The sequence below is a fragment of the Centruroides sculpturatus genome, unplaced genomic scaffold (genome assembly GCF_000671375.1).
Source record: "Centruroides sculpturatus isolate CEXI.00-Female unplaced genomic scaffold, Cexi_2.0 scaffold541, whole genome shotgun sequence".
Taxonomy (NCBI): domain Eukaryota; kingdom Metazoa; phylum Arthropoda; class Arachnida; order Scorpiones; family Buthidae; genus Centruroides; species Centruroides sculpturatus.
Window position 1 is genome coordinate 176,042 of NW_019384809.1, and position 72,089 is coordinate 248,130.

Here is a 72,089-nt window from a genome sequence, read left to right on the forward strand (position 1 = left end):
ACTTATTTCTACTTAAGAAGTAGTTAAATAATTAAGCGATTAGGGAATGGGGGACGTAAACAAAACCCTGATGAAAGAGCCGGAATATTATTTAAACAAAAGCTTAATCGAACCAATATATAGCCGAGTACAGTGGGGACTGATTTCTTCGAAATACTGTATTAGATGTAATAAAGACAGAAATTTTTTGGGAATGGTCAGTCTGGATATGTCGGGCCCCGTCTCTCATAGGGTTACCGACCGTGTCATTTTCTCCCGGAAACTCCAGTTTTGGAGACATTTATCCAGTCTCCAGTTTTCCTAGTAGTTACACCAGGAATATCAATGTTTTACTTATTATTTTTTAATATAAAACTTAAAATCGGTTTGTTAATTATTCTGTAACATTCACTTTGTGAATATCGGAACTGCCCACAATCTTCGTACAGAGTTAAGTTGGCAACGCGTCATTTAGGGCGGACAATGTCTGTCTTGTTCAACTGTAAAGTTGAATTAATTTACATTTTAAAAGTTAAATAATAGTTTGAAAGTGTTTCGAAGAAACTAGGAGTTTTTCTTTTTTTAATTCTTTTCGCCCTGTGAGCACTAAAAGGGCCTCTTTTTGCAAGCCCATTATGGGTTCGGCCAGGCCCTCAATGGGGTTGCCGGGTGGTGAGGGACGGGGCCCGACATATCCAAACATACCACCCCCGAAAAATTCCTGGGGATTTTTCGACCCGATCGGATTCGAGCCTGGGTCCCCCAGAGCAGTAGGCTGCTAGCTTGACCGCTCGGCCATCCGGCCGCTAAACTAGGAGTTCAAGCACCATAAAGAGTAAAAGAAGAAATGATAGTTTGGAAGTTTGTTTGGCGGTAAGTAATGTAAATTGTTTTTGTAAATGGTATTTTGACGTCTGACTCGAACTCTGATAGGGCAGTGAAAATTCGGTAAGATTTACCCTCCGAATGAGGGGTGGCGACCTCCCCAAAGTGTAGACCGCCCCTGTGGGAACAAAAAATGTCTAATAAACCATACCCCTACGCGCGACCTTTCACGAAATACAGACATAATATATTTGCACAGAAGAGTAGCCAAATGATAACATTTTTTGTTGAGATGGAATACGATAAGCAATTAAATATTTGCATTGCTGAACTAGCTGCCGTATACCATACGGTAATGCTGCCTAATGCATCAAACATAGTTATAGTAGTTTTGATTGTGGAATGAAACTATACACTAAACTATTCAAAGATTCATCGCTTTCCAAACAAATCCACTGTAGAAGAACAAAAACATAATGGAAAACATTTTGGATCCAAAAGTATTTGAATTCGTTTTGAATGATATTAAGCAAGATGAGAGAAATTTTCGATATTTTTCAATTTTAACAGATGTTTCGAATAGGGGCAACAACAAGCTTTTTCCTTTGATTGTCACTTATTTTATTCCAGAGCATGGTATAAAACATAAAGTTTTAGATTTTTACACTGACGATTACGAGTCGTCCGAAACGAAATCTAACAAAATAACAGAGTGTCTAAAAGAGAATGGCTTTCCAATCGAATATGTTACATCTTATTCAGCCGACAATGCCTCAGTTAATTATGGAAAGAACAATTCTGTTTTTCAAAAATTATGTAAGTTAAATGCGTATAAAAGGCGAATTGTTTATATCATGTTATTCACAATGCAGCTAAGTTTGCTTGCAAAAAATTACCACCAGAATTTGATATAGGAACACTTGTGAATAAAAAAAAATATTCTGAATTTTCATTTAATAATTTTAATTCAAAATAACAATTTAGAAAAACTTCGAAATGAGGAGTTATCAACAAAAAAATATGGGTGTCTATTTTTAAAACCCTTTATGTGACCGAAATCAAACAAATTGTTGGTAAAGTTCTAAGTATAAGCGTACGGTACCTGTAAGCAATGCATTTGTGGAAAGAATTTTTTCTGTAATGGAATCTGCTTGGAGAAATGATAGAAGTAGAATGAGAGTGGAACTCGTTAAAGCAGAGTTAGGCATTCGAATTAATTTCGATATGAGCTGCAAAGCTTTTCATTCTTATTTCTTTCAACATGACAAAAAAAAATTATTGCAAGCAGCAAAATCAGAAATAAAATGTAATTTTAAGAAATAAGAAGCATTACAATTACATATACTATATAAAATAATGTTAGACTGTTAGCTGTGTATAAGTATATATATATATATATATATATATAGGGGAAGGTGGTGCAAGATGGGGCCATGAGGTAAGACGGGAACGTCTGTTTATTCGTGGTTAACGCGCTTTCATCTAGGTCTTATTTGGGGAACTAAATGTCAACCTCAAAAGTGATGACGGGACGAGAGAACGTCCGAATCGCTGTCTTTGTTTGAAAGTAAGACAGTTTTCCCGTTTCGGCAATACTTCGTCTAATTTTACTCGTGATTCACTCGTTTTCAAAAAAGCAATTGAATCACAAATAATTGCATGCAGTCGTCCCAAGCAGATATATTATATATATATATATATATATAGGGGAAGGTGGTGCAAGATGGGGCCATGAGGTAAGACGGGAACGTCTGTTTATTCGTGGTTAACGCGCTTTCATCTAGGTCTTATTTGGGGAACTAAATGTCAACCTCAAAAGTGATGACGGGACGAGAGAACGTCCGAATCGCTGTCTTTGTTTGAAAGTAAGACAGTTTTCCCGTTTCGGCAATACTTCGTCTAATTTTACGCCCGCTACAAAGTTTCTACAAAATAAGTATTATTGCGAACTTTTACATTATCTTTTAAATGAAGATATTATGGTATTCGAAGTAACCTTTAAGATTGAAATTGTTTAGTTTTGAAATAAAGTTGACTCGTGTTTGCAGTCGGTATGAAAAGGGCACGTTGGGGCAAGATGGGGTACCCCGTCTTGCCCAAAGTTGGTCACGAATTCTGCCGCCGGCTAGAGGCACTGAAATATAGTGCAGCGAACTAGTTTTAAATTCGTTGTCATTGATAATTCTATATCATCTTTTCGAATATATAAAATAATAATTTTAAAAATTATATTTTTTTAGAAAATGAAATATTTTACTTTTAAATCATATCTAACTGTAATAAATTTATACAGTATATATACTGTATTACTTTATTATTTATGTTTTAACGTTTTATTTTATTTATGAAAACATTTTTAAAATTTAAATACTGTCTTAACGAGAAATAAAACGTGAGATAATAATCGAAATAAATTTTTTTTTTCACGAAATAAATATCGTCTGCTTACAAAATAGCGAAACTGAGCATGCGCGAAGTGACTATCGTCTGGTAAAGTAAATACGAGTAAGTTGAAACTTTTATATTTATTTATTCGGAAAATAATAATAAATGTAGCCGTTGTGATAATTAAAATGATGACAAATTAAAATGTGACAAATTAAAACGGTTAAACGACAGTTTAACCGTTTTAATTTGTCCTTCTTGTACATAAAAATAATATTCCCATCTTACCCCAAGGGTGGGGCAAGATGGCGCATTTACATATAATTTTAAAATATTAAATTTTCTTGTTTTTAAAAACATTTTTCAAAAATTAAATTTTATATTATATATTACCAAATGTCGTAGTTGCCGAGAATAAAAAAAATTATTGTTCTCATTAAACTGGTTGCCATCTTATGGCTTTTCAAACCTTAACGTCCTCGTCCTGCCCCACCTTCCCCTATATATATGACAATATAATTGTTTAATAAATAAAATATTGTGACCTTTTTTTTTCGTTTTTGGGGCAATCCTCCAGGCGAGTAGTTGGCAAATGTTGGCAATCCTAGTCTCTCACCACCCAGCCGCCCATTGTGGCCTGCCGAATACGCAATGAGCTTACTAAAAAAAAACACTTAATTATTTCCCACATGGCGGAAACAGTTAGGAAAACACAAAAAACAAAAACCCATAGATCAATTCCTGAAGTTTTTCGACCGTTCAAATTCTATCCAGGGTCTCGAGTTTGGTAGGCTGACACTTTAACCTATTCGGTCAGTCGGCCCGCTATTACTTCTGAAATACATAAAAAGGCCATCTTTGTGCCCATAAAAATTGTTATTGTTTGTACTCTCATTACTCGTAAATATTAAAACAAATCATTCAGAGGAAAAACTCGCGAGTGAGAATAGAATTTTTGTTTTCCGAAGGATTGAATTGGATTACATTGATGAGATGAGGTAACGCAACACATGGGTAGTCTGTCTTCTCGTGGGAAATTCCTATCGGAAACTGGTTCGTATTTGAGTTGTTAGACACGCGAAGAAAACCAGGAAAAGTCTCAGCTATCATTCACTTTGTGAATATCGGAACTGCCCACAATCTTCGTACAGAGTTAAGTTGGCAACGCGTCATTTAGGGCGGACAATGTCTGTCTTGTTCAACTGTAAAGTTGAATTAATTTACATTTTAAAAGTTAAATAATAGTTTGAAAGTGTTTCGAAGAAACTAGGAGTTTTTCTTTTTTTAATTCTTTTCGCCCTGTGAGCACTAAAAGGGCCTCTTTTTGCAAGCCCATTATGGGTTCGGCCAGGCCCTCAATGGGGTTGCCGGGTGGTGAGGGACGGGGCCCGACATATCCAAACATACCACCCCCGAAAAATTCCTGGGGATTTTTCGACCCGATCGGATTCGAGCCTGGGTCCCCCAGAGCAGTAGGCTGCTAGCTTGACCGCTCGGCCATCCGGCCGCTAAACTAGGAGTTCAAGCACCATAAAGAGTAAAAGAAGAAATGATAGTTTGGAAGTTTGTTTGGCGGTAAGTAATGTAAATTGTTTTTGTAAATGGTATTTTGACGTCTGACTCGAACTCTGATAGGGCAGTGAAAATTCGGTAAGATTTACCCTCCGAANGTATTTATATACCGTATAATACCATAAGTATACCGTATTTTTCTACAAAAGAACATGGTATTTATTCAACTTAAGCGCATGGTTATTCCACTCCATTATGTCTACGTAGATTTTTTTTTTGTTATTTTACTACGTATGAACAATGCAAACATCAGAACAAATTATTTATTGAGCGTGGTATGAATAAATTATCGATTTAAATAGCAAACATGTTAATGTTGAAGAGCGGACAATTTCTAAAAGAATCGCCATGAAAGCAAACTTGAAACTTTTAGTATTGATCTTAAAACTGTTTGTGAAGACAATGCACTAAAGGTGTTATGTTATCAGCGTTTGGTCAACAAGCAAACAATTCTACTGTACTGTAATTGAGTTTTATGTTAACCTATCCAATTTCGAAATTTCTCTCCGTTGCGTGTCGCCCCGGGTTGAAGTTTTGTCGATGCCTAACGAAAATTTTCCGTTTTTGAAAAAAATAATCTTGGTTATTGTATCGTCCGAAATTATTTTTTTTTATCTTGCACAAACAATATATATATATTAATAAATATAAGAAAACAAAGTGCCAAATTGCATCTCCTGACATGTACTGTACTCCTTCGTACTGTACCTCTAAGATAGTAACACAGCAGGCAGTACGATTTTATAAACAAGATACAGTCTTGTCGATATTTTATTATTATATGAATATTAAAAATAAATTCGTACATAATAATTACTAAATGAAATGAGAAAATACAAAAATTAATTTTAAAAAATTTAATCCTTGAAGAGGTGTACAAGTTGGCCCTCTAGCGACCATGGCCAGAAGATTATACTGTATTTGGAAAAGAGTTTTGATTTGAAGCTACTTTTTAAAACATTTACACAAAGAATTAAAAACGATTTAAAATATGTAAAAAGATATATTTAAAAAAATAGTGAAATTGAATATATATTTTATTTAAAAAAAATCAATATTGGGAGTAGATTACTTAAGCTGATTTCTCACTTCTGCCATCTATCGACAAGAAAATAAAATTCTACATTCTCATTTGTTTGTAGAAAATACTGTATTTTAATTTACATTGGAAAATTTTATAAAACAATTTTTTTTTTTTTTGTTTCGGATATCGAATATAAATTATTATTATTATTATTATTATTTATAAAATCAAAAAATTGTAAATTAATTTCTAAAAAATTTTTAGCGGGTGATAATTCTTAAAACGTACAGTACGAGGGACCCGGGTTTCAGAGCTTCTCTCTGGTTATGCTACACAAGATATTATTAAGAGTATGTCTAATAGACTTGATAGACGACTAATATATTGAAGTATTGGTTAAAGTCTAATATATTGAATTTGTGTTCTGTATGCAACTGTGGAAGAAAGAAAAAAAAAATGATAAACTCAGGAAAATCAGGATACAATTTACTTACAAGCCAGAAAAACACAATACAACGATAAATATATATATATAAGGAGAGTCCATTAAGTTTAGTAAAAGGTTCACATTTTTCTCCTATTGTAGTATACAAATTTTTCTAATATTACACTACAAATAATTTGTTATGGGGGGTAAAAAACTTTATTTGTATCACATATTTTTCAATTATATGGATCAACTTCATCTTTGTCAGATACTTTCTTTATCTACAGATTTTGCCAATGAGATTTATCATTATCTTTTTCTCTCCGACAAGTCTCATCTAATTCGTTTCTAAGAATAACATTCATTTGCATATTCGACATCTTTCCTAATTTACTTTCGGGATTCTCGTTAATACTTTATTCGATATTCATCTCGTTTATCGTTTCTTTATTTAGATTAAATTTTTTTATCTTGAATATTTCTCTGTAGTTTTCATTATTATTATTACTTTAGCGATTGTTCCCGATGTTCTCGTCTCACTAAATCATTTCATTGTAGTCCCTAATAAGCACAGTTTAGACGTAAAATTGAACAAAATTCTGTACGAAATAAATGAAATTTTTACTATTTTTAATATACAATTAAAGAAAGAATGCAAGCTAAATTAATATCGATGGTTCAAAAGTGTTTTGTTTAGTATTTTCTAGGCAAACTTGTGAATACGAATCGTACACTTTAACGTTTTTTTTTCCTTTACAAAATTGATAAAGTTTGTATTATTTACAAATTTATAAGTACTGTAGTAAAGTATTTAAATAAGATAGTAGCTTAGTCTTTCTATTTCTATTGGACCGTCCTATATTTATACGTCAATGAATATCCTTCATCTTAATCATTTAATTTGCACATACAAATCTTACTTGTACAGTATATTTTCTTCAGTTTTTAGGTAATAGCAACTAGATTATTATATCAATACATTTATGTTTGTATAAAATTAATAGCAAGTCAGTAGATTCGGTTCCTATAATCCAGATCTCAGTCCTCCCTCTTCCTTTTCTTATGAAGTTTCTTTATTGTTTATTTTCCATTATATTTGGTATTCGACTCTATCCAATACAAAAGAAGATTTTAACATTATTTATGATCTCCCTTTTCTATAATTTTTTTTGAAAAATTACTATTATATATTTGTTCCACATTGTCTTTAATGCTTTCTGATAGATTAGTAGATTTATTATCACATTTTTGCCTTGTGTTTAATCAATAAATGTGCGATTTGTCGACAAATTTTTATTTAATTATAACATATACGTATTAATTTCTATGGTAAATCTATAATAATTGTTGAAACTTTCCAAATCTATCCAACGTTAATATAGAATTTTTTTTTATTTCAACACAAAGGTCTTGAACCACTCTACCTGCTTATTTTCCATGATAAATATTGATAAATCTTGACACAAGATTACTGTAACTACAAAGCTCTTGTTTTTTTGCTATTATATTTACCTTACAAAGACTTTTCCCCGATGATAGATTTGTTTCTGAGAATTCCTATACTTTAGATATTCCAGTATTGCATACTCCGAGAGCAAGTTATAAATATTTTATATTTAATATAACGGAAAAATTGATGTGTTTCGAGGAAACTAATCTCGTCCGTAGTAGTATGGATAAAAACCACATGGTACTGCAGATTAGAGTTGCAAGTCCTTGTAATTCATTAATTAGTTTTAATGTAGAATATATCCTGAAGAATGCAAGTAATATAATTAACCGATAACTATATATTCTACAATAATTTGCCATTAATACCTTTTGTTGTCATTTAATTAATTGTCTTCATTCGATTTTCGTTTATTCCTTGTTTATTCCTTTCTAATCTAATTTTTTTTGTTTTAATATTGAAAAATAAATACTGCTTGATAACAGAATAAATTACATCTTTATTTAAAGATAAATGAATGACTATAGAGCTTATATAAAATAAATAAACTCTTATTCTCTTCTTACCTGTTCTATAAAGTAGACCATTCATCAGCTCACTTTTTACCTGTGTTTAAATTCAATTTTGAACTTCGCGCGTTAATAAATTTACATAAATTTGAATTTTAAATATTCGAAATGTTGGTATATTTTTCTAAATTTTAAAGCTTTTAAACATTTTGAGATGTGAAAATTTACACGAAATATCGAGTATTTTTTCCATAATAGTTCTATACAAATCGAGAATCTAGTAATTAAAATCCTCGAGATGATACTTACGTTCTTTTAATTTAATTAATTAAATAGACGTCGAGGATTTAAAAAAATAGACTTAATTGTTGTTATTTTACGAATACGAGTCCGAATGAGGCGATAACCTATGCCATTACGTGAGATTTCACGAGCAAACAAGAGGGAAAACACGTACTACAGTACAGGCCTCTCTCCCTCCCTCGTCTATCGATCCCGAGCCATGCGGTCAGTTCTCACGCGGCGGAGTCCGGATAAACAGACAATTACAATATCGGACCAAGCACAAATGGCAAGGAGACAATCGAGCACACGTAAATTCCTTTTTATTGGTGGTTCTATTAGACACAGAGTAGATAAGAACGGATACAACATTCAACGTCGTTAACAAATAGGATCCATTCCAGTGGTTCTATCTTCGGACAAACAAACATCGATGCGCTAAAAACGATAGATATGGCATTTTTGGCAGTAGTAACTATTTCTCTGGTTCCTAACGTTATACAAAAATATATGCGGAAAGTGGGTGGGCGTTTCTATCTTCATCTCTCCTCCTCATCGCCCAAATGATCGAAGAATAAACCGAGTCTCCGGGCAAATGATTCGTACCTGATATGTTTAACCGTCTCTGGGTTAAAGTTTTCTTTTGGTCTTTTACAAATAACTTTATAAAATCTCTTTAAATTATAACGAGAATAATTTAAGATTCCAACAACAACAACAACTTGGCGTCGGACTTGATGGAGCGCCTTTGGTTCTTCTCATTATCTCTCCCTACTTTTAATAATTACATACCAGACGGGATTCGAAACCCTCTAACTCCCTACCGACGGAAGTTCGGGGTCGATATATAAAAAAGATAAAGATCGTCTTCTCCTCTTCTCTATATTTTCTAAAAAGTAATAAAGACTCTCGAGATCCGCGCTTCCTCTGATTATCACCCTACCGATATCGACTTTTAAGGCCTCACCTATAAATATCTAATTATCTAATTATATATATAATATTCACATATATATATATATACATTAACACATACGTACATTTATACAGATTACGTGTGTGTATATAGCACGGCTCTACAAAATCAACTGGAACATCAACTTTGAACATTCAACACGTTCTAGGGGCACGCGGGGCCCATATATCTTTAATATGTTAAATATTCGTGTAACGATACGATAGTTTGGTGTTCGATTCTTCGGGATAAAACGTTGGGATGGGCCCGAAGCCGCGTATCACTACTTTATTGCTAAGAAGGGGCGCCTTCAGCGGGATACACCGAGCTAATTTTGGATAGACCTTTAAAAACAGAAAACAAACGAAAACACGCCGATTAAAAGTGTTACTACGGTGTCCCTGACGACGATTTTCCCCGTGATTACTACATTATTTAAATTTTTTAACATCCATCCGACAAAATAATGTTAGAAAACAATTTCTATACAGATTGTCCCGTTATTATTTTTTTTATGAAAAGAAGCACCCAAAATATAATGTATTCTTCGCGCTCTTCCAACGTGTTCGGCTATTATTACGGTTTAAAGAGTGCGATTTCTTCTCGTAAGGTGACTAACGTGGATTAATCTCGCTTTCGGGTGTTCCCTTCCTGAAGATGATTACCGGAAGGGATGCAACTCTTCTTCTTCGCCCCTTCCCCCGAAAACGAGTTTGTTTTTCTTTTATCGAAGCGGGCTACGAGACGGAAAGGGCACTCGATGGGTCGTCGAACTACCTCTAAAGGCTAAAACTAGATGATACGTTTCACAAATTGGTAGTGAATTCGGCCTTGACAGGTCCGTTCCGGAAGTCTCCGTTTACCGCGGGTGATTCCATCTCTACCTCTTCCCCGCTTAAGTTGAGAGCGGGATTGACCCGGCCGTTCATCTCCGATTGATACTTGCGAACGGCCGCTGCGTTAAGAACCGTCATCTCTCCCTCTTGAGGCTCCTGTACCTTCTCTACGTCGTCGGGAATATTAACAATGCAGTGGAAAATGTCGAACTTGGCATCCAATCTTCCGGCCTCGAACAACCATTTAAATAACTTTGATACGGACAGTAGCGTGCAGAAACTAACTATCATGGAAAGCGTCCGAAAAGGGAATAACTGACCGTTCACTTCCGAGTAGAAAGGATAACGAATGATGGCAGGGAGGCCGATGATATCTTCTCCTCCCAGCCCTCTCATCAATAAGCCCACTATATAGGCGGCTAGTGAGCCGTAAGTATTACAGTATTTTTTTAAGTAGACGGTGCACACCAGCTGAGGGAAAAGGATAACGTAGACCAAATCTGAAGACAGATACCATAGGCCGTAGATGGACTTGACGGTCAAGGCCATGGCCGTGGCCAACACCCCGACGAACAAGATGGCCACTCTCATCACCCAGATAACTTCTCTTTCGGAGGCCTGCAAAGAAACTCTCGTTAATCCGCTGATATTATTGAAACTTTTTTTTTATTTTATTGAACGAAAGGCGCGATCCGGTTCTTTAGTAAATTTGCATCTTTTTCTTTGTTTTGTTGAATAGAGAATAAGATTCTAGTACTTTTTTAAATCGAATTTTTAACACGATCGATTGGGAAAGGATATAATTCTTTTCAAATTTTAGGAGAGATAATGGGAAAATTCTCTGTATACTTTATTATTCGCACGTTAACGTAAGGAAAATATTAAAGTGAAAGGAAGGAGGAAAGCAATTTCTGTACTCCTTCTACAAATGAAAAAAATGATTTACAGTATAAGAATTTAATAAGCAGTATTTTTATAATAAACACCGTGTGAGGAACCGCATCTCCTATTATTCGCTTAGAAATTTCCTTATTCATTATATGTTTCGTACAAAACAATATTTGTAATAGCCAAGAAAACAATAACGTAATCCAAAATTCTATGTAGTAAACTATATCTGTCTGTATTCGTTACGATTACATTATTCTAAACTATAACCATAATTCTTTGGGTCGTAACCTTATGTACAAAGAGCATAGGTGAAAAGTTTTATATATGGATAATGTATTAAAAAACTATGCTACAAGAATTAATATTCCGTTTCCATAATGAAATTCAGAGAAAATCTTATCAAATTTTCATCCCTCCTTCCTTCCAAACATAACTTACCGAACGCGACTTGTTGTAGTGTAAGCGAAATATATTGCTTGCCCATTGGAAGGGTCCGTTTTTCTCTCCCCGAATAAAGAGGATTGAAATGAACCATCGATTGGGATCTACTTAAAATTTTGAGCTAACCCTCTAAAGGAAGTCCTCTCGTTTCCACGGAAACGGAATGAGTTTCTGTAGGCCTACTTTCGGAAGTGTCAAAATTTCTTTCGCGATTGACAGACATTCCTTGTTGTCAGCTTTCTTCTTTGGAAAAGAATAAGCTGCGAGAGCTGCTTGATGGACGAAGCAGGTAAAAAATTTTATTCTAACTTCCTGGCAAGACGAAACACCGGATCGCCCGTTTCTGTAAAGAGAGACACAAGTTTTGATGAAGATAAAATGAAGCCCGAGTCATACTCACGTTTTGTCTAAATATTAGTTTGTATATGTTTCTAGCAAACATGGAACTAGCGCTTAGAATAGAGGAATCGGAAGAGGACATGACTGCGGCTGAAACGGCTCCGAGACCGATAAAAGATACAAATGCGGGGGTTAAGTATTGAAGAACCATGGGTAAGACCAGGGGTGTCTCTTCCTCCGTTAGTGGTAAACGACCGCGATACGCAGTCTCGTTCCAAGCTGTAAGAGAAGAAGAGAAAAACAGAAAAACTAAGCATCAAAGATACTAACGTATTATATAAATAACATCGAAGTGTTACCCGCAGCTTTGGCCACAGCTCCGATGATCATAGGAGGAACAGCCATGATGATGCAACCCAAAGCGGCAACGTACGATAAAATCTGGGCTCTGAAGGCACTCTTCGAAGACAAAACTCTCTGGAAGTATACCTGTAAACAAAATGGACATTCAAAACAAAATGCCTCAATAGAAATGTTGCATATATTTTTAAACAATTTAGAAGAAACAGAAGGTTATCGTTCTGTTATTATTAATATATAGGTTTTTGACCTCGTCCCTGCTTGTTCTATAGTTAAATTCGAGTCCTAAAATAGTTATTTTTTTTGTGGTTTTCGTGACGGAGTTGAGAATTCGACAGCTGTCGAGGTAATTGGCTCGGAAGAATAACTAATGAGTTGGAACAACAATGAATCGAGGACACGTTTTATTGGTCGAATGTCGTCATCGCACCTGCTTCTTCTCAGGACGCTACTTTCCATGGATCAAAATTCGAATGCTAATGGCAGGTCCTTTCTATTTGTTGAGTAAATATCCTCTCGTCTTTCTCGAAAGCTTTCTAAAATAATCTTTTTTCAATTTTATCCATGTTAACATTTGCTAATAAAATGCACTAAAAGGTTTTCTACGTCTCTATGGCTTATTATTATACGGAATTGAAAACGATATTGATATAACAAGATATCATTTTTCGTAACTAAAACAGTATTATGATATAATTTGCTCTTTTAGAATGATAAAACCGAATCAATTTTTCATTAGAATTGTTTGGATTTCTGAGGAAAAGATCTGGAAAAATGGACATAGATGATATCACCTGCCATGGTATCCCTCCAAGAATAAGAAGCAATCCATAGTCTATATATTGGCCAGCGAAAGAAGGCTCTACTTCTCCTATCCAGTTATTATCTTCCAAGGAAAGACTTCCCACTGCCGAACTAGTCAAGCTGAACGGGATACACAACCACTGAAAACATAAACAATAATTAGATCTACAGTTCTATGCAGGAAAAGAAAAAAAATTACTCTTCTTATATAAAAAGAATGAAAGTGTTTGATTTGTAATCTCAGTACACTCTTGGTATTGTAAGTCGCGACTCTTTTAATATGATGTAAAGAAGAGCAAAGAGCAGAGCGCCGATCACATTTCCACTTACCAGACCGATGAAAATACAGAAGAGTTGTATGACATCAGTATAAGCCACCGAATATAGACCCCCAAACAAGGTGTAGAAAAGCGCGATGCAAGCGGAGACGATGATGGAGGTGTTATTATCCAAGTCGATGATAACACTGACTGTTGCTCCTGAGAAGTAAAAAAGAAATTTAATAAATTTTTTTTTAATAAATAGAAAAAAAAGAAAATTAAAAAGACCTACCTAATGCAGCCAATATGGCCGCCGACCAAAACACTTCACCGCAGAGGGCGGGAATGAAGAGGAGTCCACCCATTCTTCCTCCGAACAGGTCTTGGAACGGGTCCAGCATGGTGACGTAACCTTGTTCTCTCATCTTGTTGGCGAAGAAAAGACCACCTACAGCAACAATCGATGCGACTTGAAAAATTAACTTTGCTTTGAATACTAAGCGTGTTGTAATTCCATCGAGTTAGCCTCGGTTGGATCTACCATCGATTTTAAATAGCAGAAACGAGAGCCCACAACACGATTAACAAGTTACCATGGTTAATTTTAAATGGCTTCACTAAAGTACCAAATGGTACGATAGTTCGGATGGCTCTACTCTCATTACGAGCATGGGTAATCTTCATGGTCATATAGATTGCACGAAGGGTAACGACGTAAGTTTTAGTTACTACTAACAATTGATATTATTACACTTACCGATAACCAAACTCATGGCATATCCAAAGGGAGCTTGACACCAAACTAATCCGCTGTTGTAGATGACCTCGGCAGTTCCGTTGATGTACCCACCTCCTACCCAGGTAGCTGCAACAGAAGGAAAAGATTGTCAGAGGAAACGGTGACTCGGAAACAATCGTCACTTGTACTGTACAGTACCATCGATATGCTAATCACTTCATTTGAATTTATCGATTGTGATTCTTTACTTGAGCAGGACCATCTCTCGTCTCTTTCTATCCTCGCATTTCTTACTAACAAAAATCTTCATCACGAAGAAAGAGTCAAAAAGCAATAAAGTCGGAAACGAGATTTTTTTTTTTTTGTTTTAGTTGGAAGAGAGTTACGCGATTTTCTCAAAGTATATACCAAAAATCGATTTACGCAAGATGCTAAGGAAGGCGTGGCGTAAAACAACTTACCTGTCATGGTAAAAATTCCGACGAACATTCCTATATTCCTCCCGGCTAGCATCACTTCCTCGCTCTCTAGATCATCGGCTCCCGTTTTCTTCTTCCTTCCTGCCCAGATGCCCACCAGTAGAATCAAGACATAGAAAAATATGACAGACACCACGCCGGGGATGTTGACTGTCATGGTGTGTATCTCTGTACTGCTCTGGTAAGTACTGACACCTGGAGAGTAAGAACAACGCGTCAATGCTTTGCCTTCCAATTTCTCCTTTACTTCTACATCTAACTATTCTTTATCACGTTTTTTACCGATTTTTTTCTCATCGATCGATCTCTCGTGTTTAAAAATTAAATATATTGCCGACGACTCTATTTCGTCACGTGATGATATTCGTTAAATGGCATCGCAGCCGCAGGGTACCTTTCTCCTCTACAATGACTAATACCAAGAAAATTTCGGAACCCATAATCAAAAGTTATCCACGTTTATCCGAATTGCAACACGTGATCGAAGCTAATTATTTTGACCAATCTAAACACGGTGCACCCAAACGGGATGAAGTAGAAGCCACTTTGGGGGCTTCCACCGAACGTGAAATAGCCTAATCAGGCGAGGGTCGAGGACAAATTGTCCATGAACGGGTAGTTATCTAGCAGGGGTGGACGACTTCTCATTTGCATGACAAGGGAGGAGCTTATGTTAAGCCGGCTCGTTATACACGTTTTCCAGAGAGATAATCAATGCAGATAAAGGATTCGAATGCAAATTCCGATCTTCCGCATTATCCTCTTGTTAAAATTCCTACCTCTTATTTAAAGAATTGATTATCGAGTGAGGAGTGCGGCAGTACGAATGAGTAGAAGGGATAATAGAGTCGTTTCATTATCTGTGCTGTTTGCCCAGTCCTGATGGCCTATAAAAAGAAGTGGTAACTCTATCGAGTAAGCAGAAGGTATTTTGGTGTGTCCCTTGCTCTTGTGTTAAAGATGACAACGCATCTAAATATAAAAAAAAAGAACGTTTCGAATCTAACGGAAGTGGACTTCTTTCTTTGAGAACATTCAAAAGAAAGAAAAAGGATGCAATTCTTCAGTTTTCTCGTTGAAATTTATCGATTCTTGCGCAGTGGTCTCTGAATAAATGTTTATTTTACTAAACAAAGTCTTATTTACGGTTCATTCCTCCGGATTTTCGACGTCCCGAAGGATGAATCTCCACGCGACATCCGAATAAAAATGCAAATGCAAGAAATTGATGGAGATTTTTTTCCTTCTCACAGTTTTTCCTTCAATTACTAAGATATATTTCGTTCATTGTTATTAAGAAGTAGTTTCGTTAAGTGTGTTTATAGAATGAATAAAAGAGAACTTTGTCGTTGTGAAAGTAGTTCATGAAATAATCATCCAGTTGAATTTTTTAAAGAACATAAATGATAATCCTACTCATAGATATAACGACATAGAAGAAATGTACTGTACTTGGCTGTTAACAGACACAAAACTTTTTTTTTCTTTTATCAATCAATAGGTTTTTGTTATCACAACGTTCTATTTCTTAATGGAAGTATTTAGATTAATTTTAGTATTATTTTCGTTATCTGTTAGTGAATACCTTGAATGGTTATTAGCTTCAATAAATGGCACTCTAAATTTTGTGTTTAAACCAAAGAAACAATGAGCACATAATAGTTGGGTCTAGCTAAGAAAATAAAATGTATTTAAAGATTTTTCAATTTAAAATCTTAAACGTTTATTTTAAATTTTATTATACTGTATTGCTGTTTTATATTAGAACGTAGAGCGTTTATTTCTGCATCCAAGCACAAAGAATCAAATTCATGCGAAGAATCAAGCTACTACTTTGCTGTACTGTACATTGTTAAATCATACCATAAATTGTAAAGTATAGATTCAGTTTCGATTTATGATCTATTTTTCTCTTTAAATATACACTAGAATCATTTAAACATTAGTTAACTAAGTAAAAATTTATAAATCTTATATGTTTAAATCGTCATTAGATATTTTATTATTATCTACTGAGCATTAAGAGGAGATACGCAAGAGAATGCTTTTCTTAATCATTCATTCTAGCACACCAGAATAATTCAGATTGACAGGAGGTGTTCTGTACCGTATCATAAAATTAGAAGGCAATTTTCCATGACACGACTGCCTATGTCGAGCTTTTTTTCCTCTTATAATTAATATAGTTAGCGTCAATTTAATCAGAGCGATATCGATTGACCAGAAAGAAAAATTATCCAACGTCAAAATCATGCTTAGAATTGTATAGCGGTAGAAAAAGGCTTTAAAAAAAAAAATAATATAAAATCTTCATCCAGTCGAAGCAATTGGAAAGAGTGCAGACGTAATTGTCATTCTATATGTACTGTACTGTACTTTTCGGCAATTGAACAAATGTGAATCATCGATAGTTGCTATCCATGAGGGAACCATTCTTCGAATGGTTTCTAGACTTCTATCGTTCCTTAATATCGCAATCTTTTTTAAGAATAGTTTGATGGGAAATCTTATTACATGTATTTGTCATCTTCTTTCAACTCTAATAGAAACGTAACTTAAACCATACCCCACACATTTACCTCAAATCGAATTTTCTGCCCATTTTAGTCACCAAATCTAGAGAAATGTGGGAAACATGGTAATGAATCCCATTCATTTTTCTTCTAATTATAGTCCTGGATTGTTTCCCACTCCTTCCCATCTTTACAACCGTTGAGAGGAGAAACACCGGATGACTCCATCTGATAAGATATTGTGAAAGTCCGTGACTGGGTCCCGATAAACCCAGACCGCATCTAGCCTTGTTCCAGGTAGTCCCAAGGGTCGTGTCCTCTTGTCGGGACTGACTACCGAACAGAAATCTCATTATCGGGAGCTGCACTCCGGGGAGCATCCGTAGGAAGATTTCGAACAAAAACTATTAATTACAGAAGAGCGTCTGTCATTATATCCGGGATTAACTCTTCAAGTAAACGTCTTTCTTCGCTTTCCATTTTGGTTAAAGCATCATCATCATCATCATCATCATCATCATCATCATCATCATCATCATCATTTGTATCGCATGAATTACTATATGAAAATTACACTTTAAAATTCAGTCGACTGTCTGTTCAATTGAGAAATTTTGTTAATTATAGCATAATGAAATGGAATTAGTAAACTAATTATTTATTTATTATTAAAAATTCCCATTGGAAGATAATTAAAATATTTATATCTTAAGATGTTTATGTTAGATGACATTCTGCCATCACCAAATTTATTTATAAAATATAAATTATACTCTAATAATATACTTTTATTCCTAAATATTTTATGCAAGATGGACATTTGTCTCGAATTTCAAACTATAAAATAAAATTTTGGTTTATAATATATTTTTTTTAATATAAAAGAATAAATTTGATTCCATTGTTAAAATGTTTTAAAAAAAATACGTTTTCCTCGTTGAAAATTTTCCAGGTAAAACAAAAAGACAACACCCTGTGACGTAGAAAGCACCTGTTCCTGTCACACGTTCTGTCTTTCAGAAAGATGGATCCTTCTTTTGCTCGATAATTATAAATATATTTCAGCTATTTTCGTCATTTCACAACTTATTCCAGGATATTAAAAAGTATACGTTAAAGCACTTAATTCGAAAATATTCTATTAGTTTTTAATATTAAAAAAATATATATATATATGTAGAATTAGAAGTTTTATACTTGTAATATTTAAATAGAAGATACGGTTAGTTGAATATCGTGGAAAGATTTTGTTGCTGATAAATCTAAAAATTGGAAAGATGTTTTCTTTATTCTTTCTTGTACTATTCGCTAGACGTGAAGTTGGAGTTGTTTAGAAGGCTTAAATAAGCTATGTAGTTGTCGAAAGTGTATTTTGACAGAAGAGAGGGGAACAGGATTTGGCGGGAGATGTGACAAGCGACTATTTCATTAATCGCTTCATTGAAATTCTGCAGGAATCGCGGCAGATGTAGAAAGTGGCGAGCCTACTTTAAGCCCCTAATTCGATTACCTTCGATCACGTATACACCCAAAAGGGCAGTAAATTCTCTTTTTCCAATCACAACATGATGTAGAGGTGGATTCATTAATGTTTTTACGAAAATTACTCTAAAATATGTAAATCTACGTAAAGTGAAAATTGTAGTAGTTTTGTAGGATAAATTTGGTAGAGGTTTTAAGATGCCAGCGATATATTGAATATGTCTATCAAGCGGAGATTGGATAACGTACGTGTTTTGGCTCCTGTAAATGTGTCTTTGCCTCGTTACAGTTGATAGAGCGGAGAAGCCACAACAAAGGGGCAGGTTGGCGCAATAGTCGCGTGTGTATCGGTCAATATTTGCAGGATGTTAAAAATTCATGACTCCCGAAGCATGGTAGGAGATGGAATGGTGGGAAATCAAATTAGTGTCCCTCTCCCTAACGATGCTGTGTTTGTATTGGGCTAAGTGTCTGCCATCGACCAGTTTTGCTTAAGGTTTTGCCCCTCATGTCCCCTGCCAATTGTTATTCCGACCGCGTCTGATTTCTCTCAGGAACATGGCTTTTTATTTGAAACATATTCTCTTCCTCCTCTCTCTTCCTGCTCTTCCTCTGCCACCAATTATTCTTCGCCCTCGTTCTAACCCAAAAAGAAAAGAGGAAAAAAAATTCATCCTAGTTTACTTAAAGTATCGTTCTCCCAAGGTAAAAAGTGGAACCATTTTTAATCATTCTTAAAATATTATACCATAGAAATATCCCTCATATTGTCTATCAAATGATAGATATACCCATATAAAAACTAAATTTATACTGAGTTCTATCAATGAATAAATTTTCTATATTTAGAGAATAAAGATTGCATCTTATAAATTTATATTGTTGTCAAAAATAGTAAATTTATCTATGATTTGTGGAGTTAACATTATCGTTTTTTTCCATTTTCTTATTGCTTATTTTTTAATATTATTCTTTATTGATATTGCACTATATTTAAAAAGGTATATTCGAACAGATGAGGGATTATCTTTTATCTCGTCCACTCATATCTGACGTAATCACGTCATTACGTCATTACCAGCGGCCTGTCATCAGAAGGATCCATCCTAATACATGATAACATCCAGAGCGTGAGCGGGATAATAAGGAATGTTTATTATCTAGATAGGGATGCATCTCGGTTGATCCCGTTTTCGGATCTACAAATTCAATTTATATTCTTCTCACTTCTCCGAAAATCAGGAAATGGACGTTGTTAATGAGCAGTTTTGACCAGTCGACATCTGGATATTCTCACATCTACATTAAAATATTTCGAGAAAGATAATTTTAATTTACGAATTATTTTTAGAGAAATTTAATGGAAATAAAATAGGAAAAATGATTTCTTTCTTAAACGCATTTTTAAAATTTATAATTATTAAAATTACAAATCGATAAAGTAAGAAGTACAAATAATTTAGGAACGAAAGAGAAGAGAACTTTGCTTCAATCACAATACACAATTTATATAAAGATAACTTAGAAAACGTTTCTAACAATATTCATAATGTAATTTAAGAAATTTATCCTTTACAGTCTACGAATAGAATCTAAAAATTGTACGATAAATCTTAGAAGTCAATAATGAAGATGTCAAACCATCGAAGAGTGATGAGATCTCATGGTTTTTTTGATAATTCATTAATATTCAGATCCGCCTACAACACACTACTATAATAAAGGATCTTTGAATCTTACACCAAAGAAGTCATCCTCTTCTTCCTCCACGATTTTTCCAATTTTCTTTATTCAAAAATATTCTAAAAATATCCACTTAAATATAATTTCTTTTCTTCCACTACATGAAAAAAAAATACTGTTGGTAGATACGAGAATGAAACCAATCGATGTAATGCTAGAAGCGGTATGTTTCGTACAATAACAACGTTACTAATGTTTGCTCGATGAAAACTATAATAAGAAATGTTAAATATAGAGGAAGATCTTTCAATTTCAGAAAAAGTGATGCTTTTTCTTTTGTTTTTTTTAAATTTTATCAACTTAAATGATTTTCGAGATGAAGACAAATGAAGAAATGCGAAATGACAATTCGTGGGTAAGATGTGGTAAGAATTGGAATGAGCTGGACTAGTAGAGGAGGGTTAGTCCTCCTCAAACAAGATTTACTTGATCGATGGTCTGTTGGTATCGTTTAGACACGCGCTCCACTTTAAACTCCTATCCACTTTCCTTTAAAACGTTATAGAAGGGAAGTGTAGCCAATTACGGGAATTAACACTTTTGATTTTATAGAATTATGTCTTTTTTTCTGTCCGAATTGTTTATATTTAAAAATTTGGCATTAAGAAAACCTTCTTCCATTATATTTTTAGCTCTAATATATAATTAAAACTCAAAGAAGTTTTAAGTGTATCGTTTTTTTTAAACACGAAAGTAGACCTTTACAGCAGGAAAGAGAATTATAAATCTTTACTAGAATTATAAGCTATAACGTTTTGTAGATGAAATAGTAAACAAACCAGATAGAGAAAGATATATTTTCTATCTCGAAAGGAAAACAAATCACAAATCAAATGTCATGGATTCGAATTCCATTTGGATTTATATATATATATTTCCTCTAAATTTGTTTGTTTCTTAAAAAGACGTGCATTTTATAAATCATGGATATATATTTAATTTTATATAGAAATAATTCGAATTTACCATTCACTTAAGAGATTTTTATCCTTTAAATTATTATAAATCTTTTTGTGTTAATTGTAAATAACTGAAGCAATTAATATTAATATAAATGATGATTTCAAACACGGTAGAAGATGCTGGACCAGGAATAAACGGAGATTTTTTAATGTGATAATGTTTTTTCATATATAAAAGTCCCTTTTTTATAGTATAGAAATATATATAAACTTCACAGTTTAGTAGTGTTGATCATCAGAATTTAAATAGATGGAAATTTTCTCGAATGCTAAATATATTTCTTGTATAAATTAATTCCGGAAGAAAGAAAAATGTCTAAAAAAATAATTTTTATCACCTCTTCGGAGAAGAAGAATCCTCTGAGGGAGGAGAATTTATCCAATTTACAATTCCGAATAATCTTCTTTGAATTTTAAATTCTCGCTCTTATTTTTATATAAAGAAGAGCGAAAGCTTCGTAACAAGTTGGAAATTTCTCTCTGATAGACGAAAATTATTTTTGATTATTAAATTTAATAGGAAAAATATAAAAGAAAATAAAGATTAATGGCTAATGTCTAATGCAGTTGCCAGTTAGTTGAAATGCAAATTGCAATTAAAACATTCTCCTCGTCTTTAAAGATGTAAAGAAAAATGTTCATCTTCATCTGCATTTAGAATATTGTCGAGAGAGAAAGAGTGGATATTTACCTTAAAGAATTTCCAAAGTTTTAGGTGGAAAAGTTTTAAATTTTAAACATTTTTGGACTCTCCACACGTAAAATATTTAAGTTGGAAAATTGCTGTTTGGTACGAAGTACAGTAACCGTCCTGGATCAATTTTTGATAGGTAAATAATTAATGATTCTTCGAATAAACCGTGTATAGTAAACGTGACTCAATAGAGTTGTACGGTATTTGCCACTAGTCCAGCTACAAAGTCTTTGCTATTTTTTCTCTTTACACAAGAATATGCTTTATTTTACAGTATTTTATGCCATTCTTTATATACTAAGACTAGTTATATTTACTTTAATTAATTTTATTCCTTTATTTCTGAGAGTGCATTATTTTAGTATTTGAAAATTTGATCAATTGTTAAAAAAGGGTATTTTTCTGTCAACAATTACTATTTGAATGCGATATCTTACGCTCTTACGTCAATCTGATGTCATTTATATTCTCTCTCTTTGCAAAAATGAAAGAGTGACGTCAGATTGACGTAAAAGTATACACTACTTCAATTAAATCTTATAAGTGAAAGAATGTCAAGTCGGCTTTTATAATATAATTATTAAGGTAAATGCTTTTATAATTTACATTATTTTAATTACAGGCGCTTATTAATAAATACGATAGATAGAATAACCTGACCTATTGTCTTAAATGTTCTGAAAGGAAATAGGGGAGAAAAAGAAATAATTTATAACTATCGAAAGAACTGCAAAATGATCTTATCTGCTTCAAAAACTTTTGATAAAGAAAAAGAAGAGTATTTTAATTTAATAAAACAATATGATAGAAGAGTAATATGTATGCATTAGAGTGGATAATAGGGTAATTAATATTCTGTCAAATTGAATGAAACCAAAATCAATGCTACCTCAAAATAGCAAATCGATGTTTAATGAAAGACAAGAAAAAAAAAACAAATTCATCTGGCAACCGATATTGTTTAGTAACTGTAAAGAAACTGTGGGTGGTGTTGTTTTGTTGGCTTGTTTATCAGTTATCACACAGTTAAATTCAAAAAAAGGGGTGAGAATTTCTTTCTCAATTATTCTATGCTTCCTTGATGAAATTGTTATTTGTTAGAATAAAGATTTAAAAAGAATTGTGATTCAGTTTTCCTTAAAAACTATATTTCTTAGTCTAATAAAGAAAAGATGGACGTTTTTAATTCTTTAAGCTTAAGTCAATTTACTAAGAAAATGGAATGACAATATAGTTACGAATTTTTCTACGATTGTTTTTCTAGAAGTTAGTTAAAAATTTTCGTTAATAAAGTCCTCTAATTAGAAGCTATCTCATAATATTTCAATTGAAATTCTCAAGAGTCTTGTAGTGTTACTTTTTTTTCTTATAATTTCGATATACACAATTTAATTAAATTGATTCTAATCTCTAAACTACGTTAAATAAAGAAAATTTAAATGATATTTTTAGGGTTTTCTTAAATAGAATTTTCATAATATTGAAGACAAAAATTCATTTGTTGTAAACCAATAAAAGTTTAGTTTTTCTTCCTGAAACAATGGCCTATTTTCATGTTTAAAGTCTCGAAAATATATTCATTTATAAGTAGATTCATTGTATAGAAGGATTTTTCCCCGAAAACTATTTTACTTCAAGAATTAAATGAAGCTTAAATAACATCTAATCGTGATATTGTGATGAAAACTAATGTTATATACTCGAGAAGAAGGAGAAATATTTAAATATCTAAAACAACACTTGTGTGATATTTTTGGCTCCTCTCTCTCTGTAATCATAAAATATTCAGTGCGATTTTATGGCAGTAGATGTAATTATCGTTCCATCCTTCTGTTATTCCGGGATGAACCCCCTTCGTTGACCGACTCATCGGAGTGGAAAAATAAAGGAAAAAGAGCAAAATGACCGGAAGGGGAATTGCGTAATGAGGAAACGAACAAATTACATTTTTACTCTTTATAAGGTTTGAAAGATGTCGAAGTAGAAAAGAAGATTGTTTATAGTACGAGATGAAGAAGAGGGAGAAAAGAGTGGAAAGTGTCCGAGGTAATGTATAGGGAGGGTGAAGACCAGTCGAGAGAGGGGCAGGAAGGAAGGAAGCGGATTGGAAATCGAACGGTCCGCATTGCAGACTCTTTGTCGACTGTTGTGTGTACATCCGGCCTCTGCATCTGCCTTCAACCTCCCGATACCTGTCTTTCTTCGTTTTCTTCCACCCCCGTATCGCGAGTTTCATTAAATGTGCCAAACTTCATAAATTATTCGAACTAAATAGCAAAGAGAGCGATCAAGACTTTGCAAAACTTTCTTGCCTTTATCCCAACGATGTTAAATTCAAAACTAGGAAAAGTCATCCGAAAAAGGAATTAAAATGCTCCCACTTGACCGGGTATCTTCTCTCGGATTAAAAGATTCTTTCTGTCAAAATTTCATTAAAGTCGGATTATTTTTGAAATTTACTGGATACGATTTTAAATTAATCGTTAAAATTTCGTTTGATTTCATTTCTAATGACGAAAAGATGAAACGAGAGAAGACACAAAGAAAAATCTAATTATTAATTCACGATATCGTCTCGAGTACATTTTATATGACAGGTTCGGCTATAATCCTTTACTATAGACAAAATTTTAGTTTCCGTTCCATTTTAGATAACCTTAATACAGAGAAATTCTAAGTTCTAACTCTTAGTAATCCCGAAAAGCAATTTTTCACGGTATGGGAAACTATCTATTGTCTATAGACGCAAATTAGAAAATAAGAAATAGTTCTAAATCTTAAGATTATTCGGAAAGGTTCTTGGAATTAGTCCAAATTAAACATCTTATTGCACATTTGTATTTACTTGACAAGATGCAACTATAAGACAAAGATGTGGACGAAGATGTAGATAAGATGTAGACGAGATGCAACTATTATTATTATTAGAATTTACTTGGAAGATATCCTTATAGCTCTCACGTTCATTTCTAACAAGTTAAGGCCACATTCATCTTAATTCCTTTCGTTTAAGTAAATCTACTATAAGAGAAAAGTCTCCGAGACAAGATATCTAAATTTGGAATTTTGGCATGGAAGATTGCTTTAATTTTATGATAATAAGTAATCTGTTTATAAAATAGGACTCTTTACAAAACTAGACAAAAATATCGAAGAGTCTTCAGTGAAAATACTCTGCAAGTAGAATATAACCCTACTGTATAGAACGAATTCTTATATCTTACAAGATTCTCCTCAAGAGATAAGAATTGTCGATTGAAGTACACAGAAAGAATCTACAGAAAGTTGAAAATCTATCCCAGAGGAAACTCAAGAATTGTGTTCGTTGCGGGTTGTTGTTCTAAACAAACAAAACGAAGAGGATCAAGAGAGAATCAACTCATATTCTGAGTGGAAAACTTTGTAAAATGAAAATAAACGTAATAATCTAATATAAATCTTTCTTAAATAATATTTTTATGGATTTTTGAATTAAAAAAATATTTGCAAGAAATTTAACCGATGACAAACGAGAAGTTTAAAAGTTCAAAGTTCAAATAAGTTAATTCCGATGTTTTCTTTTTACTTGGATAGATGACATTAAAGAAACCAATAAATGGTTTAACAATTAAAAACATTGTACTTTTCTAATCTACATAAAAACGCTCAAATAATAAATAAAAAGTATGTAGTAAAGCGTACTATCTAATATATTATGTCACCTGTATGGAAGTAGAAGCAATCGAGCAAATTTTGCATAAGAAAATGTCAAAAACTCGGCTTTTATATAAAGAAAAATAATCGAAAACGTGATTCCTCCTGTCGTATGGGGTAGTAAAAGTAGATCATTCTTAAGTGCGCTTCTGTAATTCGTGAGGGACTCATAACGGACCGTAGCAGGTGCAAGTGGTGTATGCGGTCGATTGGCAACCGAGTGCAGAATATTCTATTCGGGATGTTTAATTATTCAAACCAATCAGTATTTAGTCTTTTCTATGCCTCTCTCTGTATTGTTGTAGCACGATGAATAGAGAATGACATCTGAATAATTGAAAGGTTCCCATTTAACAATAAATATTTCCCGAAACAGTTTAGTTTAGCTGTATCTTTACAGGTTATGAAATGGAATTAATAAGCTCTAAACTTTGACCTTTGATTTCGGAAAATCGTGTATATGACTCCACCCGAATAAAGCTTGTCTTTGAGGTATAGTGTGTGTTTTCTTCGTTAGAAATTAATTTATGGTCCACCGTCTAACTTAGACTATTATAAAGACTTCTTAAGAGATGAGTAATTAGAAAAGTTTCTTTAAATTATTCCACGTCCCACTAACATAAAGAAAATTAAACCAATTGTCTTTAACTTTCTATCATTTTTTTTCCTAATTATTTCGCTTTATTAAATGCATTTGTATAAAAATTGTTTTAAAATCTCAATTAAATATTCGCTGGAAAAATTCTTCCAGCCGCAATGGTAGAAATTTAATTTCGACCATTATATTTGTCCCATCTTCTAAAAGGAAAAAATTGATTCTTACCAGATGGGTACTTTCTTAATTACCTACGAATATACAAAATATAGGATTTTGTCTACTAGCGAGCGAGTTGTAGACAATTTCGCTCCTGTAGTATTGGAACAGACGGTTGATTTGTACCGAAAATCTTCGCTTTATCGCCCTCAAATGGTGCCTAATTTGAAAGAAAATAGGCTTATACGGGAACGTGAAGAAGTAAATGGAGTGCAAAATGTCGAGGAGTATAGATTATGAACCGCTAACAAATAAAATAACGTAATTTACAGTGTTTATTACTTCAATTTTATAACAATTAATTAATTTTTAACGATGCTAAATTTATCTGCATATGGCCTACATCATGTATCTATGTAAAAAATATATATCTCGTTCGTTGTTTTGATTCTTGCACTTACATTTTGTTTGTTAATAATAAGAATTCTTCTGTAAGAAACAAAAGACTTAGAGTTAAATAAGCTAAATTCGAATAAAAACCAAGTAACTAACTATCGTGCATTTCGAGCCATAAAATAAAACGAATGATCAGAAAGATAAAGAAGATGAAAGAAAGGTAAACAGGAAAATCAACAAATTGAGAGAGTAAACATTAAAGTTTGCAATTGTTCCTGGAGAAAATGGGTTTGATTTTTTTAGACTGTTGTTCTCTTTACTTTCTACAAGAAGAATGGTTTTTTTTTAAAGTTACTGGTGTAATTTATATTGGTCTAAACTTTCTATAGAGGACGATCTAATTAGTCATAAGTTCTTAGATGTATGTGTAAAAACACAAAGAGATGAGGAACGGAGTAGCTGACAAAATGGAGGAAGATGGCTCGATTGGAATGGCGTACGACTAGCATCTTATAATTTCTCTATCTGTCAGATATTAAGCATTCTTAACGTTATAAAAACATTTTGTAAATAAAAGGTATAGCATATTTATTCGTTTAAAAGAAATATGTTCAACGCTTTGGTGAAATTTTATTCTTTTTTTAAAAATAGAAATGACTTTAAAGATATGTTTTTGTCGTTTTTAGGACGTGAGAAAAGGAGAATCAACTTTAAGAGCGTGATGGTTAGTGGGAGTTTTAGGTGATGCGTTAGGATAAGAAAGCGATAGAAATAGCGAGATAAAGAACTTACCTGAGATAGAGGTAGGCCGGAAAGGGAATTCCGGCAGGTAATAGCACGATAGTGAGAGAATGCCTGAGTTAGAAACAGACGGGGGAGAGGTTGGAAAACGAATAATCGTAGAGTGGAGCTCGGGAAAGAGAGCGGAAACAACAGTCCCCCCAGCGCAGGCTGGTCTTCTTGGAGGGAAAATTACGTAAACGGTGGCGTAGGCCGAACATGTAACGCCAATTGAGATGTGTTGAGGCAGAGAATCGGACAAGGTCCCGCCACAAACTACGCGACCCTTTCCGGATGGCGGACGGTCTGATGAGCCAGGTACGGGATGAAACCAACCCCTGGCTGTCATGTCGCCTGATTGGTCGATGCACGACCAAGATGTTCCGCCTATCTTGGAGACGTCCAATGAGGAATCCTGTCTTCCGCCCACGCCGAACCTCTTTCCGAGTAGGAGTTGTCCACGGGCCTGGGACCTAAGTTGGAAATTTCGATATCGATCCTCGGCCTTTTCATGACCTTTAGGCTAAGAGGCGAAACTAATTTTATCTAGAGATAACTCAGAATCGTTTTTCTTCAGCACGCAGATTCTCATCTCTACTCCCTACATAAATTATCTGCAACTCTTCAACCTCTCCAATTCTGTACATCATGTCTGTAGATTATATCTTCTTAAGAATTTTTGATAGCAGAACATCCCGAAGATAGTTATACTCCAATCAATTTTCCTAAGGTAAATCTCATAAATAGACACAACTTGGAATAATCTGACTCTCTCTCGTCTTACCCACAGAATAATTGACAGGTTGATTCGTGTCGAAAGATATTTTTCTTCACATATTATCTAACTTAAATAAGTCAAGGCATAAAATTAGGTATTGCTTTAATTAAGGAGTAGAATCTAAGATTAAAGAAAGGTATCGATAAGTATTTTTAAAGATATGATTTAGGATTAATGAAAGGATAGAACATCAAATAAAAAAGGGGTAGAATAATCTATGTTATCATTACAATATTTTATGCAATAAAACTTAAAGTAGGAAAGATAGAATAGATTTTGGCATTAATTAATTAACCTACTACCTATACACTCAGGTATTGCGGGTAAGCGAGACTCGAGCACTCTTTATTATTTCTATTATGAGAGAGGGGTAACACGGATTCGATCGTCCCGATTGAGATACAAGTTTGTTTTTTAATAGGAAGGGCGATTTACAAAGACATTTATCGCCCCTACTCATATCGTCCCTCATATTTAACTATGGAATTCTCGGGAGAGTAGTAATCGACAGAGTAGATCGATGATAACCAAACCACCACCAATCGAAGCTTCGTATCAACGCATGCTCCTTTCCTATCAAAAAACTCTATCAATAAACACTCAAAACTAAATTATTCGGGTTATTATTACGGATAACAGAATCGTCCCCCTTTCCATGTAAACAAACAAATACATATAACAGAATCAATGAAGTTATTGATATTATATTTTCATATTCTTTATGATAATTGTTACTTTTTTTATATAATAAAACCCCCTTCCCAAAGTCTTATTTCGTTCATTTAATTTCATAGTTGTCTAGATAGATTCTCTAGACACCCGCAAACAATTATATCTTATTTAGTCTTTTCTTATATTAATGAATGAAAATGCCAACGTAAAGAAGTTACTATAACACTATTTATGTGTTAATATTCTGAGTAATATAATTACCGTTTTATTCTTATTAAGAATGAGAAAACTAGGGAAAACTTTTGATATTTTAAAACGTTTTTTCCTATTAAAATATAGGAGAAAAGACGTGTAATAAAATAAAAATCATGTTCGGTATTTCGTGATGTTCTCTTGTAATAAACCTTAAGAGTAATGGAGACATTCGGAAAAATTTATTACGAAAAACATTCGAGATATATTCCAGATTGCATTTATTCGATAGGTGCTATAAGTTTTGAAAAAAAAACAACACTGCAATGTATTGATTTTCCAATCGAAGACGTACAGTAAATTAAGCATCAATAAAACTGACATTAAAATTTCTTACTTTAAGTAATTATTATTTGTGTTTGTATAAAATATTATTATTTTTCTATGCATTATTGTAAGTCTATCACGTTTGTATGAAATTAGAGAGGGTATTAAATCGGATTAAAGGGTATAAATAATCTTTCTATTCACTTATTGCTACAACGATTAGATTAAGCTTTTCTTAAGTGTTTTAGTATTAATATTTTTATTGATAATTTAAATAGGAACTAAGAAAAAATAATTTAAATATAGAGAAATCTAAATCTTTTCGTGTATTCAACTTTTCTTTATTATTATGAAGACACGGAAAGTGAATCCTGTACTGTACGTATAGTGTTTTATAAGGTAATGAATGTATGAAAATTTCAATAGAAATAATGTAAAATTCTTCCTGGTGAATGATGTATATACTTATTCGTAAATAAATAATTATTGTAGTATTATTAGGAAATAAACACTTAACAAGTAAATAAATAAATACAGAATGAATTCATCTGAAAGTATTGATCTATATAAATTGAAAGGTGGGAAATTAAATAGGAAAACAAAGGATACATTTATTAAAAGAAACCGTCAGGAAAATCTTAATGAAATCCTATTTTTATACACGAAAGAGTTTCTTAAATAATTAAATTCATCCGAATCTATAAGGATTCTTTGTATTGTACGAGTAGTGAATTTTCTTCCTAAATTTTTAAACGGATGACAGACTTTGTAGTCTTATTACAACGGGTTTTTGTTCATTTATCTATTGCATAATTTCTTTAGCATTGTCTGATGTTTCCAAACTTTAGGAACTTCTGTAACTAAAGAAGACAAACCATTACTTTTTCAAACAAAAAAGTAAAGACACGACCTTTTACCAGAGACACTGCGCTGTCTGCAGCCATAATTGACAAGTGATGGTTCACTGATTTGCTTTCTCGAACCGTAAACGATCCCCTTTTAAAATGTTTACCAAAGAAAAAAACAGATTTCTGTATTTATTTAAAGATCAACCGAGGATTTTCGAACTTCATAGACGAATACATTAATTAATTTAGGCAGTGTCGTCGTTTTAAAATCGCTCGAAGCTATCCGACTCGTCGCATCACTTCGGGGGAGGGCAAAGATGCCGTAAATAAGCCAAATTAATCCCGGTTGAAATTTTGAAAGAGGACCAGCTTCTACCCTGCAAACAATTGAACCGGATGAACAAACTGCTGATGAATCGGCCAATTCAGTATCTCCCCAGACGGTGTTTCATTATCCCAACAATTACTCCGGGTCTCTTTCTGGGCACGAACCTCCGCTAGTCGTCATGGCAACCGGTGATGTGGAAGAGAACTGCCTACTTGTCCACGTATCTGCGATACAAGAGAAGATAAGTCCGCGGGCGAATACACATCCTGTTGTAGATAATGGAGACGCTTTGTTCGATATTTTTGCATTTCGATTGGCAAAGATGGCGACTCACCGGGGTGACTCGACTCTACCTAAAACGATACGAGTAAGCCATTGTGCATTGCACCTACTTATATAAATACCCTTGAATTTAATATCGGTGCGAGACAGGTAAATCTTTTTTTTTTAGGAGGGCTCGGATTTTGCGACGATATCGATCGCGAGAACAGCCAAGAGCTTGGCTCGTTTCCTATACACATCTCCTAATTGGCAGTAATGAGGTCGAGTAAACTAACCATTCTTCCACACTAAATAGCTTACGAATTAAATTCGACGTGTTCTCCATTAAAAATACACTGTTTTTAATTAGTTAAACTCAAAATCATTGAGTTACCGTCAACATATAAAATGCTTATTGGCTTTAATACAACCCCTATATTAGAAACCAAATGCCAGATTTAGGAGGTCCATCAATTTCAATTTGCTGTTTGTTTATGAGGAGGGCCACGATTTTCAGATACTCATCTTGGATACCGTATTGTACCTGGATATATTTAGAATTTGCTTGGGAACGATCGATAGGGTTTGAGTCACGCCATCGACAAAAGAATAGGAATAAAGTGTTGCGAGTATTGTCCAGGCAGGTGTCCTCGACGACCAAAGCCTTCTAATTGGACGTCGGAGATCCCCTCACTGCCAGGATCAGACTAATGAGCTACAGAACCGCTAAGCGTGTCGGGAGCGCATGTAAATCCCGAGTGGACACACCTCCTTTAATCAGCCACCACTATAACTCCCATCCGATCATTCTTCTGAATCGCTGTTCGTACCAGAAAGATAAAGAACTCTAAAATAACTACAAAGATCGATGGTCGACGTTGATCAATGAGCCTCTGTTATTTTACTAGTCGCTCGCTTGTATCAAGGAATATTGCTTGAAATACAGGAGTATTAGTCTTGTAGTTGTTCTTGTAGATAGGTAAAATTACCTGTACCTTTTCCACCTGACGATTTTTTTAAAGATTGTTATTATAAAAACAACCCTTTTTGTTAGGATATCAACAGGAACATGTTGCTAGTATACTTATGTAAAAACAATACAGTATATTCTTATAATAATACGGTAAAAATCTCGAAAATCTATTAAGGATTCATTATTTAGAAATTAATTTTCCAGGAGTGATTATGATTTCCTTTAAATAATACTATTACAGATAATTTAGCGCGAGTAACAATCGATTACAGGTGTTACTATATAAACAAGAGACATAGTGTAGTGTAGACAGTTTAGTGTTATTTGTATGTATTTATTTATGCGTATTAAATTAAAATTAGTAGTATTTAATATTTGTATTAATCATTATCATCATACGGTACTGTCTTCTAGCTCCAATCTACCCCACTTTACTCTGTACAGTACTTATATTTTGGGATATAAGTAACTTATATACTTAATAATTCAGTGTTTACAACAAGACACAATTACACTGACAGTGACTCGGGTATAAGCGTCCAGGTTCACTAATATTGTGTTAAAAGTAGTGTCGGTGTAGTATGTATATTATCCATTATATATATAAAACTAGTAAATAGTACTTTAAATGCACTGTACGACAAAACCCTTTAAACATGTTGTTGTAAAGTATGTAGGAAGATGCGAATAACTATTTCCATGGATAGCATCAGTTGGTTATGGTAAAAATCAATCGGTTTATCTTTTGATCGTGACTGACTCACGAGCTGACTCACCGGAATTTCTGTTAGAACACAACCTCCGAAGGAAGGAACCGTTCGAGAATCCGTAATGAGTTTTCCGTCGGGATGACAATTGCCGCGGATGACGAAAGAAAATGCACGTGAAGAGAATCGTAGAAGATCGGGAAAACGTAATCAAAGGATGTTCGGTGGGAACTTTTTCCAATCAGTTCGCTGAAGAGGAGGGGAAAAACTTGTGTAAAGAGGCGGAAATAACAATTTCTAGGTAGTAATTTTTACGGAATAAGGAGAGGAAGCGTTTAGAGACAGGTCGGAAATGACGTCGGGAGGGTGACAGGTCCAGCTGGGGTCACCCGCTGCCGTCTATCGATCGAAATCCGTGCCCCAGGTGGACGTCCCCTTATCTAGACCCCCCTCTTTCGCTCTCTACTCGGGAAACAGATGAGACCGGTCCGAAGGGTAATCCTTTCCCCCTCTTGCTCCGGGGTGCAATTTGGAAAATAAATTGGTACTTTTCGCCCATTAATCACGTGTCGGAGCGCATGCGTCTCGTGTACTGTATTTCGCGGGGGGAGGCTACCGCCGATTGATTGGAACGAAAATTAACAGAATATCGATTGACCGATTGCGTCAAACGTTTGTCTTTGTACTTTTTTAAAACGTGCGCGGTAGACACTACCTGCCGTGTTCGATAATTAAGAGAACACAACCTGTTTATATAGTCCGAGGGGAGTTCCGGTGGCACCATCTGGTGCGACGCGATCGCACTAAACGAAACAAAACTTACCTCTTTCCACCTTCTCCCGACCCCGAAAGAGTGAGATTATCGGACGGAATATCTTTCCATAAAATCGAGAGAAGGGGGAACTTGACCACGTGACTTTCTATTCCGAACTAATGAGGCGAAAGGAGGAGTTAAAAAACGTCGTAACCTTGACAGTGCGTCTATTGTTCACCGGTTCCGACACTTAATAACGCTTTAATATATTAACAATGCGGCGTGACGTAAAGCGACTCCGTCCTATGACGTAGAAGTGACACGGGAGGTGATGTCTCCACCCAAAGCTCGGTTGACAATTTTGATAATTATATATATTTTTTGGTGATTGAAAGTTCTACTCTTTTACGGAACGATTAATTATTTTTATTTTACGTCAAAAGGAGAACGGAAATGAATTTTATTATAGAAATTTCAACCCCTTTCCTTTGGCATCGGACGTGAATTGACTTTTCGGGTTGCTTTTGACGTGTTTCGATTTTTAATTAGATTGTTGCCGTCTAAAAATAGTTTTCTAAATATGAATAATCCGAGAAGGAATTCGTTAGGCACGTGAAACTGTCTGTAGCATTTTTCAGTATTAATTTCCATTATATATTTTTTAAATCTATACAAATATATGTATATATATGTATAGTCTACATACGTTAAGTGTGACGTAGATAATCTCTAAAACAAAAATAGAAAGAAAAATACTGTTTCTAACTGAAGGGAAACTATTTGTGATGTCACTTCCGGCGATTGATAGTTCACAATCGAAAGGATTCTTTAAGTGGACCAATTATGTACGTTCGTGACTTACTAAAAATACGAATAAAAGTATTATTTCAGCTTCGTGTTCTTATATTAATCAAATTATTGCGTAAGGTTTTTTAATTATTCGAATACTTCTTCATATTATAATAATTACGTAAGTGATAAACACTATTAAAACATGGAAATATAAGATGGCCCAAAAGTCAGTTAATCATCGACGAGACTAAAAAAAAACAAACAAACACCCCCAACACACGGTTAACTTACTTTTAAGCCAAGTTGTATTTTCTTTAAAAGTTATATAATAACCTGAACGTATTGTAAGGAATATTTTATCTTATATCTTACAAATATTTATAAATAAAATATTATTTAAACAACCAACCTGTAACTATTCTTCTATACACCAGAACAGGTTTCTATAGAATGAAACAGGTATGTTGTATAATTAATGACGAATGAATGACACTTGACTCTTTTTACCTCCTTTTTTTTCTAGGAACTTGTGAAATTATTGTTGACGTTATATTGTATTACTAAACATAAATATAAATTACAAGAATTAAGAACAAAATGTCTAATTACTTCCTTTCGTATATTTATTCGATAAAAAAAAAATAAACAGTGGAGGAAATTTCGACACTTCATTACGTGTTTCATCTTCCTGCTTACAAGTTTTTATTCCTTTTTTTTTTTAATTCTGTGAAGGGGATAGAATCTTTAGGGTGGACAAATTACATACGTATAAGACTCGTCTCGTTATTCTGTTGTTATAAATCAGAACACTTTTATTTTCTTTCACGTAGAAATATCCGAGTTTAGCTATGTTTACGCAATAAAAAAACCGATTTTCTTGGTACATCGGATCAAGATAACAGTGCAATGATTTCCTTTTTTGGAAATTCTAAACCTTTTTGTTGTGCTGGATCACGTCCATCTGACTGAAAACTTCTCGTTTTGCATAATTGAAATTTTCCTCCAGTATTAAGTTTAAGTTTCTTTGATTCTAGAAAGATTTATCTTCTGTTTCCTCTCGTTTTTTTCCCCGTTTAGAACTGAGAAAAACGTCGTTTAATCTAGACTTAAACTAGAACTTTGCAGGTGAAACGGTATCCTACATCCTAGAACACTTGCCAAAAAAAAAAAAAGGTTTTATTACCCGTGATAAAATTTTATTACCAAAATATTCTATTTAAAGATGACATCTAAACGTATTAGAAAATTATATAGATATAAAAGCTTACACTTAAGAAATGATGGTTGAAAGTAATACGACTTGCATTAATTAGCTTACAGCTTAATGTTTTAATCTTTAAAGATTTTCGATGTTGTTTACAAAAACAAGGAAAAGGTCATTTGGGATGGATTTAAATATTTAAAATGCATTCGAAGTGCTTAAGAAGAAGCGTGATTCTTTTAATATATAACCGATATAAATCAAAATGATGAAAGGGTAGAAACGAGGATTATTGACTTTGCATCAGATTAAAGCTTCGTACGTGTTAGAATATAAAGATTTCGGGGTTTTGTTTCTTGATATATGGTGAGTGGTTACTTGACTGTCTCGATACGGTGATAAAAGAAAGGGTAAAATGTAAATCGAATGCCATAAAACACTTGTTATAGCCTTTCGGAAAAGGAAACAGAATTGCAGAATAGTTTACGCTGTAAACGCCTCAGCTACATTAAGGAAGCTACTGAATAAAACAGGTCTTGTTCCGAACCCGAGACACGCGATTCATTATACAAGAGGTCGTTTTTACTTCCAGAAAATGTTAGGATTATTCTTTAAACGAAAAAAAAAATATTATGTGCATATTTAACGCTCTCTCTCCGATAATTATCCTAATATATGGATGCTAAGTGGTGTGGCACGCATCTCTAATTTAAAATTTCATCGATTGGCCCACCGTTTAACCGGCTGGAGTGTATTATTAGATGGGAGTAATAGGGCCATTACGTGATTAGGCATCGACATAAATTAATTTGGTGGCGTAAACTAGTTATTGCTTCGAGTGTGGGGTAGAATTTTGTAGAAAGACAGAGAAAAAACAAAAAAAAAAAGTCTATCGAACGTTTAGTTTTTTTGCGTTACTTGTAGAGATTTACTCCAGCGATACAGTTGTTTCTAAAGGGTTGACGTTTCGCCCAACAAACTAAAGGCTCCTTCATGAATTATTACTGAGGTATTATCAAGCTGGCAAGAATCCAGTTTTGTGTTCCTCTTCGACAATGTACTATACCTGCATCTCTACGTTTATTTCACTCGTTTAAACCGAAATTCGATTCTATGTTCACATTCGAATCGCCCTACCAACTCTATTTATGTGACATCTTTGACGTGCCCTCCCGTATTTATGTCGAACGATCATAGCTATATTCATGCTTCTCTTCCTTTATATCGCGCTATGTTCATGCTTATATTCATACCGCCTATGTTCTTGTTAATATTTATGACAGATCTTACGTTACTACACATTCGAGTTTACGTTTACGTTCGATAAAATTTTGTTAATCTCCTATGTATTATAAAGAAATAAATACCTGAAGACGTTAGTTTCCTACGAGTATTGTTATTGTGACACTTTAGAATCTGTACGCTCAATTTCCAAAGCAGAAATTTGTTTATCCATGGATTAAACGGATCTATTTGGGTGGAGAACAGAAGAGCGCTTATAAGAAGTGTGGAAAATCCAAACGTGTTTCGTGCTTACGTGGTTAGACACTGAACGAAACTCGAATGACGTAACATTCGACACCACCCGTACTGTACGTATAAAACGCTCCGACACTTACCTGTGTATGCACGCCGACTCCATACGAGCGTGGTGTGACGTGGTCAGTTCCGACACAATGGCAGGGCGGGATTTGGTCCAAATCCCGTAAATGTCACCGGAAATCCCAAAGTGAGAACATCGGTTTTCCGATCACGTGCGCCCAGTACGTTAAACAACCGCATCCGTACACTCGGTAAAGTGATCGGAATAGCGGTGAAAACCGCCGGAGGTCGACCTCTCTTTCGTTTCCAGTCACCACTTCCTGCCATAGGAGATACATTAGAGATGCGATCGGGCGCGCGCCGATAATCCCGACCTTCCACGCTAGAAGCGATACTTCCGGAGTTTGAATAAACGGATCTAGAGATGTAGCGAAAAAGCGCTACTCCATTATAGTCTCTATCACGTGTTCTCATATGACGTGACCTTTATTGTTGCACTTCTCGTTTTCCACTAACGACCCGAACGTTATGCAGATCCTTCTTAAATCCGGACAATTTAATGTTAAATCTACACCTATAAAGGCTTAAAGCGAGGGGTCGAAGTACCTTACGAATCTTTCTTTTACCTGAGTGCCAATGACCTCGAATGGTGTTGTGTGTTGTGCTCGAATAACGCGTCAGCAAACTTTCTCGTTTTAAAACATTCGTTAAGGTCAGAGTTCGACTCGTAAACGTTTTAAGCAGCATCGGTTATGGATGCAACATCCCGGTTATCCTTAAAGATAAATGATGATATAATCTCGTTTTGAGGATATTTTTCTCATTTTTCAACACTGGAGGAAGTCCTGGAAACATAAATTATATTACATATATATATATATTTTTTTTTTCGTCATTTCAGAGGGTGTTTTCCTTTTCCAACGTAATATTAATAGCAATTTCCGTAATCCATCGTATTAAATTTACTTAATAAATAATATTCGATAGTTTATCCATTGTTTTGTGGGAAAGAAGACTTTTGATTTCCTTTTAGAACGTTAAATCTGCATCGATTCTTTCCAAATCTCCTCAGAAATGTTACGTCATCGGATTTCTGCAGACGAAATGTAATTTTAAAGCTATTGTTTGACTAAATTGTGTAGAGGTATTTTAGATTTCGATGCTGTAACATTGAATATTTAAACGCTTCGTCGGCACATTGATAATTAATTTTCTATTTAATATACCCTATTAATGGGATATTTCAAAGAAGGATGTAGTGCATCTTCTCGTTCTATATTATATCGAATGATTTGCAACGTAATTGCTGTTAATTTAAAAAAAAAACGATCGTTTAATTATTCACTAGTCGTGTAATTAATGGGTAAATATTGGATATAAGAATGCCCATTATATTTCTATTACATCACAAGTAATCTAGTGTTATTTTTCATTACGTGTGAATGTTTTTTATGACATATTTTATTATAATAGAATGCCTACTAATAAAAATAAAAACGCGTGGCACCATCTATTACCACTAACCGAAAATACTTTTAGTTTAACCGAAAAATATTTGTATTTCTTTAGATACAGAAGCCAAAGAAAACGTCTCCGATGCTTATTATTCAGTAAAAATAATTATTTTTTGCAATTAAAATCCGAATGGCATCCCTCGGATCTTCTTCTTCTCTTCTTCTTCTCTTATTAAAATAATCGATCGCGATAAACAGATAATAGAGGACTGCTTAAATCTTGTTAACCTTTGAAGATAATTAAAATATAAAACTCTCTTTGTATATCGAGATTCGGTAGGAAAAGTAGAAAAATTCGAATTGATCCATCCGTCCATTATGTAAATTAACTGCTTCCGTTTATCTTCTCTCTCTCTCTCTCTTCCATACAAAAAGTCATTAAGAATTGATATATTTTTTTTTTTTTTGCTTTTTATTAATTTTAACAAATGTAAAAATTAGTTAGGGGGTTATGACGTTAACTTGTATGCAATATTCCGTTACTATGGCAGCCGTGATAATGTTTATTTTAATAAATTTATGTCGGATCGGTCGACACCCGTCGCGCAACTTCATTTATTTACGACGTTGTTCCAACGTTTCCTTTATCTAAAAGCACGTCCTTTTGTTCTGAATTTCGTAATTATCGTAGTTACAAAAGGTTAAATTAAGTAAAATCGTATGATTTTTATTAAGTAGAATGAAAGAACAATGAGAGAAATGTTGCAATTTCGTTCCTACTTGAATAAATATCTCCTTTTCTATCGCACATTAAATCATCAATTTTTAAATGGCCGATAATGTCAATGATAAATATATGACGAAGATGTTTCTCTTAGGTTTTCGGTTGCTTTTTCTTATCTTTGACAGAAAAATTTTTTGTAAGAGAGAGAAGAGAGAGAGAGGAGGAGAAAAAAAAAGCAGTTTTGTGTTGGATCAGCTGCGGCTGACAATAAACAGTTAAATGGAAAAAAAAAGAATTGTAGAGAAAGTGGTAAATGCGACTGTCGTTCGAGTATAACATCTCAGATGTTTCGTTTCCTTTTCGAACGTTGTGTTTTTGCAATATAAATGAAGTATTTTTTGTTCTTCCCTGTAAGAATAAGATGTAAACATAACAGACGTCGTCCTATCTTTGTATTTTCTCTTCTTATAAGCATTTAAATCTTTTAAAATTCGTCTAAAACATATTTTTTAATATCAAAACGATAATCCCTCGCTGTTGTATTTGAAGAAAATACATAAATTTTTGGACTGTCTGTCTGTACAACCGTATCTTTCAATTACTAAGTTACTACTATACGTATCGGCCATTATCTTTTTGTATATTCCACACGTATAATTTATTCGGATATATGCCTACGATACGTGAAGTTAAATATTTCATTTTATTATAACAATATGAAAACAATTTTTAATCATATTTTTAATTAAATGAATTAAAAAATATATGCTCTTCACTTCAAGTTAGTACTGTAATGTTTGCCCCTGTAAATCATACTTCTCCGTTAGCAATGGAGTCGTGCCGGTCATCTATCTAACTCCTTTCAGGGGAAAATTTTTGAATTGAAATAACATAACGTCCGGTTTGAATCGGAAATTTATATATAGTTAATCGGGGCTTTCTATGCCTAAGCTTTCTATATCTTGTCATGATTCTCATGTGTTTAATTTCGTTCTCGAGATTAAAGAAGGACGGATAGAAGAACGACAGTGGGAATTTAAAGATTATAGCCTAATAAAGAGATTCTTTTAATTAATTACACGTTTTTAGACTAAATACTATGATTTATCAAACTATCTTTTTATTCTAATCATCGACAATAACCTTAATTTATAATGAAATCATAAGAATCATTCTCTCATCTTAATTTTTCTCATTTTTACTGTCAAAAAGTATAGCAAAAATATATATTTATTCATTCGTCAAATAAAGAATTATATAAAATCATAAATAACTTACTTCATTACAAAGATTTTAAGACTTTAAGCAAATGAATCGACGTTAAAAAGTAGAATAGGATATATAAGTATTCAGCTTTAGTCGAAAATTTCTAAAAATAGAGCAAAGTTTTTCTAATATTTTAAAATTAATATCGTTGAATATTAATATCAGAAAACAAGAATAATTTCGACTTTAAAAAATAAATGCATATTTATCAAATTATGATAATTAAAATTCTTTAAAAATACAGAAAGAAAATACATCTCTCCTTCTTCCTTATCTCTTTCGGATGAGGAAGAGAGGAGTTTCCTTTCTGTTAATTGCAGTTTGAATTCACTTGATAAAAGATAACGTAGTTAAAATTTTATTTAATATCATCTAAATTTATTTTTTATACAAAATTCCACTCTTTTCATCTATCAGAATGTACAATTATATAACGTTGTAAATAAACAAACGATTCTAATAACGAGTCTAGCTTTTATCTCTTTATTTTAAAATATACGCTCTCCACCTCAAATTAGTAGTGGCTTGCCCCTGTAAATCATACTTTTCCTTTAGCAATAGAGTCGTGCCGGTCATCTATCTAATACCTTTCAGGGAATGCCTCTAAACTTTTCATATTTGGTTTCGTTTTTTCATTTGTCTAACTCTATTCTAGAGATTAAAGAAAGATAGACAGACGGACGGACGACAGTGGGGAATTTTTCTACAATTTTTTTTTCAAATTACAGCCCAAAACAGGCAAAATAACTGATGTTATGATGAAGAGCTTCTCTACTTCTTAAGAGCTTTAATTTCTTTTTCTCGTCTCATTTAACTTTATAAATATTTTTGTAAAAGAGTTGAAATTTTGATATTTTCTTGGTTTTATTCAGATTTGTATATTTGTTATTCAGATTCGAAATATCAAATGACTATTGAATTATATATGTAACTTTCTATACGAATGTACAGTACTGTACGTAAATAATTTCGTAGTTAAAGATCCCCATGGTCTCTATTGTAAATAGATATTGAATTATACAGGGACTGTGTCTCACTAAACACAATTAACCTGTGATATATTTTGTGTATATCTTATTAGGATTAAATTAAAATTCTGATGCTGAATTTCCTGTCTTTTTTTTCTGTCATTTATTTAGTCTTTAGTCAGTGCACATAATAATTGAACGTGTTAACTTTGCATATAATATTACATTTTTTTTTCTTAAGGTAAATATCGTTTATTGTTTTATGATATAAAATTCATAGTTTTATTTGTTGTGATCTTTAAAGTATATTTAAAAAAGTAAATTTTATTAATAATATTGCCAATAAACACAATAGAGTAATTATTATCAAGTCTAGACACTTAGTTTTTAATCGATTACATCTGTACCATTTGTTTTCATCAAGTTATTAATTAATATTAAATATTGAATAGAAAATCTTATTTAAACATTAAGTCAAAACTGTTTATCATATTTGTAGATTAATTGCTTAAAATTATTCTTAAAAATTTTTAATTTTAAGTACTAAAATCTACTTAAAAGTTTAAGTACATTTAGTACATGAATTTTTTGTGTTTTCATTGTAATGAACGATTTATGTTTAAAAATAGAAACGATCTTTCTTTTCTCTAGAAAAAAAATTGAACTTATAAAATAACTTAGAACTTATTTCTATATAAACAAATACAAAATACTAAGCTACTTAAATACATGTTTTCGTGTTATATTTAAATTTCTTAAGCATAGATTCTTCAATTATATTTTTATACTCGTCTATTGAATTTTATGATGGAAATTGGAACGTTATTACTTATGAGTTTTTTATGTTTGATGCTCGAATTTATAACAAGATCACGATACTTTAAAGTACCGTAACCACGTTCAATAGTAATAAAATATTTTTAGAGATAACGTCGTGTGCGTGCGTGTCTACCTTTAGTTGCTCTCTATTTTCCAAATGTATTGTCGTGAGAGTGTGGTTAAACGGTCAAGTCCAGGTTTACTTTACGAATTATAATATAATTCTTTTCAAATTTAAAGAATATAGTTTATTATAACGCATCTGAGTTTATTAAGCAAGCTCTTGTCCCATTTTTTAGAATGTAGATCTTTCTCGATAACAATAGAAATATCCATTAAAAATCTTATGAAATCATTTATTAGATTATAAATTGCTTAATGCTTCCATGAAACTACTCAGATTTTATTGTATTTGGTTAATAAAATGTTTTAAAATAAATAAATTATAATAAAAATCGCTAAAATATTTTTATAACCGAAATATGTTGTTTATATTCAACTGATGGAAGCATTTGAATATATATTTCTTAAGGTTTTTGGCATTAATTAATTGCCCCTGTACATCACACTTTTCCTGTTAACAATGGAGATCTAACTCAGGTCAGGGCAACGTTTTTGTATTGAAACAAAGTACTTCTGGAAGACATTTATTCGATTTAAATATTAAAATAAAGGAAAACATAGAAATTAATACCAATATCTATCTTATGTTAGCCTTTGCACCATTTAACATGTAAACAAGTAGCCGCAGATAAACATTCGAATCATCAATCCTTGTTTACTTTTATTTTATTCAAAGATCATTGTTTAAAGATCAAGAATTTATCTCCTCAAAATTGTAAATACTAAACTAATTTTCTTTTATCTCGCAGAGAATCAACATAAGAACATAATACAGTACTTAAAAGTAAAATAATCAAATTCAAACACTTAAGTTCGAATGATTCAAGAGTTTATGGTGTAAGATTATATTTCTGCAGATGTAATAACGTGATTCCATATACACAGTATTCGATGTTTCGAGTGTAAAAAAAACAACGTTACACGCATAAGATGTTTTTGTATATAACGCCTCCGCCAAGAATAAAATTCATTGATTTTTAGGGTGTAAATAACGCTTTATCGTCACGCAAAAGGCAAAAATAACAGAATGGGCAAGGAAAACGTTTGACATAAATCCCGAATGTACTGTACTGTATACAGTATATAGCTATCTAATCGGATCCGGATTCCGTCTGCATAACGTTACGTAAAATCCACACTTAATCCACAAAAAGTGAGCAGAAGTTAGGAAATACAAAAGTATAGACACGTTATTCGGTCGGACGAATCAATATTCCGAATATTACGTTCGTCGAAGAGTCATACAACGGAAAGATGAGAAGCTGAAGATGCATCGTGTCACCATCTGACCCGCATCCCGCATGTTATTGTCGTATGGTTGAACTTCATTGTTCTCGATTTTGTACAAGTATATATCAATTAAAACTCACAAATATTTAACAAAAGACTTTTCTGTGATTAATTAATTATATTCTTACTGATTTTTCTTAATTATAATATTATTTTATTATTATTATTACGATATGTTTTGAAAGGAGCGAAGAAACAAATACAAAAAAACTCAGATAGTTGGAGTGAATTTTCTCCATTTCCATTAGTTTTTATATAAAAATCGAATTCGTGAACTCGATCCACTCACGAAAGCTTACAACCCACACGTTAAATAAGGATATTGATGTTTTCATAATAGATAAACCAATGATTTATGGTTTTCATGTCAACTCACTTTCTATATCTAAAAGAAAGAAAGAAATTACAAGCCGGTAATGACTTATTTAAAACTATATTTTTCTTTTATAAAGCTTCTGGAATCGGTAATAATATTAATTTTGTAATAATGTAATTCTAGTAACTTAATTTCGGGTCAGTTTTGTATAATACGTGAGATTTACACGAATTTGTTTTAGAGGAAATGAGGAAATATATATTGGGAATAGTCGCGACATACTAAATTTCTTTGGAGGAAAATTGGTAATAAAACAAAAATTTCTGTACTAAAACATACGAGGATGAAAAAGTAGACGTGTTAATATACTTTCTAACCAACGGAAATAAATGTCTTAGATAAACCAATTTAATGTGTCATAAAACGAAAGTAAAGGCAATTTTACTTAATAATATAGACGATTTATTACTATAGCATATGATATTTCTGAGAATTTCCATAGAAAAAGAATAAATTAAACACGGTTATTTAAAATATATACATTATAAATCTTACCAACATTTATTTTTAAATAAAACTGTTTAATTTCTAATTGAAAGTCGTGTTTTAAGCTTGTTAAATCTAATATTCTTCCATATATTTAAGCGTTTGGATTAAAGATTATAAGTTTATAATTTTCTTAAATTATAAGAAGTTCAAATCACCGTAGCAGAGTCAAAGAATAGAAAGATTTCGTGTTATTTCCTACGAAAGTCTTCTATAATACGTTATGTTTTGAATCGATTTGATTAAAAGTGATGAAGTAATCCTCTTATAATGTACTAAAAATCGATTAATCAATTATATTTCATCTGCAGTTTTAAAACAGCCTAACAAATTAAATCATAGGCAGATTCGACCTTTATTTTGAGGATCTTCTCTGCCTTAAGAGAGAAGAGATGAGTTTTAAAAGATGTAAATGCTAATAAGGAGTAATATCTTCATTAAGTCCGATCCCACACGACCCCTTTATCATACCCCCTCGATCGTTAACCATCAAAATTCAATAGCATCAATTCCATCAATGTCCAAACCTCCATGAAAAATTTCAGAAATGCTCAACAAGATGCAAAGGTGTTATTAAGCTTTAAAGTGGATGAACAATATCTATTGTAATTATTCAAGTATTTGAATAAGAATGGTAATTTAATCTTTACAACGATTAATTGACTTTTATGTCGCCCTTGTATGATTCATTTATAGCTCAGGAAATATCAACGATCGCTACGTGTTTCGGACAAAAGTCATTTCTGGAATATTGATAGAAGATTTTTTCTTAAATATTCTAGCAATTTTTCAATTTTTAGACCGTAATTAAGCTTAATATAGAATTATAAACGATTTATAATTCGAATTTTAACTTACATCTTCATTAGTATTTCAAAAAGATTATTGAGGAGAATTTGTTTTTAGATAGAAAAGAGTTGAAAGACCCTAAAATACTCGAGTTTAATTAATGATGTCTTTCTTGGTATTACTCCAAGATGAGTTATAACATAAGCGATTGTATTTCGATGAAATATCCGTAATTTTTATCTAAAAATATTGTCTTCTTCCTCTAAACTACTCGAGGAATATCGCATTCGACTATAAAAGCATTCGTTTCCATTGCAATATTTTTTTAAATGGAATTCATAGAAATTTGATGGTAGATGACTTTTAAATTAATTTTATTAATATTTTTAAAGAAAGTTGTATAACGAAGTTGATCTCTGTTGTCTTTTANACCAAAATATTTTTATAAACGAAATATGTTGTTTATATTCAACTGATGGAAGCATTTGAATATATATTTCTTAAGGTTTTTGGCATTAATTAATTGCCCCTGTACATCACACTTTTCCTGTTAACAATGGAGATCTAACTCAGGTCAGGGCAACGTTTTTGTATTGAAACAAAGTACTTCTGGAAGACATTTATTCGATTTAAATATTAAAATAAAGGAAAACATAGAAATTAATACCAATATCTATCTTATGTTAGCCTTTGCACCATTTAACATGTAAACAAGTAGCCGCAGATAAACATTCGAATCATCAATCCTTGTTTACTTTTATTTTATTCAAAGATCATTGTTTAAAGATCAAGAATTTATCTCCTCAAAATTGTAAATACTAAACTAATTTTCTTTTATCTCGCAGAGAATCAACATAAGAACATAATACAGTACTTAAAAGTAAAATAATCAAATTCAAACACTTAAGTTCGAATGATTCAAGAGTTTATGGTGTAAGATTATATTTCTGCAGATGTAATAACGTGATTCCATATACACAGTATTCGATGTTTCGAGTGTAAAAAAAACAACGTTACACGCATAAGATGTTTTTGTATATAACGCCTCCGCCAAGAATAAAATTCATTGATTTTTAGGGTGTAAATAACGCTTTATCGTCACGCAAAAGGCAAAAATAACAGAATGGGCAAGGAAAACGTTTGACATAAATCCCGAATGTACTGTACTGTATACAGTATATAGCTATCTAATCGGATCCGGATTCCGTCTGCATAACGTTACGTAAAATCCACACTTAATCCACAAAAAGTGAGCAGAAGTTAGGAAATACAAAAGTATAGACACGTTATTCGGTCGGACGAATCAATATTCCGAATATTACGTTCGTCGAAGAGTCATACAACGGAAAGATGAGAAGCTGAAGATGCATCGTGTCACCATCTGACCCGCATCCCGCATGTTATTGTCGTATGGTTGAACTTCATTGTTCTCGATTTTGTACAAGTATATATCAATTAAAACTCACAAATATTTAACAAAAGACTTTTCTGTGATTAATTAATTATATTCTTACTGATTTTTCTTAATTATAATATTATTTTATTATTATTATTACGATATGTTTTGAAAGGAGCGAAGAAACAAATACAAAAAAACTCAGATAGTTGGAGTGAATTTTCTCCATTTCCATTAGTTTTTATATAAAAATCGAATTCGTGAACTCGATCCACTCACGAAAGCTTACAACCCACACGTTAAATAAGGATATTGATGTTTTCATAATAGATAAACCAATGATTTATGGTTTTCATGTCAACTCACTTTCTATATCTAAAAGAAAGAAAGAAATTACAAGCCGGTAATGACTTATTTAAAACTATATTTTTCTTTTATAAAGCTTCTGGAATCGGTAATAATATTAATTTTGTAATAATGTAATTCTAGTAACTTAATTTCGGGTCAGTTTTGTATAATACGTGAGATTTACACGAATTTGTTTTAGAGGAAATGAGGAAATATATATTGGGAATAGTCGCGACATACTAAATTTCTTTGGAGGAAAATTGGTAATAAAACAAAAATTTCTGTACTAAAACATACGAGGATGAAAAAGTAGACGTGTTAATATACTTTCTAACCAACGGAAATAAATGTCTTAGATAAACCAATTTAATGTGTCATAAAACGAAAGTAAAGGCAATTTTACTTAATAATATAGACGATTTATTACTATAGCATATGATATTTCTGAGAATTTCCATAGAAAAAGAATAAATTAAACACGGTTATTTAAAATATATACATTATAAATCTTACCAACATTTATTTTTAAATAAAACTGTTTAATTTCTAATTGAAAGTCGTGTTTTAAGCTTGTTAAATCTAATATTCTTCCATATATTTAAGCGTTTGGATTAAAGATTATAAGTTTATAATTTTCTTAAATTATAAGAAGTTCAAATCACCGTAGCAGAGTCAAAGAATAGAAAGATTTCGTGTTATTTCCTACGAAAGTCTTCTATAATACGTTATGTTTTGAATCGATTTGATTAAAAGTGATGAAGTAATCCTCTTATAATGTACTAAAAATCGATTAATCAATTATATTTCATCTGCAGTTTTAAAACAGCCTAACAAATTAAATCATAGGCAGATTCGACCTTTATTTTGAGGATCTTCTCTGCCTTAAGAGAGAAGAGATGAGTTTTAAAAGATGTAAATGCTAATAAGGAGTAATATCTTCATTAAGTCCGATCCCACACGACCCCTTTATCATACCCCCTCGATCGTTAACCATCAAAATTCAATAGCATCAATTCCATCAATGTCCAAACCTCCATGAAAAATTTCAGAAATGCTCAACAAGATGCAAAGGTGTTATTAAGCTTTAAAGTGGATGAACAATATCTATTGTAATTATTCAAGTATTTGAATAAGAATGGTAATTTAATCTTTACAACGATTAATTGACTTTTATGTCGCCCTTGTATGATTCATTTATAGCTCAGGAAATATCAACGATCGCTACGTGTTTCGGACAAAAGTCATTTCTGGAATATTGATAGAAGATTTTTTCTTAAATATTCTAGCAATTTTTCAATTTTTAGACCGTAATTAAGCTTAATATAGAATTATAAACGATTTATAATTCGAATTTTAACTTACATCTTCATTAGTATTTCAAAAAGATTATTGAGGAGAATTTGTTTTTAGATAGAAAAGAGTTGAAAGACCCTAAAATACTCGAGTTTAATTAATGATGTCTTTCTTGGTATTACTCCAAGATGAGTTATAACATAAGCGATTGTATTTCGATGAAATATTCGTAATTTTTATCTAAAAATATTGTCTTCTTCCTCTAAACTACTCGAGGAATATCGCATTCGACTATAAAAGCATTCGTTTCCATTGCAATATTTTTTTAAATGGAATTCATAGAAATTTGATGGTAGATGACTTTTAAATTAATTTTATTAATATTTTTAAAGAAAGTTGTATAACGAAGTTGATCTCTGTTGTCTTTTAGAAATATTTTACATAGAAAACTGATGAAAAAAAGTGTTTTTCTAACGTTGCTTATAATCAGACAAGCAATTTACTTTTTCCTTATCAGAATTGCAAATTCATTTAGTCGCTATAGATTAGAACTAAAGATCGATGGTCATTCAACAAAACCGATTATTTAACCATATATTCATTGTAGTTAGATAGAGTAATGGATTTTCTGCACGACGTTTCTTGTTGAATAATGCAAATATAAACGATAAAAATCTTTATAACCGTTACGTATTAAAATGCAATATTTTTGAACAATAATCTTTGCAAATCGGAAATGATTTTATCTTCTTTTTTATAAGAAAATTATCGTGTTTTATAATTATTCTTTTAGTTTTCGGAAGCAAAATATAGAGAGAAAATTTTATATTGAAGACTATATTTTATAAGGATTGCAATTATAAGATAGGTTTGTATCTCCTTCTGGATTGAACTCCAATTTCCTCAAATTGAACTTAGAGGATTAGATTTTTAGAGGAACTGAGAGGGATTTTTCAAGAGGAGAGTGTCTTTGTGAAGATTTACGGAAAACTCGCACATATTTATGTGTTGTACACGTGAAGAAAACGCGAAAACTCTATGCAGCTGGTTCACGCCTCATCAATGCATTGATGAGGCGTGAACCAGTGTTCAATGGTTTTATCCACTGGTCACTGATGGATAAGCGAACTGGAGAGTGAGAGCGTGTGAAGTAAAATGGTCTTTCAAGTAAACTCTTAAGACAGGGAAACTCACGAAGTACAGCTGCAGAAGAGTTGGAGTACTAAATATTTCTGTACATATCGTTGAATAGGGGTGCTGTAATTGTTTTTTTTTTGTTTTTTTACTATAAATAGAATAAGGTTTGTTTACATTTATAAGAGTAGGGCTTACTTGGTATTTACTTACCTCAAGGATAAAAATATATAAAATTACTTTTTTTAAAAATGACAACTCTAATGTTATTACTTTTGCAGGGAATTTGAAAAAGCATTTGTTATGGGGATCCAAGATCGAATCCGGGCGGTCAAAAAAGCCTCGGGAATTTTTCGGAAGTGGTTTGTTCCGAATATGTCGGTCCTTTTCTTCTCCTTCCGACCACTCCCATTGTGGCCTGGACGAACCTAAGATGACACTGAAAAAAAGAACCTTTTAATACCTACAGGTCGAAAAAAGTCCATGAAAAATATCACGGCTTGGCGTGTAATCACTTATTCTCAATTAGAAGTTACAAAATGCATTTCGCGTTGGGCCGAAACATCGTTTTTTTCCATAATTTTGTGTAATATAAACGTAAATATCGGAGTAAATTCTGTTAAATTTGATAATTTTTATGAAATTTTACTCAAAAATATGCTAAATATTTATACAAGTCGAATCAATCCAAAGAATAACGATGCCAAATCAATTAAGCTGAAGAATATTGAAATATACAAAAGACAAACCATCTTAACACAGTTTATAATACAGTAACCTATTGTTATTTGGTTCATTCAGATATATCATTTATTTTTTTTTTTCTTTAGACTTTCAAATATAGCCATTTTGTATAATTATGCAAATTTTCTAACCACAAAAATCTTTTCCGATAACAATTTTTGTGTAAAGAGAATTTAGTTTCGCCGTAATTTTCCAGAGAAAGGTAACTGATTTCGGTATTAAATAAATGCCTTCCGTTATAAATCTTTATTATTTTAAGCTTTCTTATATTAGATAATCATCTTATATCCATAAGTTTACTTTGACTAAAAGAATAAGCCATAAGATTGACATTTATAATCTCCAGATAACGTGTTTTTATATATATATATATCGTGCCACGAAGCTTCTATGCGAGTGGTATTACTTCAATAAAACTTATAAATATGCATAAAATCATCTGAAGAATGAATGATTAATTATAGGCAAGTATACTTTAATCAGTGTGAAGAATACGAGGATGTATTTTGTCCCTCAAGAGCTAAAAGTTTATGAAAATTGTACTGTTGCTTCACAGGAAAATTCTCCCTTTGTTATGGTATTTCAATCAGTTAATACCATTATCATTAGATTTCAACGCCTTCTTGGTGAGTAACTTTTTATTTAGTGAATGTATTTTATAATATATGTGTTAAACAAAATGCTTTATTTAAAATTAATATCATTATTTGGTTTTAATTGTACATTAAAAGTAGGATTTGCAGCAGAGAAATTCGCATTAAGATAAGCCATTATAAAATTTTAAAATATTTTAAAACTTTATATACGTAATTATAGTATATAAAATAAATTTAATGAATGGGTTAATAGAAATGTTAACTGAAAATAGAATAAAGTAATAAGAACGTCCATTGAATATTTAATTTGTTTAAGAAGTTTAATGTAAAAATTTCTATGTAATGATAGAACAAATAGTTTTGTAAGCTCCATTTCGGGCATGGATCGTAATTTTTTTAATTAAAGATGAAGTTAATTACAGGTTTATAGTAAAATTACATTTATAATTTTTCTGTTAATACTATTGAATTCGCATACAATTTGAGTTATCGGTATTAATTGCATAATAATTATTTTTAATTAATTATAATTTAATAATTGCTGCGCCTACATTTACTATTAAATATTCTTCCTTACGGATAATAACAGTTATTTGCAAAACGTGAACGTCGAACGTCTAGCGCCGCTATCTTAAGCGGCGCTCGACGTTCGACGTTCACGTTTGACGGATGAAAACGTCGGGCGCAACCTGGCTAATAATAAATTACACAGTCGATATTCATTGTTTTTTTTTTAATTTTTAAACTTCATTTTTTCAGACGTTGGATCTTCAAAATATTTTAATCTCCCTCACGCAAAGGACAGTTATTCACTGGTTCGATTAATCCGAAACAGGTTTTTTTAAAGGTTCTTTTATACGATTTTTTATAAATCCGACGTATATATATTTTTTAACGGATGGAAGTTATTTTATACAGATTTACTGGATGTATGTACATATTTTCTACCTAACTTTCTTTTTTACGAATATTAAAAAATGGTTTTTAAATGAATGTAAACGTGCCCGATTCTTTTATGGACCAATGAAGACGTGGCTTTTCTTTCTTTTTTTAAAATCGAACAACTTTATTGATTGTTCTCGTGTACATACGTCGTGGACGAGTCGAGTCTTCGGCAGCAACGATCCGACGACCGTTTCTATACAATTTCTTCGATAAATATTTTAACGCGGAAGAATCTCCCTCGGGTATCGATGACTAGCAAACGTTATTCCCGTGCTTTTTACTTCGATTTACCGTACGACTCTCGGGTAAAGAACTGCGCTCGAATATAACTAATCTCCGTACGTAAAGTACCATCGGCGTAGCACATGGTACGAACGTGTGAAAGAAGTAAATTGTTTAGAGAATGAATTAATCCGCCACAACAAATAACGATTAATGAATATTATATAAATATAAATCCTAATATTATACTATACAATGCCAAGATGCGCGAGTTTGAAATACGTAAAGCCGAGTTTTAAAAACAAACGGGTGGATTAATCGTTCATTAAACGTGACGAGTGAAGCAAAGACTGTGAAGATATCTTAAAATTTTACAAAAATTCATATATATATATTATTAAAATNTATACTCGCGTCTAGACTGAACATTTATAAATATATCTAGAATGTCTATACATATTCTAGTGCAGAATCGCCCCCCTTTTTTTTTATTCATTAATTCGCATTTATCTTTCGTTAAAATAATAATAAATTGTATTAAAATATAAATTATTATAAATACAACTTTAAATAAGTCGTTTATGTTAATAGTTTTTTTTTCGATTAAATTAGTGAGACAAATTCCAAAATAACTGTTTGTGTGTATTGTATAAACAGTACGTTACTCATATCTTGCGTAATTAATACATAACCATTTATAAACAGACGTTTTTATATTGTAATTTATCAACATCCGGAGAGGATTTAGTGATGATGATGATGATGATGATAAAAGTAAGTAAAATCCGACTTAAAGCTCAAAATTAAAATAAACAAATGAATGAGATTAGCCGAATGACTTCTAAATCCCTAATTCGTCACTGTCAACTCTATCTCTTAAGCCGGAATTATCGGATTTATTTCGGAATAGCGACTTTTTGGTACCCCGCAAATCTATTCCCATTATAATTTTAGAATCGTCGGTTTAACTCCTTTTTTTTTATTGAAGCAAAACTTTTTTTTACCGTTACATTGTATTTAAATACTAGCACAGTGAACATTGGCAAGTAGCACAGTTTCTCCATAGAAGAATAGAAAAAAATGTGTATATATATATATATTAGTAGCAGGTTCATTGGCTAGTTTTTTCACTAATTTACCTGTTTATCTGTTAGTTTTTAAGGTATAAAACGAATCCCTCGAACACCTCGTACCAATTGAAATAATCAGACTCGACCCTCGCTCTACCGACCCATTTCCTTGTTGTCTCCGTTCCCTTTCTACTCGCTCGTCCCATTTTAGAAACAATAAAACGGACGTATCTCGAGATCGGTCCATAATTAAAATCTACTTAACTAGAGCGATAACTTTCACAGAACTTAAACAAGATGGTACTAAATTTTAACTTTTCGTATAGACCTAATAAATCTTTCTCTGTTATTCTCGTTAGTTATCCTCTTCTAGTTTAGTTTTCTTCTATTAACTTTCAACATTGTAATGTGGATCAACGATATTACGTTAAGTATGATTGTCACGACAACTTGGAGTCTCCTTTTTTTCGGAAGAAATGACGCCGTCGGGTCGGCAGGAATGTTCTGTAAACACCATAACAATACAGGTTAATATGATTAAAAATTAACATTTTCACGAACAAAGATTTCTCGTATGGCATTACGTTGTTACGAGTCCATTTAGAATAGAAGAATTCCTCGTTGTTTACTTGTCAGTGATGACATCGATGCCACACCAGGCCACGCTTATAGTATTGAAATTTAGGTTTATATTCTATGTAGGCTGCACATTTGTGTAATTTTCAAAAGGTATACTAATTCATTATATATATTTTTGTATGTCCTAGATAGTCCCGAAATTTCTATGATAATTCTTCTTTCGAATATAAACCTACTTCTTCGTACTGGGCGAATTGCCTAGCATCACATCAACGTCTTTGCTGACAAGTATGCGACAATAATTTTTTCAAACACACTTATTCTTGAAAGTTTATACGCTTGTAGAGAATAAATCAATCGGCACGTTTATATATTTTTTCAAGATTGTATAGGTGTACAATCCTTAAATACATATACTATATATGTGTATATAGTACAGGTATTTACTGATTCAGACACAACGCTCATTTACCATACCTGTAACTATCAAAGAGCAGTGAATAAAGTGCCATTTATTCGTACATAAAAGTAGTTTTGACTGCTTAAAAACAGACTTAAATCAGGATATTAGACTTTACAGTAAACAATGTAGTTTAAATAATCTAAATCTAATAGAAGTTTAATATTTTAAATTATTAAATATATTTATTTAAATTCTGTACTTTAATCTCTGCATGACAGTTTTTTTTTATTAATTATATTTGTTTAGTCAGTCTTTACATGGGTGAAACAGATGGTCAAGTAATAGCTCTATACATGTGGTTTGAACGTCAATGTGTTTTCACTTACTTTAATTTACATGCACTCGCTATTGTTGCAAGAATGACTAAATAAGTTAAATACACAATACGACGATTGTAACGTTTAATAGATTAACACAAAAGCGTTTTTAACAATGTGTATTATTATTATTCTATAAAGAGTTCTATTCGATTATCATTACAGTATGCTCTTACGTCTATATTTTAGTTTAGTTGTATCTCTACCCATCACAATTTCTAATTTATACGACGTTATTTACTATAGACTTAAGCATGAAATAAAAAAAGCGTGTGTTTTTTTTAATTTGTGCTATTAAATTAATAATAAGTTAAGTGAAAGGGATCGATTTACTAACTTGTCAAATGTGACGAAGACCATGAAAGGTAAAAGAACTACAAGTTTATTTAAAATAGTGTAGCTTGACGAGTTCCAAATTGCTATAATACACTATTTAATACTGTAGTCTATTATATCGATATAATTATTTATTATTTAATAAAATATATAGCATAAGATTATTTTGAGTTATGTACGTACTCAATGCTTATTAGAACAATTTGACGATGTCATATCTTGTAAGGATATATAAAAATAAATACACCCTGTATTTATTTNAAAACGTGAACGTCGAACGTCTAGCGCCGCTATCTTAAGCGGCGCTCGACGTTCGACGTTCACGTTTTACAGATGAAAACTTCGGCCGCAATTTGGCTAATAATTCTTATCCCTTGTTTCTACAGCTTCTCTAATGCATTCTCCAATTTAATTTTTCTTCTACAAAGAAATCCAAAGTATATTTTTATATATAAAAATTGTTCAGAATTTATTAGTTTATATAACAACTAAAAAGAGTTAAACTATTGAAACAAAGATTAAATGTACTTTCGAATTGTTTTAACTTTATTTATTTACCCGAAAAAAGTATGAACTTTCGAGCAAAGTATAGAAAAATAACTGCGTGATATGTACTAAGTACATACATTTTCTTATTGTTGACTCGTTACAATATTGATGGGGAGTCATTTTCTTCTACGTTAATGGAGGTCAACTACCTTGATATTACGTGGATACGAACTTGTTGTATTTTATTTTCAACTTTTATTATTATTTATTTAAAACATAATCGTTTATTAAATATCTTTATCTTAAGGAATGATACAGTTTAATTATTCATTTGTTTCGTAGAGGTGTTCTAACACTACATTATAATATTGTAGCTATTGAATGTGACTCCATCTGTTGACGTTGATATAAAAGATTTGTGTGAATGTGAATTTCGATTAGAAATAACTTTAAAATTTTCTTTTTCGGTATGGGAGATAAATATTGTAAAAGATATGAGATTATACGTGTTATATTAGTTTCTAGACAATTTTAACTATTAGAATTTTGATATTAGGAAACAATAGATGATTAAAAATTCACGTAGACAGTATGAATAATTTATTTTAATAAATGTTTCGATGTAATGAAAGAACTAGAAACAATGGAAAAGAAGTAAAGTCAGTCTAATAATACAGACTAGACCAGATGTATCTGTTCACTCGGAATATTTCCCGTATTTAAATCAGAGTTACTTTATTAAGATTAAAAGGGTCAATGAACGAGAAAGAGGTACGAGCCCAATTTATGTGTCTTACTCTCCTGTTTTCCTGTCGAGTAACTCAATATTCATATAAGCCTACCGGATTTATAGACTTGATTATTCTGTTATTAGATTGTTCTGTTATTAGATATATATTTTATGCACATATAAGACATAATAAATTCATTTTTTTTCTGGTAAATAATATTATAATACATATATAAAATAGTGAATATATACAAAGTTTTCTTCAATGTTAACATAACTTTGAGTTTGTTTACATCCCAAGATAGCAAATTTCACATCTAGATTCATTATCGAAGTTTAGGAACGTCACACTACCAGTGTAGTTTTCATTCTACCACGAATAAAACACATGTTACGAGGTCAAACGAGGTAGGATGGACTTTAGAGTCGAATTTCGTGTTAAGTAAAAAACTCAGTATTTTCATTTCTACTATGACAAATATTTTATATGGGTGTATGGGTGTGCTTTTAATCGATACAATATTTGAATCGTGCCGCCATCTGTGAGAAAAATTCAAACAGAAGACCTAGAAAACAAGCAAAAGGATATTCGAGAGAGAAATTAAAGTTCAAGATCGTTGTATCATATCAATCTTTTCGTCACTAATTAGTTAAGAACAAGAATGTTATATTACACGAACAGATACAAAAATAATATTAAATAAAAAAGTGTAGTGTTTAGGCTAATGATTTTTCTCTTCTTTCGTTATTGTATATTCCTATAATTTTGGGGGGTATTTTTTCCCTTCTTAATTTTCTTATTGATAAGGCAGAAAATCATTTTATTTCGAAAGATTCTTTTGCATATCAACTGTTCATATTCTAACGATGACCTTGTAAAATCAAAAATGTCAAGGAATTAAGTATGAGTTTGTGAACTTATTAGGTCATTCTGTAATTCCGAGAGTAGCTAATATTTCTTGGAATAAATTCAATACCGAATGAAAAAAAACGAATTATTGTAACTAAAACTATTTAAAATCTTAACGTTACAAAGTTTTAAATAGATTTATCTACATATACTGTAAATTTTTTTCATCCCTTGATACTGACGAGCGAGAGAATGGATGAAGAATAAAATAAGCAAAAATTATTATAACTTTAATGTGGGATTAAAAGGGGAGGTGTTTAAATCTGACAAAGAGAAAAGTGTTTTAATTTGTTAATAAAACAAAATAAGGAATGGAAAGCGATTTAAATAAATTAGTTGATAAGTAAATTCAGTAATTAAACTAGTGAATTAGTTGTATTAAGATAGTAAACACCATAGATCTTTCTGTGTTTAATTTTAAAAACAACTTTTTAAAGTAACAATTATATACGGTTTTAATTTTTAAGTGCTTTTATTAAAAGACTTATTGGATTGAAATATGAAAAAAAACTGTATAGGGGAGATCGGGGCAAGATAGGCATGTTAAGCTTTACTTAAATTTTGTGTAATAAATACTGCTGTAAACTGAAAAAAAAAGCTTTGCATATTGTCTATTGGAATGTTACCTTACTATACATCTGGTTAAAACCAGTTTGGACATAAAAATAATTACAACTTTACAAGAAGAGAGAAATTGACGAAGTTGCCCCGGGTATAGGGGCAAGATCGGCAACTTCTCTAACTTCTCTCTTTTTGTAAAGTTTTAATTATTTTTATTAAAGTTGCCCCTGGTATAGGGGCAACAGTAATGGGGCAAGATAGGCACGTATATAAAATTATGTTATTAACAATGTATAAGTTGGAATTCACTATTAAAACAAAGAAATACAAATCCAACACCCATTTAATATTATTACAACGAAATGCAAGTTCAAAGACATATATACATGAATAACAAATGCAAACATGTTTTCATTTATCATCTGTTTGATTTTTATCCTTTGCTTCTAATGTGGCTTTATGTTGCCGATCTTACCCCGCTAGTCATGATTTCGAAACATTAAGTACAACCCTGAGAACAGAATGCCAAGCCACGATCTGGCCACGTGAATAAGTTGAAGTTACATCCTTCTAACAGGAAAAGTAACTTTCGTTATCATGGAATTATAACAAAACCTGCCAATTCAATATAAATGGAAAAAAAATATTATATGGAATTCAACGAAAATGAAAATTTGCTTGATAATTCAACTACGCTTGTTGGAGAACAATAAAAACACTACACTCAACAAGCCACCAATGAAACTCAACTGCCTAACCTATAATCAAAGTTTTTTTTTAATTTGTTTTTTAAAAAAAGCGCTTGACAAACTTGCCCCGCATGCCGAAGTTGCCCCGATCTCCCCTACCTATAAATTCTCTGTCGTTTGTCTGTCTGTAATTCCTTAATCTCGAGAACGGAGTTAGATAGATGTACGTACGTCGAGACGATATATAAAACCCTATTGGCAGGAGATCCCGAATAACTATATAGAAACTTCCGTTGCAAACTAGAAGTCACGTTAATTGTATTCAAACCTTTTCCCCTGAAATCAGTTAATAGATGACCGGAACGACTCCATTGCTAACGGAAAAGTATGATTTACAGGGGCAATACAGTAGTAATTTGAGGTGGAGAGCATATATTAAAAGTTATACTTAATGGTATCAAGGACTGTATACAAATACTATTAACGGAGGTTATTCTACTTATGTACTGTAGGGTAGACATATACCTGTGCAGTGTGTGTGTGTATAACAAGCTAATTTAACGTAAACTATGATACTAAAATCAATACTAGTATTAAAATATACTAATTATATGGTTTATTAAAATATTGTTTAAGGTAAATTATATGCTTGTTATTATAATAATAAACATACGTAGCAAGTAATACGAATGTATAACACGAAAGTCTACATTTGATGAGTAGAATTGAAAAATTAACACAAAAATGTGTATATAAACAGTCGATCCCCCTATAACACTGTTGATTATTTTGTTTTATACGAATTCCATGTTGTACGAGTCACTTAGATTTTACAAATACGTGAGCCGTTCACAGCCCGGCACACGTATTTATAAAATCTAAGTGACTCATACAACATGGAATTCATATAAAACGGAATAATCAACAGTGTTATAGGGGGGTCGACTTGTATTTGCATAAATTGAGACGAAATATATTCTCGATTATTATCTGACGTTGCCTTAACTCTAAGAGTAAAAATATTTTAATGTCGTGTTTCACGGTTGTAAAATACACGTGTTACTTTGACAAGTGAGAAATTACATTTAGAGGGTTTAAATTGATTTTAGACGAAGTACTTCAGGATCGAGTATCGGATTTACATTGTATCTGTTTTGTTTTTAGATAAATTTCACCCGAGAAACAGCTGGATAAATGCCCATTTACTTCGACTCGTAAAATATTACTTGTTTTACAATGTTATAAGATAAGGTTGATTTATTGATTCTTTTTGTGTAATGAATTGATAGATGACCGAGGTTCAAGGTTCAAAATCTCCTCTAAGGAACATTATGAAAAAAAAAAAAGATTTTGTTTAGTTTAAACTTCATTATGGATTTTCAAACGTTGGAAATTTATAAATAAGATTCTTCTACTTTTTTTTTAAAGAAATTTTGTTATAGATTTCCTTTTTGAAATTAGAATTTCTATATTCAAAATTTTGTTTTCTATTCGATAATAATAAATTGTAATGAAATTTGAATTGTAATTAAACAAGATTCTCGATAGAATTAGATGATAATTCAGTAGAAACTTTACCGAAATTGAACTTTAAATGAAGTTTATTTTAATGAAAGTTTACACTGAGGATATCAACAGTACATTGTTATGGATGTGCTGTTGATATCCTCAGTGTAAACATGTGTCAATAAATTATTATGGTGATATTAAAAGTATATTTTTCTTGAGATAAATTGCTTCGATTTTTTTGAAGTTATATAAACTGAATTAATGTAAAAATCGAAAAAAAAACAATTTTACTTAGTGCTTAAGACGGATATCAGATGGCGCCAGTTTTCCTCCCCCTTTTTTTTTTATTCATTAATTCGCATTTATCTTTCGTAAAAATAATAATAAATTGTATTAAAATATAAATTATTATAAATACAACTTTAAATAAGTCGTTTATGTTAATAGTTTTTTTTTCGATTAAATTAGTGAGACAAATTCCAAAATAACTGTTTGTGTGTGTTGTATAAACAGTACGTTACTCATATCTTGCGTAATTAATACGTAACCATTTATAAACAGACGTTTTTATATTGTAATTTATCAACATCCGGAGAGGATTTAGTGATGATGATGATGATGATGATAAAAGTAAGTAAAATCCGACTTAAAGCTCAAAATTAAAATAAACAAATGAATGAGATTAGCCGAATGACTTCTAAATCCCTAATTCGTCACTGTCAACTCTATCTCTTAAGCCGGAATTATCGGATTTATTTCGGAATAGCGACTTTTTGGTACCCCGCAAATCTATTCCCATTATAATTTTAGAATCGTCGGTTTAACTCCTTTTTTTTTATTGAAGCAAAACTTTTTTTTACCGTTACATTGTATTTAAATACTAGCACAGTGAACATTGGCAAGTAGCACAGTTTCTCCATAGAAGAATAGAAAAAAATGTGTATATATATATATATTAGTAGCAGGTTCATTGGCTAGTTTTTTCACTAATTTACCTGTTTATCTGTTAGTTTTTAAGGTATAAAACGAATCCCTCGAACACCTCGTACCAATTGAAATAATCAGACTCGACCCTCGCTCTACCGACCCATTTCCTTGTTGTCTCCGTTCCCTTTCTACTCGCTCGTCCCATTTTAGAAACAATAAAACGGACGTATCTCGAGATCGGTCCATAATTAAAATCTACTTAACTAGAGCGATAACTTTCACAGAACTTAAACAAGATGGTACTAAATTTTAACTTTTCGTATAGACCTAATAAATCTTTCTCTGTTATTCTCGTTAGTTATCCTCTTCTAGTTTAGTTTTCTTCTATTAACTTTCAACATTGTAATGTGGATCAACGATATTACGTTAAGTATGATTGTCACGACAACTTGGAGTCTCCTTTTTTTCGGAAGAAATGACGCCGTCGGGTCGGCAGGAATGTTCTGTAAACACCATAACAATACAGGTTAATATGATTAAAAATTAACATTTTCACGAACAAAGATTTCTCGTATGGCATTACGTTGTTACGAGTCCATTTAGAATAGAAGAATTCCTCGTTGTTTACTTGTCAGTGATGACATCGATGCCACACCAGGCCACGCTTATAGTATTGAAATTTAGGTTTATATTCTATGTAGGCTGCACATTTGTGTAATTTTCAAAAGGTATACTAATTCATTATATATATTTTTGTATGTCCTAGATAGTCCCGAAATTTCTATGATAATTCTTCTTTCGAATATAAACCTACTTCTTCGTACTGGGCGAATTGCCTAGCATCACATCAACGTCTTTGCTGACAAGTATGCGACAATAATTTTTTCAAACACATTTATTCTTGAAAGTTTATACGCTTGTAGAGAATAAATCAATCGGCACGTTTATATATTTTTTCAAGATTGTATAGGTGTACAATCCTTAAATACATATACTATATATGTGTATATAGTACAGGTATTTACTGATTCAGACACAACGCTCATTTACCATACCTGTAACTATCAAAGAGCAGTGAATAAAGTGCCATTTATTCGTACATAAAAGTAGTTTTGACTGCTTAAAAACAGACTTAAATCAGGATATTAGACTTTACAGTAAACAATGTAGTTTAAATAATCTAAATCTAATAGAAGTTTAATATTTTAAATTATTAAATATATTTATTTAAATTCTGTACTTTAATCTCTGCATGACAGTTTTTTTTTATTAATTATATTTGTTTAGTCAGTCTTTACATGGGTGAAACAGATGGTCAAGTAATAGCTCTATACATGTGGTTTGAACGTCAATGTGTTTTCACTTACTTTAATTTACATGCACTCGCTATTGTTGCAAGAATGACTAAATAAGTTAAATACACAATACGACGATTGTAACGTTTAATAGATTAACACAAAAGCGTTTTTAACAATGTGTATTATTATTATTCTATAAAGAGTTCTATTCGATTATCATTACAGTATGCTCTTACGTCTATATTTTAGTTTAGTTGTATCTCTACCCATCACAATTTCTAATTTATACGACGTTATTTACTATAGACTTAAGCATGAAATAAAAAAAGCGTGTGTTTTTTTTAATTTGTGCTATTAAATTAATAATAAGTTAAGTGAAAGGGATCGATTTACTAACTTGTCAAATGTGACGAAGACCATGAAAGGTAAAAGAACTACAAGTTTATTTAAAATAGTGTAGCTTGACGAGTTCCAAATTGCTATAATACACTATTTAATACTGTAGTCTATTATATCGATATAATTATTTATTATTTAATAAAATATATAGCATAAGATTATTTTGAGTTATGTACGTACTCAATGCTTATTAGAACAATTTGACGATGTCATATCTTGTAAGGATATATAAAAATAAATACACCCTGTATTTATTTATTTTATAAAGACTGTACTACACGACACGACATCACGAATTTGTTGTCGTTTACGAAGTTAGAGAAAAAGAAAAGTTTTATTGGGTTATTTCTAGTGAAAATGAAGACTGTGTGTCATAATTCTATAATGTATTGTCATCAGAAAATTCTCCTCTGTCCAAAATCGTTATTGTTTCTAACGTCAACATTGAATTAAATTTACCAAAAGGGATGTTATGTAACGAAGTATATTTAAGAGAGTCTTCTACTGAATTCCAAATAAGTGGATCCTTTAAAGTAAAATTCATTTTCTTAATTTTTCTATTTATAAACACATTCAAAACACATCAATTATGATACAGCAATTTCACACAATTTCTAGGGAATCAGCCTTAAGGCCATATGGATCTATAGGATGGTATATCAATCACATTTAATAGGCTAGTTTCTAAACTTATAGGTCTACAGGATTTTTAACTATTATTCTCGTACTTTTACGATAGTTATATAAGATTATTTTCTTCTAGCTAAATAAATTACGCTGAATCTTCCATCTATTTCACTCTACGAGGTTGTCTCTTGATCATAATATTTACCCGGTGTTAATTTAACGATGTAAATAATAAAATGAATGGGCGTGTTGAGGTGGTGTCCTTATCTACCAGCCATCGATCGTACATAATTGATTGTTGTAGTGTAAGGTCGAGTCAATCATCCGATAAAATCTTTCTCCGGCTAATTGTTTAATAAGGACCATTCCGCTTCGTTGTTTATTTTACAAGGCCATACTTTAACTTTGATTCTATTACATTTACGTTAAAATCCGTAAGGAATGAGCCGCCAGAGAAGCAGGAGATCTCACCTGGCATTCAAAAAGTTCTTATATAATCGGCCGTAGACAATGAAAATTGCTGAATCGACCGCATTCTCTAAAAACATATGTGCCCTCAGTTCTAAGGTTTCGGTCCGACAACGGCTAATATTAGTTTTTTTTTTCTATATGTTTTGTAGTTAAAAAAAGAATCCGTCCCTCATCCGTCTACCTCAGGATAGTAGTTTTCTAGTAGGAGATTACTTCGGTAGATAGTTCTAATTTTAGTCCCGGGGTTAGGGGGTATCTTTCACAAAAATCTTCTCTCTGTTCGGATATCCGAATACATTATAAAATTCTCTCTATTCCGACTTTAAAAATTTAAATATTTCATCAAAACTAACACTCTTAAGCGGAAGAAAAGTAAAGTAAAGTAAAAAAAAAAAAGGGAAAGGTCCTCACTTTTTTTTTCTGACTGAAGGTTTCTTGTGTTTATGAACCGAAGAATAACGATTACTCCGAGGTGACAGCTAGAATTGGCTGAGTGACGTGCGTAACTAATTTACCTTGACTCACCTGTGACTAGCTGTTTAACTTATATACGTTGAGTATCGAGTTATTGTATTGGTTTATATATATATATATTATTGTATAGCTTAGATTGTTTATAAGTTTTTGTAATATTAAAGACATCAAACTAAGTGATAAAAGGATACATTCTCTACGAATATCACTTTCCCTTGTGTAAACAAAAACAGGAAATTTAAGTTAAGAAAAAGTAAATATACCGTAAATCGTGATATAGGGCTATTTATATTTTTAAAACATCTGTTTTTATATATATATCGACGTCACCCTATAACATAGGTCGCTTCGTTAAAGTCGTCTCCGTCATTTTCTATAAGTGAGTGCGTTATAACCATTCGTATTTATGGTGTATTTTTTGCACATAGAAATACACAATTTATATTATCTTTTTTTTCTACAATAAATTACAATAGAAATTCCTTTGTGGTTGCATATTATAATGTAAATTAATAGTACTAGATCGTTGCCATATGCGTACGAAAGTATTTTTCGATTCGTTTCACATCTGGATATTATTACTTTATAAAAAAACAAAATAACGATTTAATTAGACTTGGTATTTACAGTGTAATTTTACAGGATATTTACTCTTTTATTAAGTTATCACCAAGAGATATAAATTATTCTTATTAAAGAGTTAAAGAAATACCTGAAAATTACCGATATTTTGATGTGTTTTCAGACCTACCAGTCGACCCCCCTATAACACTGTTGATTATTCCGTTTTATATGAATTCCATGTTGTAGGAGTCACTTAGATTTTACAAATATGTGAGCCATTCATAGCCGTGCACTCGTATTTATAAAATGTAAGTGACTCGTACAACATGGAATTCATATAAAACGGAAAAATCAACAGTGTTAAGGGGGGTCGACTGTACTCTTGTCAAGATCGAAAGATAATAATAATTGAAGCCAAAGATACCGTTAAGGATACATTTCTTCTGCGATATTTTACAAGTTTTATATAATTTTTGTTTATTTGACACTGTTTTTTAAAACAAGTTTCAAATTCCTATTAATCTAAAGATAATGAACGTTTGACCTATATTCAGTTTCCATTTTTGGTAGAATATAATTAGTAGTATGGCGACAGTCGTATCTCGTTGTTGTTCTTTTAAACATCATATCTCTTCTCTCTACCCTAAAGTTATTATTCTCTTAAATATATTTTATTTATCAACCGAATAAATAATTCCATTTTACTTATATCCTCTCTTTTATCAGGTGTTATTCTCAAAAGAAAAAAAAAATTATGATTTATATTTAGAGTAAAACCTGTAATATCATTTTTATATTGTCGGTTACTGTGTTTTTTTTAATACATCTAGTTTACTTTTTAGTGTTTTCGATACTGTTTTATAGTTAAGTCGGACACTGGAATTACCATTAAAATATGTACTGTACAATTTGTTGTGGTGTTCCAAATAGAAAGGAAGAGGAAAATTGTATATATATTTACAAGTTCTAATTAAAATAATAGCTTAGAGGGTGTTCAACTTAAACAGTTTTACTCTATATGTTAATTTATATATGTATACACTATAGATGAGATAGAAGGAGCGTGGAAATTCGGATCCTCATTATAAGGCAGAGACGGCGTTATATCTAGTTTAAAGAAAATAATATATATATAACGGCGTTAGTTTTATTTGTTTTTAACTCACGTTTTCTTAGAATTGTCAAAAGGGGGTGGATAATATTTGCCTTGTAGCGTTGCTTGTATATGAATATAAGTCTGGTTTCTCTCTTTGAGGTGAATGTATGAATGTATGTATACTTCTGTCTTTTCTTATTGTTTTTATATGGGAACAAACTCTTTTAAATGTTGCCTTTTTAGGGAATCGTTAGGAACCTTCAGTTTTATTATACGAGAAACAGTTAATACTACTACTACTATATTGCGTTTATGATTATTCTAATTTAAGACAGAGAGAAGTAATATAAATTTAAATAATCAACGTAACCGCGTACGCGTAATGGATAGAGTTATATCTAGAGAAATTGCGGCCGAAGTTTTTCATCTGTAAAACGTGAACGTCGAACGTCGAGCGCGGCGCTCGACGTTCGACGTTCACGTTTTACAGATGAAAAACTTCGGCCGCAACCTCTTTAGAGCTGTTTCCTTTACAAATTGGCTCGTTAGTATTAATACTATTTAACTCGTTGCCTTTCGGAGTGTTAAATCTAATACTCTGTTGCATTCTGGCGCGACAAGTTTGAAGTATTTTGAAATTCATACTGTCGAATTTAAATATTCGCGGGTGGCACACTATTAAATTCCTTTTTTTTTCTTTGTATTTATTTCTTGTATCAATTACCCCGGTCTTGTAGAGGGAGATTAAGATTGACGCGTACGTTACCGATTTTTTTTCGAGGTGATAAACTTCGTTCTATTCTGGTATTAACGTCCCCGTAAAAAAAGACGAGCGAGTTTTTATCTCTCCAACAAGTTTCGAGAGATCTTTCGCTGTAGTTTTTCTTCTCTAACTGATAAATCTTTACCTGACTCTACGAAATTGTTTTTAGTCATTTTTTTAAACATCTCTTCGGTCTCTTACTCTATTTACTTTTTCTTTTTTTTTCTGTAGTAAATAGGAAAAAATTGTTTTCTCTAATTTGAAGACCGTTTTCCGCTCCTTTTTACGCTGTTAACAAAAAAAAAAAAAAAACGCATTAATTTCCTAGAAAAAGTCGAATGTCGTAAGGAATTTCTCACTAGCGTTGCTATTTTCGGGCTTCTAAATTGGATTCTGGAGACGGGAGACGAGAAGCGTGGAGTAAACAATTGACTGAGAATTAAAAAAATATATATATATGTAAGATGCTAATGTTAGTGATGAAGAAATGGAGTACGATTGATGATGGAAGAAGATTCGACAATGGCTGGTTTAGATAATTCGACAATAAAATGGGTGGTGCATTCGTCTAGTGTTTTATTTGGTGGAGATTTTTCATCGCTGTTTTAACTATAAATTTCTTTCGGAAACGGTGTACTCGAGAGATTTCGAAGGAGAGAAAGAAAATCTTTTCCGATTTTTACAATCGTTTAGTGGATCTTGGCAGGGATCTATCGATGTACGGTAGCAAATACAAATCTATTATTAACTCGAGTGATAAGTGGGATGTGCTTGTTTCTTCTGTGCGAGAAAGAATCGACGTAATTCTCTTAGACTTTAACACTCCTTACTTTTTGTTTAAAAAAAAATAACCGTTTGAATTTGTAATCGAATTTCCATCGGAAATTAAAAGTAGAGTGTGCAGAATCTCTAGGAAATTCTCGAGTACCAATCCCTTAAGAGGCCTTTCTGCTAGGATCCGTATGGAGTATAATGCGATCATCGATAAGGAACGATGTTAATTTTATCTGAATAATTTTTGTGCATCACGTTTTCTGTTGTGTTAAGGACAGTTATTGAAGAAGGATTAAATATCCATACTAAACTCTTTCGTTTTAAAACCGTATCGGAGTATTAAATTAAGAATATTTCTATTTCGAGGAAGGTAAATTAATTCCGGAACGTTTCTATCTTAAAAAGACGAGTGACTCAAAAATAAAATGGCATTGGATGCTAGAATAAACTCGTACAGTATCTCGCATAAACTGAAGGAAACTCCAGGAGAAAGCAATAATGCAAAGAGATTTTTTTTAAATCTTAAATATAGCGAAGTGACCCCGACAGAATTTATTATAGTTTGGCAAGTCATCTCCGAAGAACGAGAGAGACGATCCTAGAATAGACCGAATTGCCACCTGTACCTTTTAGGTCTGGTTTTTAGAGGGTAACNAATTCAACGAAAATGAAAATTTGCTTGATAATTCAACTACGCTTGTTGGAGAACAATAAAAACACTACACTCAACAAGCCACCAATGAAACTCAACTGCCTAACCTATAATCAAAGTTTTTTTTTAATTTGTTTTTTAAAAAAAGCGCTTGACAAACTTGCCCCGCATGCCGAAGTTGCCCCGATCTCCCCTACCTATAAATTCTCTGTCGTTTGTCTGTCTGTAATTCCTTAATCTCGAGAACGGAGTTAGATAGATGTACGTACGTCGAGACGATATATAAAACCCTATTGGCAGGAGATCCCGAATAACTATATAGAAACTTCCGTTGCAAACTAGAAGTCACGTTAATTGTATTCAAACCTTTTCCCCTGAAATCAGTTAATAGATGACCGGAACGACTCCATTGCTAACGGAAAAGTATGATTTACAGGGGCAATACAGTAGTAATTTGAGGTGGAGAGCATATATTAAAAGTTATACTTAATGGTATCAAGGACTGTATACAAATACTATTAACGGAGGTTATTCTACTTATGTACTGTAGGGTAGACATATACCTGTGCAGTGTGTGTGTGTATAACAAGCTAATTTAACGTAAACTATGATACTAAAATCAATACTAGTATTAAAATATACTAATTATATGGTTTATTAAAATATTGTTTAAGGTAAATTATATGCTTGTTATTATAATAATAAACATACGTAGCAAGTAATACGAATGTATAACACGAAAGTCTACATTTGATGAGTAGAATTGAAAAATTAACACAAAAATGTGTATATAAACAGTCGATCCCCCTATAACACTGTTGATTATTTTGTTTTATACGAATTCCATGTTGTACGAGTCACTTAGATTTTACAAATACGTGAGCCGTTCACAGCCCGGCACACGTATTTATAAAATCTAAGTGACTCATACAACATGGAATTCATATAAAACGGAATAATCAACAGTGTTATAGGGGGGTCGACTTGTATTTGCATAAATTGAGACGAAATATATTCTCGATTATTATCTGACGTTGCCTTAACTCTAAGAGTAAAAATATTTTAATGTCGTGTTTCACGGTTGTAAAATACACGTGTTACTTTGACAAGTGAGAAATTACATTTAGAGGGTTTAAATTGATTTTAGACGAAGTACTTCAGGATCGAGTATCGGATTTACATTGTATCTGTTTTGTTTTTAGATAAATTTCACCCGAGAAACAGCTGGATAAATGCCCATTTACTTCGACTCGTAAAATATTACTTGTTTTACAATGTTATAAGATAAGGTTGATTTATTGATTCTTTTTGTGTAATGAATTGATAGATGACCGAGGTTCAAGGTTCAAAATCTCCTCTAAGGAACATTATGAAAAAAAAAAAGATTTTGTTTAGTTTAAACTTCATTATGGATTTTCAAACGTTGGAAATTTATAAATAAGATTCTTCTACTTTTTTTTTAAAGAAATTTTGTTATAGATTTCCTTTTTGAAATTAGAATTTCTATATTCAAAATTTTGTTTTCTATTCGATAATAATAAATTGTAATGAAATTTGAATTGTAATTAAACAAGATTCTCGATAGAATTAGACGATAATTCAGTAGAAACTTTACCGAAATTGAACTTTAAATGAAGTTTATTTTAATGAAAGTTTACACTGAGGATATCAACAAGCACATCCATAACAATGTGCTGTTGATATCCTCAGTGTAAACATGTGTCAATAAATTATTATGGTGATATTAAAAGTATATTTTTCTTGAGATAAATTGCTTCGATTTTTTTGAAGTTATATAAACTGAATTAATGTAAAAATCGAAAAAAAAAAAACAATTTTACTTAGTGCTTAAGACGGATATCAGATGGCGCCAGTTTTCCTCCCCTTTTTTTTTATTCATTAATTCGCATTTATCTTTCGTTAAAATAATAATAAATTGTATTAAAATATAAATTATTATAAATACAACTTTAAATAAGTCGTTTATGTTAATAGTTTTTTTTTCGATTAAATTAGTGAGACAAATTCCAAAATAACTGTTTGTGTGTATTGTATAAACAGTACGTTACTCATATCTTGCGTAATTAATACATAACCATTTATAAACAGACGTTTTTATATTGTAATTTATCAACATCCGGAGAGGATTTAGTGATGATGATGATGATGATGATAAAAGTAAGTAAAATCCGACTTAAAGCTCAAAATTAAAATAAACAAATGAATGAGATTAGCCGAATGACTTCTAAATCCCTAATTCGTCACTGTCAACTCTATCTCTTAAGCCGGAATTATCGGATTTATTTCGGAATAGCGACTTTTTGGTACCCCGCAAATCTATTCCCATTATAATTTTAGAATCGTCGGTTTAACTCCTTTTTTTTATTGAAGCAAAACTTTTTTTTTACCGTTACATTGTATTTAAATACTAGCACAGTGAACATTGGCAAGTAGCACAGTTTCTCCATAGAAGAATAGAAAAAAATGTGTATATATATATATATTAGTAGCAGGTTCATTGGCTAGTTTTTTCACTAATTTACCTGTTTATCTGTTAGTTTTTAAGGTATAAAACGAATCCCTCGAACACCTCGTACCAATTGAAATAATCAGACTCGACCCTCGCTCTACCGACCCATTTCCTTGTTGTCTCCGTTCCCTTTCTACTCGCTCGTCCCATTTTAGAAACAATAAAACGGACGTATCTCGAGATCGGTCCATAATTAAAATCTACTTAACTAGAGCGATAACTTTCACAGAACTTAAACAAGATGGTACTAAATTTTAACTTTTCGTATAGACCTAATAAATCTTTCTCTGTTATTCTCGTTAGTTATCCTCTTCTAGTTTAGTTTTCTTCTATTAACTTTCAACATTGTGATGTGGATCAACGATATTACGTTAAGTATGATTGTCACGACAACTTGGAGTCTCCTTTTTTTCGGAAGAAATGACGCCGTCGGGTCGGCAGGAATGTTCTGTAAACACCATAACAATACAGGTTAATATGATTAAAAAACAGGGATTTCTCGTATGGCATTACGTTGTTACGAGTCCATTTAGAATAGAAGAATTCCTCGTTGTTTACTTGTCAGTGATGACATCGATGCCACACCAGGCCACGCTTATAGTATTGAAATTTAGGTTTATATTCTATGTAGGCTGCACATTTGTGTAATTTTCAAAAGGTATACTAATTCATTATATATATTTTTGTATGTCCTAGATAGTCCCGAAATTTCTATGATAATTCTTCTTTCGAATATAAACCTACTTCTTCGTACTGGGCGAATTGCCTAGCATCACATCAACGTCTTTGCTGACAAGTATGCGACAATAATTTTTTCAAACACACTTATTCTTGAAAGTTTATACGCTTGTAGAGAATAAATCAATCGGCACGTTTATATATTTTTTCAAGATTGTATAGGTGTACAATCCTTAAATACATATACTATATATGTGTATATAGTACAGGTATTTACTGATTCAGACACAACGCTCATTTACCATACCTGTAACTATCAAAGAGCAGTGAATAAAGTGCCATTTATTCGTACATAAAAGTAGTTTTGACTGCTTAAAAACAGATTTAAATCAGGATATTAGACTTTACAGTAAACAATGTAGTTTAAATAATCTAAATCTAATAGAAGTTTAATATTTTAAATTATTAAATATATTTATTTAAATTCTGTACTTTAATCTCTGCATGACAGTTTTTTTTTATTAATTATATTTGTTTAGTCAGTCTTTACATGGGTGAAACAGATGGTCAAGTAATAGCTCTATACATGTGGTTTGAACGTCAATGTGTTTTCACTTACTTTAATTTACATGCACTCGCTATTGTTGCAAGAATGACTAAATAAGTTAAATACACAATACGACGATTGTAACGTTTAATAGATTAACACAAAAGCGTTTTTAACAATGTGTATTATTATTATTCTATAAAGAGTTCTATTCGATTATCATTACAGTATGCTCTTACGTCTATATTTTAGTTTAGTTGTATCTCTACCCATCACAATTTCTAATTTATACGACGTTATTTACTATAGACTTAAGCATGAAATAAAAAAAGCGTGTGTTTTTTTTAATTTGTGCTATTAAATTAATAATAAGTTAAGTGAAAGGGATCGATTTACTAACTTGTCAAATGTGACGAAGACCATGAAAGGTAAAAGAACTACAAGTTTATTTAAAATAGTGTAGCTTGACGAGTTCCAAATTGCTATAATACACTATTTAATACTGTAGTCTATTATATCGATATAATTATTTATTATTTAATAAAATATATAGCATAAGATTATTTTGAGTTATGTACGTACTCAATGCTTATTAGAACAATTTGACGATGTCATATCTTGTAAGGATATATAAAAATAAATACACCCTGTATTTATTTATTTTATAAAGACTGTACTACACGACACGACATCACGAATTTGTTGTCGTTTACG

At 31.9% G+C, this 72,089-nt stretch overlaps 1 protein-coding gene across 4 annotated transcripts; it reads right to left on the reverse strand.

Moving 5' to 3' along the window:
• Positions 1-5,970: 5,970 nt before the first annotated feature.
• Positions 5,971-37,493, reverse strand: LOC111629755 (high-affinity choline transporter 1-like). 4 transcript variants are annotated; one of them, XM_023373664.1, is made up of 9 exons: positions 37,027-37,493; positions 14,540-14,752; positions 14,097-14,204; positions 13,632-13,787; positions 13,410-13,558; positions 13,070-13,219; positions 12,275-12,404; positions 11,977-12,194; positions 5,971-10,862 (listed from the first exon to the last, which is right to left on the reverse strand). In XM_023373664.1, the coding sequence occupies exons 2-9, from the start codon at positions 14,712-14,714 to the stop codon at positions 10,215-10,217; spliced, it is 1,734 nt and encodes a 577-aa protein (XP_023229432.1). In that variant the 5' UTR covers positions 14,715-14,752; positions 37,027-37,493; the 3' UTR covers positions 5,971-10,214. The 4 variants fall into 4 exon arrangements, with proteins under 4 accessions (XP_023229432.1, XP_023229430.1, XP_023229431.1 ...); XM_023373662.1 differs by lacking the exon at positions 37,027-37,493 and adding an exon at positions 36,775-37,011; XM_023373663.1 differs by lacking the exon at positions 37,027-37,493 and adding an exon at positions 33,484-34,731.
• Positions 37,494-72,089: the final 34,596 nt, after the last annotated feature.

Coding starts and splice junctions, on each gene's coding strand:
- LOC111629755 (XM_023373661.1), bottom strand. CDS start 27,923: ATGACAGCCAGGGGTTGGTTTCATCCCGTACCTGGCTCATCAGACCGT. Junction 14,205..14,539: donor CGGAATTTTTACCATGACAG/GTAAGTTGTTTT, acceptor CTTCTGTTGCAG/CTACCTGGGTAGGAGGTGGG. Junction 13,559..13,631: donor GGCCATATTGGCTGCATTAG/GTAGGTCTTTTT, acceptor TTTACTTCTCAG/GAGCAACAGTCAGTGTTATC.